Source organism: Asparagus officinalis, chromosome 5, assembly GCF_001876935.1.
Source record: "Asparagus officinalis chromosome 5, Aspof.V1, whole genome shotgun sequence".
Lineage (NCBI taxonomy): Eukaryota > Viridiplantae > Streptophyta > Magnoliopsida > Asparagales > Asparagaceae > Asparagus > Asparagus officinalis.
Window position 1 is genome coordinate 111,637,927 of NC_033798.1, and position 61,156 is coordinate 111,699,082.

At 37.6% G+C, this 61,156-nt stretch overlaps 2 protein-coding genes, 1 long non-coding RNA gene and 2 pseudogenes across 12 annotated transcripts; 4 read left to right on the forward strand and 1 right to left on the reverse strand.

The window, feature by feature from the left end:
- On the forward strand, window positions 5,232–10,354 carry LOC109840700 (protein SSUH2 homolog). The gene is made up of 6 exons (XM_020409439.1): window positions 5,232–5,630; window positions 5,736–5,802; window positions 6,235–6,566; window positions 8,819–8,960; window positions 9,057–9,182; window positions 9,828–10,354. Exons 1-6 carry the CDS (start codon window positions 5,414–5,416, stop codon window positions 10,207–10,209), a joined length of 1,266 nt encoding a protein of 421 aa, XP_020265028.1. The 5' UTR covers window positions 5,232–5,413; the 3' UTR covers window positions 10,210–10,354.
- LOC109842383 lies at window positions 22,868–38,235 on the forward strand (annotated as a pseudogene).
- On the forward strand, window positions 40,933–46,409 carry LOC109840701 (immediate early response 3-interacting protein 1-like). 4 transcript variants are annotated; one of them, XM_020409440.1, is made up of 3 exons: window positions 43,640–43,955; window positions 44,225–44,433; window positions 45,967–46,409. In XM_020409440.1, the coding sequence occupies exons 2-3, from the start codon at window positions 44,340–44,342 to the stop codon at window positions 46,218–46,220; spliced, it is 348 nt and encodes a 115-aa protein (XP_020265029.1). In that variant the 5' UTR covers window positions 43,640–43,955; window positions 44,225–44,339; the 3' UTR covers window positions 46,221–46,409. The 4 variants fall into 4 exon arrangements, with proteins under 4 accessions (XP_020265031.1, XP_020265032.1, XP_020265029.1 ...); XM_020409442.1 differs by lacking the exons at window positions 43,640–43,955; window positions 44,225–44,433 and adding an exon at window positions 40,933–41,248; XM_020409443.1 differs by lacking the exons at window positions 43,640–43,955; window positions 44,225–44,433 and adding an exon at window positions 41,341–41,365.
- LOC109842384 lies at window positions 46,516–47,281 on the reverse strand (annotated as a pseudogene).
- LOC109840702 lies at window positions 48,296–60,576 on the forward strand. Of its 7 annotated transcripts, none has more exons than XR_002247007.1 (4): window positions 48,296–48,769; window positions 53,715–53,778; window positions 55,188–55,343; window positions 56,939–60,576. It is a non-coding gene; the product is annotated as an uncharacterized LOC109840702 (long non-coding RNA). The 7 variants fall into 7 exon arrangements; XR_002247008.1 differs by lacking the exon at window positions 48,296–48,769 and adding an exon at window positions 48,992–52,397; XR_002247010.1 differs by lacking the exon at window positions 55,188–55,343.

Consider the following 61,156-nt stretch of genomic DNA (forward strand, 5'->3'; position numbering starts at 1 on the left):
AAAGCTTTATTTCATAGATCTGATGGGAGGAAGAAGTGAAAAAGAGAAATAGGCACACTAGTACCTTTACTAGGACTGCTTAGAAATTCATTGAGGATGAGTTAAAAAAGAAGACTGAGAAGGAATACACACATGAACAATTGAAAAACAAATTTAATCAACTAAGGCAACAATGACAGAATTTCGAGATCATTTGGCCCAAAGGATATCGACTAATATAATGGATGATGAAATTGTGTACCATATATTGAGAACTTAATACATGTTATATTATTAATATGCTTTGAAATTGATCTATGCATCATCAATATCATTGAACTAAGTTAAATTGTCTTTCTCCCCTTTTTTGGATCAATAATGAATGGGAAACAATCACACGGTGATAGCGACACCGGTGGTGCATCGGCTAGTTGTCGCCGTGACATTGCCGGCACCGGTTGCCGACACCGGGTGGTTTTGTCGATAATGGTGGCGATGGTGATTGTCACGCCCCGCTTCCCAAAATACCTGGGAACCGGAACGTGAACAAGCCCGCGACGTATTAGATTGAGAAGAAATATACACTCTCTTTTTTTTTCTTCTCAATCCAATACGCTAAGCGTCTGGAAATAAGTACAATGCGAAGTCACAGGTCCCCGATCACACATAGCAAGAATATAAAGACAACCCAGAATAAAAATAGACATATCATAAATGAATATCATCCAAGACATAATATTTGGGTCAAACATGCCCTTATACATATCTGAACAAGTGAATACTGATGAGGTGCAAAGATACATCGAACCACAGAAATAGAAAGAACTACAAAAGTAAACAAGGACCAGCATATAATAAAAGAGACGACTAGACTTCGGCTTCTTCTTCTGCTCTATCTGCAAGGCACTCCTGCTGAGAATCCTCTGGCAACATGTTCTTCTTCTAAGTCTGACGTACACCAGAGAAAACAGGTGTACGTCAGGTGCATGGTGTACGGCAAGACCCGACCCCACAAAGAAAATAGAACGAGCGGAAATCCAATGCAAAAACGATACGATAACAGAAACAACAAAAGAACGTACAACTAAAATCCGCAAATCAACATGAAAACACTACTAAATCATAATAACATAAAGCATCCAGAATCGATCAGGTAACGAGATCATGTAGCTAGCGATCAGTCTAATCATCCAAATAACAGGAGCATACAATAGATGGAATTAATACCTAAAAAACTACAACTCGAGACGTAGTACGTCGAGCGAAATAATCCAAACAAGGAAACCCTCATGTATATACCATATGTCTCAAATTGTAGATAATTAAATATTAATCCCGATCTATGTATGAAAAGAACAACACTGATCTACATCTCAACAAAACTAACAAGGTCCACCAGAAGCACGCAAGCATATTATTCTTGTTTTACATGTTATTTGAATTGGGGAATAATATTTTGATGTATATAATCGGGTCCCCGTAAACCTGCCCGGGGGCCGCCTTCAAGTCAAGTACTGGCCCTCTGGCCCATATATAACACTCACGATATCACGATAACAGGAAAGCGCTGTGCCCGTTTATATACATGCTATATTCTCCGTCCAATTCCCCTTTATAACCCCATGTTGTCATATTAATTACGCAACTGTACATGAAATATTATGCACTAGCCACAGAGTTACCGTGGAACGACTTCTGTAAAACTATAAACATAACCGTGACCCACAACACGTCCGATCAAGAGCGCATCGTCTAGTCAATGCTATAATAGTAATAATCAAGGAAACCTCATACCGGGATATCGATATCGAGGGAACTCGGGACTCCTCACATCGGGATATCGATGTCGAGCGAGTATAGCCATGTTTTGAAACACGCTTATAAATCATACTTTTAACAGGAGTCGTCTTCATGTACAGTCTCTCCTATTGGATAACAACTATGTGATAGAACAACAAGCTTCCATACAATCATTCAGGTCAAACAATCTCATGCAGGTAATCACGATATACACTACAGCTAATCATATCACAATATCGAACAAGTTAAATACTCTGTGTATAAATAAGAGTGTCAAAATATCGGTATCATTATAATATGTGACAAACACAGGTAGCATTATATTATAATAAAATCTTTTAAAATATCTATTATTATAATAACTCAAAATAATCCTTTTAATTCTAAACTAATCATTAAAAATCATTAATTTATTATTTTAAAATAATCCTTTACAAAAATAAAATCCTTAAATTATTTCTCATAATAATTATTCAAAAATAATCTTTTTCCAAATCAATTCTTTTAAACATTTTGGTTTCTTATTATATCAATAACTAATCTTTTAAAATCATAAACTTAATTACTTAAAATAAATCTTTTTACAAACTAATTTCTTTTAAGATTATAATATATCTAAAATAATTCTTTTCTCAAAATAATTTCTTTTAAAATATTATGAACTCACATAAAATTTATAATATATCTAAAATAATTCTTTTCTCAAAATAATTTCTTTTAAAATATTATGAACTCACATAAAATAATTTTGTTATCAAAATAAATTTTTTTAAATTAATATAATTATCCAAAAATGGTTTTGCTACCGAAATAAATTCTTTTAAATTTATAATAATTATTCTAAAAAAATACTATTTATCACACAACTATGATTTAAATCAATATTATTCAGCAAACAACCCACGCAGATAAATACGACACAATTAAACTATGCAAATAATTTATAAAAAAATGTAAATAATTAAACTACGAAACAGAAGAGCGGGATCTTGCATATAAATAATCTACGTCAAATATAAGAATAGGAACGAAACTAAATGAGGATCGGGATCTTGCACATAAATAGTCTACGACAAATATAAGAATTGGAATGAAACTAAACGAGGATCGGGATCTTGCATATACTTAATTAACAGTATATCAAAATAATAAAGACGAGACAAAGGAAGCGGGATCTTGCCTGCGAGACCATGAGGTCTGATGACGAGGCGACGACGTCGATGCGGACGCGGTACGACGGATCTCAAGCGACGTCTATGGTGGGTGTGGACTGCGTCGGTACATCGTCGAACAGGTGGCATGCGACGAAGGAGAGACGTTGGTGGTTGCGGTTGGTGGTCGTTGGCAGCAAACTTGGGCGTCGGGGCTCGCGGTTGAGCGACGAGGGGAGGAGACTCAAGAGGGGCAGCGGCGTGGGCGTTTGGAGGTGGGTCAGGGCAGCGGCTCGGCGATCGACGAGCGGAGGAGAGGAGCTCAGGGCAAGGGCAGCGAGGGGCCGTTTGGGCGGTGGTCGAAGGATCTCGGCGAGGCGGCGATGGAGTTCGAGCAATGACGAGGAGCTCACGGCGGCGGATTTCCAGAGCTGTCGGACGCTGGAGCTTGACGGCGAGCGGTCGGCGGGGTTTCGGACGGTCTGCACAGGAAAGACGCTGGCGGCGGTGTAGCCTGAGGAAGCTCGAGCGCGGGTTGGGCGGTCGTGGAGGCGCTGGAGGTGAAGAACGAAGAGAGGGAGTCGGGGTTTCAGAGGGAGGTGGCGGCGGTCAGCTCAGGGGTCGACGTCGGAGTTGGAGCGGTGGTCTGAGTCGTCGGAGGGAACTGAGCTCGAGCTCGAGCTCGAGGGCGGAGCGGAGATCGTCGTCGGAGCTCACGGCGGCTGACGTCGGCTCGCTGGCGTGGAGGGCGGCTACGTCGGTGGAGACGAGAGGAGGAGGAGAGGAGTTGGGGTGGCGAGGTTTGCTGACGGGGGTTGGGTTCGTTTGAAGAGAGAAGGAGAGAACGAAGGAGAGAGAGATGAAGTGAGATGGAGAGAGAGTGTGAGAGAGAATGAGCTGGAGAGTTGTACGTGGGTTTCTTGGGTTTTAAAAGAGGAGAGAGAGTGAAGAAAATATAATAAAGAAGTGAGTGATTGAGTGATTGGTTGAGTGTGAGAGATTTTGTTGGATTAGAGAGAGAGTGTCAGAGAGAGAGAGTTTGATTGAGTGTGGGATTGGAGAGAGAGAAGAACGGCGGAGAATTTAATGAGAGATTGTGCGGGATAGGGTGGTTGGGAGGACGCGGGTTGAGAGCTGGGGGAAAACACGAGGTGGAGGGGTACACAGAGTGAACACCGGTGAGAGGAAAAACACGGGGAAAAATACCCCTTAAAAAAATATCATAAAATTTATTCCAAATAAATATTAAAATTTATGGTCAAAATAATAACAATAACAAGGATGAATAATTAACTATTTATTTAAAATTTTTACCAAAACAATTAAATTTATAATTAGCAAAACTTATTAAAATAACATAATATCGTATTTTTAAATCGTAGAAAATTCTAGAGAAATTGTGAAAAATACAAATACTCTTTTAGAAAAAATAATATTTAATATTTAAATACCAGAAAATTATTTAAACCCGTATTAGAAATTTACGGTCATTACAGTGATGATGGTGGTGGCGGGAAAGGTATCGATGTTGATAAGGATTGCAACTAGTGTTTGAGGATAAAAACACTTTTAAAAACCACAATGGTGTTTTCAAAACACTTTAGGAGAAAAAACACAACACCAATGTGTTTTTTTAGAAAAACACAACAACAAAAACACCTTAGAAGCTAAACAAAGCCTTAGTCAATGGATAATAATAACTAACTAAAAGAGGAAATTGTAGTTTTTGTTAGGACCTCTTCCTTGGCTCAAGATGCAGAATTGAACTTGAGTCCTCCTTTATCTAGTAGAGTGGTTATCATACTTTATCATGCTAGTTGTATTGGAGCAAGTGAAGCTCATCATTTTGTATTTCCATACCCAATTTAACTAAATAAAGATGATGCTCATATCTTTTTTTCCTATCATCTTGTTGTCTAGCTTGTTTGTGCACAATAGAACAAAGTTATGATTCTATACATCAAGTCATCAAGACACCTTGACGTTGTTTTAACGTTTGAGTAACCTATCGGAACACATATTTCTTTTCCCTTTCTGCTATGCTGCTTGATGTTAATTATATGAGTTAATTCATCAAACACTTGTTGCTATGGACTGTGAAAATAGAACTAAAACCATTTTATTTGATATTTGATAAGTTAGCCTGTATGCTTATTTCCCCCTCTGTTTATTCGTCTCATGCGTCTCGTGAAATTTAATTATACCCATAATTGGTCCTCTTCTTGCCAACTAATCCATCCGTACAATAAAACATAAACGATCAAGATCAACGTACCCGCCAGAAAAATAAAACTCATAAAATCAACGCGTAACATCAACGCGGACCAACCGAAGATACAAACAAACTCACCCATTCTCTCATCTCTCGACAGCTTCCTTCGCTACAAAGGAAAACCCCCCTCCCATTTAAACTCGTCGCCGCTTCACTCAGTCCAGCGATCAAACACTTGGTCTGCACGATTCTACACCAAAATTAAAATAAAATGGAGCAGGCTCTGCTCTCAGATCAAAAGCAAGAAGAGAGCTTGAGGTACTATCAGTACGTTGGTAGAACCGCCTCCTTCAACGCCCCGTCGGCGATTGGAGACGAGGTCAGCGTTGACGAGATCCGATCCGCTTCCGTCTTCTCTGATCCCAACTATTACCCGCCTTCGATTCATTCTGCTCTCGTCGCTTCGCCTGAATCCGATCCATCTCAAGGTTAGGGTTTCAGCTTTTTGTCCGCTGGGACCTTGGGGAGATTTCTTTTTAGTTGGGGATTTTCTTTTTTGTGGTACGATTATTTTGATTATTTTGTTGGTCAAGCTCTTGTTTTTCAAGGAGGATATGGGGAAGGTTTTCAACAAGGATACACTTCAAATCAATTCGGGAGGTGAGAATTGTTACTGTGCACTTCTCAATTTCTTTTTCTTTCAAGTAAAGAGAGCTAATTTCTAACACAATTTTACATGAGGATTTAATTGACCCCTTTAAAGAAAATTTAGGGTAGCGTCCCATTCTTGAAAGAAAACGAGGGTAGCCTTGATAAGGGAAATAGCCGCCAATACTGTGAATAAACTACAAAGTTGGAGTTTTGAGTTATAAAGATAACCAATGGCTTATGCGGTAGCTAAGCTAACAGAAGTCAGAGGATTTCCTGATTTTTGTATAACGTCACCGTGTGGCTATTCTATACCTCTTCATAATGTATGCATCAGTTACATGTGTCTTTTTAATAGATTTTTTTTTTAATTTATGAAGCATATATCTTCTCTATCATTTGAGCAGTTTGGTCATTGATATTACATGTAAATAAATCACTCAGGCTAATATTGGATGAGGTGGAAATCCGGCAGCTACTTATTGATCATGTTGGTCATCGCTGTTGTTGGGCGAGCCAACCAGCTAGGAGGTGGAAAATATCTGCCATTGAAGATTGCAATGTATATGTTGGAACTTTAGAAACTTTCATAGAGGAGAGAGAAACTGTTAGGGAAACTGAGCCGTATGCTGGTGGGGAAATTGATGGAAAAGGTACGGGGCTGGAACTGGGATTGTGGGAACTGGACTTGAGGTCGGAATTTCCTCTTCTCTTTGTACCACACAAAGAATTGAGGGCAAAAATTCCTCATTCGGAAGCTAAGGAGAAATGCTCAGGTATGAATTTGCTAGCTTATGCTTTGAAACCCAGTCGATAGAGTTTTGCTAGCAAGTGTGGTTAGTTATGTTCTATGTTTTGTCCATTACATCGTGATATTATTGTAACTTGTTTAAATTACTGTTATTGCAAGATTGTAAGAAAATTTAGAACTGTCTTAAAACTTTTTATTTTTATTGTTTTTGGATTCAGAGAGTTTTATTCTTGGCAATCATATTGACATAGATACTGTCTTTAGCATATTGACCATTTCTTTTATTTTCGTCCTTGTTGGCTCCACTGGGGAACTATCCTTGCTTTACAAAGAGTTCAGTACTTGGTTTTAATAATCTGCTTTATTTTCTTGTTCTATGAAAACCACAAGGGAAGATAGTGGAACTGGAAGCTTTATTTCTCTAGTAGGCATCTGTGATGACTTCGTTTTAGTTATCCTTGCACTACGATTTTCTATGAAGATACTATTGGGGAAGATATAGTCTGAGATGCCTGAATATACATGCGGTCATATATATATATACCAAGATATTGTCATGTAAGACGCGCGCGCTCTCACAAACACATGCACAGTAAGAATTTTTCCCCCTTTTTTATTTTGTTTTTGTTTTTTATTTATGTTTTTGTTTTTTGTTTTTATTTGGGGCAGCAGGAGCAAAGAGGGCCGTGGAATGGACAGGGTACAGTGGAGGAGTGGGAAGGGGTTGTTAGGGTTGGGTAATGAAAGGAGATATGAAAGGGAGAGAGTCGGGTCAGAGGCAAAGTTGTGTCTGGTGTAGAAAGGGGATGTGGGAATTATGTAGAGAGGGGCAGTTGGTTTCTTTTAAGGAGAAGGGTATTTTTGGATATTTTTTTTGCCTCTGTAATACCATATACATAAACACTGAAATACTATATGTGGGTTAAAATTATTGGAAATGGGTCTTTTGGGGTGTATGCATGATTTTAGAATGGGTGGATTCAAAAAATAAATCGTAGCAAAAGAATGGGTTTAAAATTAAAAAAAAAGATCCCTCACAACAAAGAACGTAAGGAGAAGAGGGATAGACATAAGAAACTGAGAGCCAGTACAATCGCTTGCTTGGTGTGTAAAAAGTGCTCATTTTCCCTTGATGCTCCAGCCTTGTAACATAGACATCAAGCTTGAGATTGGTAATTAACCCTTCTCCTAAGACTATACTAAGCATGCCTCCGATTGGATATTAACTTACATGTCTGCTAAGTGTCATTAATTTAAATGGAGGAGGATATGCTCTTTCATTCAGTATCAAACCAGTGCTATTTTGTCTCATGGTGTCGTTCTATAGTAGTTTTCACACTTCTCCTGGTCAGTACATCTGCAATAAGAATCTTGGAATTTGTCCTGAAACAAATATAGATAGTATGCTCCCAAATTTCCAATTCATCAATTTGATGCCGTAAATGAAAGAAGGATATCATCAGAGGAGAAATACACAGAACATCACTCTTACTATATAACTTCCACTGGCCAGCCTTCAGCCAGCACCCTTTCCAACTCCACTATCAGATAAAAAAAGAGAGAAGATACCCACTCTAGGCCTGACAGAGTGGCAGATATGGATCTCTAGCTTGAATCTGCAGTTAAGCTAATGCTTCTGAAGCTTCAAACATTTTTTAATTCTTCATGGCTTCATCCATAGTTTTATAGAGTGGTAGGGTTACGTTTATTGATAATTTTATTTTTAAAATATTTTCATCACTTTACCAATTTCCCCCAAGATTTCAATACATGAGAAGAGCTGGTTAACTACCTTTGGTTGCTCCTAAAATGTTGATTTAATACATGAGCTGGATACTTTCTCGTTGATTGGAAATAAACTGTATCTTCTTTGCTCCCAGTTTAATGCACTCTGGATTGTAATGTTTTAATTGGCAATCAATGTCTCCATCTCTCTCTTAGGTCTCTAACTTGCAGCCAAGTCCACTAGTTACACCATTCTTTAATCTTGTAGTGTTGATGGGAAGACTGTACTTGCATAAGGCATGTTTCTCCCTCATAAGGCCTGTTTCTCCCTCTCATAAGGCATGTTTCTCCCTCACACACATCTGTACTTGCATCCTTTTTTTTTTCTTTCCAATCCTTCTGAATTTTAGCATATTTTTATTACCTAACTTACCTTAATATTTAGCTGCCTAGTTTAATGACGGTTCTTTTTTCATTTTTCAATCTTAATTTTCTGCATCTTCTGTTAGTAACTTAGTAATTGCTTGAATATAATTTATAAATATATGACAGGGTGTCAAGGTCGAGGAGAGATTCCCTGTCCTACTTGTAATGTCAGTCTAGAACCTGGGTTTTACAAGGAGAATCAGATGAGTCAATGTCATGTATGTTATGGGAGAGGACTGATAGCTCATCGAGATGGATCTGATACAATGTAAAGGAGCAATACCATTTCATCACTTTTCTTTTGCATATAATTGTGAACTGGTAAGAAATTCATACTTATATATGTGGTACTGATGTTTTGCAGATGCAATAAATGCAATGGTAATGGGAAGCTACCATGTGTGATGTGTGCCTCACGTCGATTAATTAAATGCCAGACATGCAATGGACAAGGTTCTTTACTCACTCGAAACATTGCTCTTGTTAGATGGTAAGCAGAGTTTATACACTGTGATCCTTGCACCATTGGGTGCTGAAAATACTTAAATCTATCAGCTAAATGATGAACAAATTGATAATATTAGTAAAAACTGGAGCATCTGTACTTTGAATATTCTGTCGTTTTCAATTAGTTGGGTTGGTAGACAGCATGCACTATGATATGAGAATGCCAGGGGGCCAACCTTGGTCTACTCGTGCATCCTGCGCTTTTTTGAGTGTACAATTTAGCTTCAAAAATATCGTAAGATGAACTTTTGTTTGTCATGTTGAAGACTTGTATACATATGCCTAAACAATATTGTGGGCAACATTAAATTAGCTTTCTTATGTTATTTCAGCTATGATCACATTAATGATTCTTCTATAGAACTAGAATACCTTTGTTTAGTTGCTTTGGAGATTCTTCACTTAGCATTGCAGGTTTGCAGCCTGTGAGACATAATGAAGTTTGATATAAGTTAGTAAGGCACAAATTTCCGACATCATCTTGATTATGAAATAGTTGCTCAAAATTTCCCAGAACCAATACTTTCAGCCTATCCATAAAATTCCGCAGAAACAAGTTGACACCATTATCATCAAATGATGTTTATTAGGAACAAAATTAATCTTGAAACCTTAATTCTTTGTCTAGGAGGACGCTCTCAAACCGCAAGGTTAGTGCCACCACTGGAGCTGCATCGGTTCCCGATGAGGTATTCCACAAAGCCAGAGGCGTCCAGCTCTACAACACGCAAGCATATCAATGCAATCCTGCATATTTTGCTGATTCATATTTGCTCAACCGCTTCTCATCTGAAGTCATCGCTGACCGAACTCCCATTCCCCCTGCCTCGAGAGTCATCTGTGAGCGTCACACAATCTCAGTTGTGCCTGTAACACGTGTCACCATGGCTCATCGCAATAAAGCCTTCAGTTTCTATATCATTGGAGTTAATAGAGAGGTATATATAAGGGATTATCCTTCCAAGTTCTGTTGGGGCCTCTGCTGCTGTTTGGAGTGGTTGAAAGTATAACATTCCACCTTCAAATTTTTAAATTGCTGCTATTTGTATGTAATTTTGTTATGATTTATATGCTTGTGTACAATTGTTTCTGTATTTTCATCGTCAGTGTATAAGAAGTTTATATATGCAATGCGTGAGTGCATAATTTTGGTTATACTTTTACCGCAAGTTTATTTATGAACCGATTGACTGCATAATTTTGGTTATAAAATTTTCTCGAGTGAAACGTTGATTTTGGTCGTTATCATCTTATGGGTAATGATTAGGATGTTTTCGCCCACTGTTGCTGATTAGAGTGGTTGAATAAACTTCATACCAAGGATTAATAGTACATTCTAGTACCTGCTGAGGTATTGTGTAATTGCACGGGTAATTCTAAAGTCTGCGCATCTAAATGAATAATCTTAAGATTGCAAATTATAACTTATAAAAAAATTCGGGCTAGTGTTTGCGTACCTGGTCCTCAAAGGTTAAGTTTCTACGGGCATGGCCCGTGATTATTTTGAAATAAATCTATTTTCCGATTTCTAACAGGAATAGTAAAACTAGTCATAATAATAATGAAAATATATAATAATAATAAATACGCTACCGCTGAAACTAAAACTCTAAGGCCCCGTTTGGTACGCGGGAATAGGGTGGAATGGAATGCCATTCTCACTTCTCATTCCTTCATACCAAACAAAACTAGTTTTTAGATGTTGGAATGACCATTCCAATGGAATGGCCATTCCCACTTTTTGTGGGAATGAGCATTCCAAGTGAGAAGATGCTGAAACTAAAACTCTAAGGCCCCGTTTGGTACGCGGGAATAGGGTGGAATGGAATGCCATTCTCACTTCTCATTCCTTCATACCAAACAAAACTAGTTTTTAGATGTTGGAATGACCATTCCAATGGAATGGCCATTCCCACTTTTTGTGGGAATGAGCATTCCAAGTGAGAAGATAGGGAATGATCATTCCCATTCAATGGGAGAATCAAATTAGTTAGGTTTTTTTTAATTATACCCCTATTAATAATAAGAATCAATTTAAAAATCATGGCTTTTGACTACATATTCTCATTTTCTCTCTGTTTTTTAGGCTCCACCGAAACAAAATGATCTTCAATTCTTCAATTCTTGAGTACGTATTCCTACAAAATAATCTTGAGTCATTCTCTTGCTTCAATTCTTCAATTCAATGGTAATGTTCGTTTTCTTAATTAATTTCAGTACATACATAATAAGGCTTGATGATAGAAAATCTGTACTGTACAAATGAGTTAATTTATAAGGTACTATAGAAAATATGTTAGGTACTTTATCAAATGAGTTAATTTATATATCTAGAACCGTGGATTGTGGATATCATTCTTTATATTTTTTGGACCTATAAAAGATGCGATAATCTTTTATTTATTTTTATTTAATTTTTTAAGACTAAGAAATAGTGAGAATTGTTTAAAAACTATAAACGAAACATACACCTGATCGATAACATGCGTATTAGTATAACACATACCTAGAATAATATAACATATGCATAAATAAATTTTTTTTAGTTATTATCATTAATGTTTGTTTTTATCTTATTAAAAATCTATGTTGTTATAAGGGCATTATTTTTTTTAGTTATTATCATTAATGTTTGTTTTTATCTTATTAAAAATCTATGTTGTTATAAGGGCATTATTAGAAAATGAGATTCCATTCTCACTTGTGAACTAGTGATACCAAACATGGGAATGAGAATTAGATTTTCATTCTACCTTTATTCTACAAACGCATCCAAACAAGAGAATGGGAATGACCATTCCATTCTCAGATACATTTTATTTCATTCCTTCTTCCATTCCATTCTCACTTGGCTTCATTCCCACGTACCAAACGAGGAGTAAGGCTAAGCTGGGCAGAAGTCGGAGTGGACAAAGGATTCTGGTTCTATATATACAAATAAAACGACAAAGATAACATAATCATCAAAATAATAATACGCTCCTACTGTAACTCTATAGGATTAGAAATTACTGCGTGTGCGCATACGTGCTAGCTGCGTCTCTGCTCGAAGAAAATCCAGCAATGGCTTCGGTTAGAGTCCAGATGGAGAGCCCGAGACCAGCCATCTGCTAGTCTAAAGTGTAGACTCAAAGTCGAAGCCGAAGCTGGAATCAAGAAGACGAAGAAAAAATTGAAAAAACAAAAGGAATGTGCATAGTGTTGACCCTATAGTTTTGATGATGATTTAGCAAACAATTTATTACTAATAAGTTTTCTAGTGTTTTGTGTTTATGTTCTCTTTTCAGGTATTTCAACACACGTCAATCTAGTGTTAAAGATTCAAGTTCATTTGCGTGGATTTACCTAGGTATATGTTTAGTACGCTTACATATATTGTATGATTATATCTAAACTCAATATATGTACACGTAACACAATTTTTAAAGTTTTTCTATCATATAAATGATTTCTCATCAAACGTTGTTACAATAACTTTTCTCTCATGTTTACAGCTCTTTAATATTTCATTGTATATATATAATATATGCATAATATATATAAACATATTTACAAGTTCTATATCAACTTTCACTTTCATATAAAAACAGGTTTTCTAAGCATTTTTCAAAAACAGGTAGCTTTCACAAACGAAAATTGATTTTCCAAAAATTCTTTTTTAAACATGTTTATTTTATCATTTAGAAACTTTCCCCAAAGTTTCATTATTTTTGGACTTAATTTGATTTTTTTTTTGAATTTTCAAACTAGCCCCAAAACCTAGAAATTTACATATATCAGGTTTCGGTCGACCGGTACGGTCGACCGACAGTTGTTCTTTATCTGAGCAAATTTCCAGAGAGCCTTCCGGTCGACCAAAAATTTCGTCGGTCGACCGCCAGCTTTAAAACTCCGTTCTCTGGGTTTTTGAACTAAGCGGTCGACCGGACCGGTCGACCGCCGAGTTGTCAGAATGAGCCTAACGGCTAGTTTTTCAAATGGGCCTTTTTGGTCTTTTACCTCTTTTTAGCTGTTGTTTTGGGGTGTTATATATACCCCATTGCTGCTCTTCCTCTACATAACTAAGAAATCCAAGTTTGTTGTTTAACAAGATATTAATCGTGTTTAAGAGCTGTTTAAGAGTTGTTTCATTAATCAGTTTTCAAGAGAAGTTTTTCTACAACAAGAGGAGGCTTTCAAATTCTATTGAGATCATCATTTCTTCAGCTCCTCTTGTTCATTGAGAAGTTTTTCTAAACTCTTTCCATATAGCTTAGCTCTTTGATTTAAGGTCTAATCGCCTTGAGTTAAAGATCCAAGTTATCGTAGTTGTGCTAATCTAATTTTGATTATATTTTGCTTCTTGCATTTTATCTTTATGGATATGTATGATTCATCTAGTTTAGGATATGCTATTAATATTGCTCCTCGTTTGGATATTTTTCCCTATGCTCAATGGCGTATTAGATTCAAACTTTTCGTTCAATCTAATCAATTTGATTTATGGGAAATTATTGAGGATGCCTATGTTGTTCCCATTTTGGAAAAATCCAAATTGTGTGAGAATGATAAAAGATTGTTTAACATGAATAAGCTTTTGTTAGAATATTTGATTAGCGCTTTTCACTCATCGTTTTCTAACAAATTTGCTAATTTTGATAGTGCTCACGCTTTATGGAAATTTATTGAAGCACATGAAGGGAAATTGGAGGCTATTCAACAAGCGTTGGAAAATCCCGCTTTGAGTTCTAAAGAAATCTCATCTCCATGTACAATTCCACTAGGTGATAACCCTAGTGAGGTATGCGATAACGATGATATTATTACTTTTGATGAACTTGCTCTTGAGTTTGAAAAATTACACAATTGCTATATTGATGTAAAGAGCAAGTATGTTAATTTGAAATCCATTCATGAAACACTAGCTACTAAGTTTAATTTTATTGCAAATGAAAATATAATTCTTAAAGAATGCAATGAAAATTTGAAAATTGAAAATGCTAGTTTGCTTCATGAAAAACGTGATGTTATGTTAGAAGTAGATAAGTTGAAATCTATGATGAGTAATCTTGTTTATCCTACTTCTAGTAGCAATGCTTGTATGCACAATGATGAGTTGAATCAAATGAGAAAAAGAATATCTACCTTAGATTCAACACTAAACACTTGTATTGCTAATAATAAAAAGCTTATGGACTTATGTGCAAAGTTCAATGTTAATTCTTCTAAGAAACCTATTCACTATGCACATATGTATGACAAAATTCACAAATGTTCTATTTGCGGTCTTAAAGGCCATTTAGCTCAATTTTGTCATAATGCACCAAAAATTGACAAGCCTACACATGATTGTGCATCCCATCAAGCTTCTTCATCACATACACATGCACACACACATAGTGTAAATCATAAACATGCTCAAGTGTATAAATGTGATTATTATGGTCGTTTTGGTCATTTGGCCATGTTTTGTTTCGATTTGAAAAGAAATTTTCGTTTGTAAAATAATTACAAAGGAAAATCTATTTTTGCAAATGAACAACGTGCATTCCATTTCGGTCAACGTAAACCATTCAAACCTCTACATTGCACAAATTGCAATCGTATGGGTCACGTTTATAATTTTTGCTTTGATCGTATCGGTGCACAAAATACGCCCAAACGGGTTCATAACCCTAGGGCCTTGGATTTAAATGCTAGGGGTCATGTCCCAAGTTCTAGTGGTACCAAAATGATTTGGGTACCAAAAAGACTTGTATAGTATTTCTTTTGTTTTTGATGGTTTGTTTTGTTTTTATTTTGAATAATTTTTTTTGGCTTCGAATGATAAATCATATTCTTTACGCTAAAATAAATTATTTGTATGTTTCTATATTTAAAAACCCTTATATATATCCTATAAAACTTTTAGTATTTTATAAAACATATTTTCAAAAGGTCTAAATTGAAAAATCTGTCAAAACAAATTTTTCTCTTTAACCTGCTATCTGTTTTCTCGCGGTCGACCGACGATCTCTCTGTAATCATTCCGGTCGACCGCGTCGGTCGACCGAAATAAAATTTCTGCAGCAGCTTCGCTTTTCTTATCGGGTTTTGGGTTTTAAGATGATAACTGTTTCAAACCCGAACTGCTCATCACCATTAATCTATTTCTTGGATCAATCTCAGTCGTTCCTTCATCATCTCCTTGACCTGACTCCTCATTTTCTCCTCATTTTGAAAATTTCCCAATCCGTCAAATTTCCTCACGGTCGCCTGCATCCATCGACCGCAATCCCCTTTCTCCGTCGATTTCTGCCAGATTTTGCTAGGTAATGATCTCCTTCTCATCTATTTTATCCTATTTCTTTTCTCTAGTGTTTACTCTTCTTAATCTATGTTTTTTGTCTTAGGGCAGTTTGTTAATTTGCTCTAAATTCGTTTTTTGTTTACAGGAAATTGATAAATTTCTTTTATCTTTTCTAAACCTTAATCTATCATGCCTCTAAAGCCCTCCAAAAAGAGATCTAAACCCGAAACTAGTTCCTCCTCTATAAAAGCTTCACATTATGAGGATTATCTGCTTTTTAAATCTCTTGTTAGGAAATATAGAGAACTGTGTAAATTGAAAATTCTCCCAACTCGGTATATCAAATATCCTGAGCTATTCATGTATGACACTCAGTCTATCCTTCATAATGTTGGGTTAGATAGATTGCTAGATGAGGTATATAAAGTTCCTTTCTATCCTTTTTTTAGTTTATCTGTTTTATGCCAATATGTCCACATCATCCTCTGCTGATGGTAGTTTGACCACTACCTCATCAGTTAAAAATGTTGCAATAACCTTTTCTGCCAACGAACTTGCGGGGATTCTTGAAATCCCAACATGTGACGTTGATCTCATGTCCATTGAGCTTAGTGATCATGCTGTCAACCAACTAATGTTTAAACCCGGATTCTCTTATCCTATGAACAACAATTCACTTAATCCAATTGCCAAACTCATTGTTAGAATTGTTGCTCAAAACTTGATTCCTAAGACCGGTAGTTTTGATCACTTTGCTTCTGATAAGATTAATGCTGTTTATGCCATTTTTGCCAAAATCAAAGTAGATTGGGCAACTGTCTTTGTCAATAACATGGCATCAAAGCATACCAAGTTTCTACCTTTTGGCTCCTTTCTCACCCTCATCTTTCAACACTTCAATGTTGACCTCACAAATGAACCTAAGATTGAATCTAAGAGAGATTTCTTTGATAAGGTTTCCCTTTCTAGAATGCAGATGTCCATTGACTCCACTCCTTCATCATCTTCTCGCTCCCGTTCTAGAGCCTCTACCTCTTCCACTTCTGATATTTGTGACCGTCTGGATCGCCTTGAGACTCAGTACTCAAGTGTTCAGAAGCAAGTCTCATCTATTCAGAGGGATGTTAGGACTATTCTTTCCTATCAGCGTCAGTCTCTCGGGATTCCGGATCCCTCTTCTACCTCTGAGTCTGATTCTGAGGAGGCCCCTGCTGAAGGATCAGGATCTTCTGATGACGATGGTGATGATGGTGATGATGATGGTGATGATGATGAGTGATCTTGCTGTTTATTGGAGTTTGTTTTTTGTGATCTCTATGTTGATGGTGCTGTTTCATTTTGAGTTAGAAAACTTGACATTTATGTTTTTAGTTTGAGTGTAATAACTCTATATCAGTATGGTTTTATGTGACTTTTCATGTATGATTTGCTATCTTGTGGACGAATCTATGTTTATGCAAAACTATGTTGTTTCTAATGCTTATGTGATGTTTTGTGACTTATTGTGTTTAGTTTATTTCTTCTATGAATCAATGCATGGTTGAAACAACATTCATGTATTGGTGTGTGGAAAATAAGTTGCTTATCATGAGTTCTTTGTACTGTTTATGATTGTTTAGTTTGCTTAGCTCCTTCATTGGCAGGACTACCCCCGGTTTTATTATCTTTAGTGAGACCACCCTCAATGTTCTGATCAATGGGAGGGTTCTCAGTATTGAGGCGTTCATCTATATCTGAATCGCTACCTGTTGTTTAGCAGTGTTGCGATGGCTGGATTTTCCAATTTGATTCGACAAAGCTCGGATTTGTTGGTCATGTTCTTTTCTCATCCGTCGCATAGCCATTTCCATTTCGAACTTAAAGTTCTCTTTTTGCCTGGCCAAGACATCCTCAACCATTTTGGGTACTTGCTCAGTATTGATCACAAGCCTATTCATGATTGTGTTGACCCTATAGTTTTGATGATGATTTGGCAAATAATTTATTACTAATAAGTTTTCTAGTGTTTTGTGTTTATGTTCTCTTTTCAGGTATTTCAACACACGTCAATCTAGTGTTAAAGATTCAAGTTCATTTGCGTGGATTTACCTAGGTATATGTTTAGTACGCTTACATATATTGTATGATTATATCTAAGCTCAATATATGTACACGTAACACAATTTTTGAAGTTTTCTATCATATAAATGATTTCTCATCAAACGTTGTTATAATAACTTTTCTCTCATGTTTACAGCTCTTTAATATTTCATTGTATATATATAATATATGCATAACATATATAAACATATTTACAAGTTCTATATCAACTTTCACTTTCATATAAAAACAGGTTTTCTAAGCATTTTTCAAAAACAGGTAGTTTTCACAAACGAAAATTGATTTTCCAAAAATTATTTTTTAAACATGTTTATTTTATCATTTAGAAACTTTCCCCAAAGTTTCATTATTTTTGGACTTAATTTGATATTTTTTTTAATTTTCAAACTAACCCCAATACCTGGAAATTTACATATATCAGGTTTCGGTCGACCGGTACGGGCGACCGACAGTTGTTCTTTTTCTGAGCCAATTTCCAAAGTGCCTTCCGGTCGACCGCACCGGTCGATCGAGAGAATTTCCGGTCGACCGAAAATTCCGTCGGTCGACCGCCAGCTCTAAACCCTGTTTCTTTGAGTTGTTTGTGCTTTCCGGTCGACCGGACCGGTCGACCGACGAGTTGTCAGAATGAGCCTAACGGCTAGTTTTTCAAATGGACTTTTTGGTCTTTTACTTATTTCTAACTGTTGTATTGGGGTGCTATATATACTCCATTGCTGCTCTTCTTCTCTAGCTATATTTATTGAGTTATAGTTATTGAGTTTCATTCACTATTTTCACACACACTTATTGAGCTTAATATTCTCATATTATATATCGTGGGTTGTGGGGTGTGATTTAGTGAGTGTGAGCTTTATTGTGTTCTCACTTGTTAATTGAGAACAAATCATTGTATTTAACTTTTGTTTGTGAGAATCACTTGTAATACACTTGTACACCGAGAGAAGTGTGAGGAGAGAGAGACGGGGTCAAATCCAATAGGAGTGGCGTCGATTGACGAATCTAGGGAGAGGTTGTAATCGAGCACTTGAGGAGGAGGACACGGGCTAGATTCCTACACTTAGTGTGTAAAGTGTGATTGTTGAGTGATTGTGTAGTGTGAGAGTTTTCGGTGAACTTGTAAACCGAGTGTGTAGAAGTTTCGGCTTCCAAACCGGATTGTGATAGTGGATATCTCCTCGAGGTGAGGAGCGGGGACGTAGGTCGTGGGGACCGAACCTCGTGAACATATCGTGTGTTTGTGTTTTGTCTTTGGCGTAATTGTTTTTGCATTTATCTTATATCGCCAATTGTGCATTGCTCATTATTTTTATGATCCACTATCTAGTTCATATTGTTTACCCCTTGTGATTGTTTCATATCCTTGCATATATCATATTGTATATCTCTTTGGTAGGATATATCATCTTGTGTTAGTTTATATATCATTGCACATACATTGCCTATATCTCTTTCTTAGGATATATCTTGTTGTTCATATTGCTTATCCTAGCTTATATTCTTGTTGTATTTCATACTTGCTAGGATAACTTATTAATTAATTTTAATTAGCATTTAATCAGATTAGATTAGCATAAGATCCTAATCACCCACCCTCTAGGGTCTAACACACAGAGCTGGTTAGAGCCTGGAGCTGAAGGCAGTCGACCGCACAAATCTCTATAATGGATTTTGGTCTCGAGTTTTGTTTCGGTCGACCGTCGCGATCGACCATGAATACCCTGTAGGATTTTTGGGCTCTGTCGTTTGATACGGTCGACCGCCACTGTCGACCGCGACGCAGTCAGTCAGTTTCCTTATCTGTTTTAGATTTTGTTTCTTCTAGAACTCTATATATACCTAAACGTTTTTAGGGCTTGACATAACACAAAAAAGAGAACTTTTTTACTGTAGATAAGAGAGAGAATCTCAGAGAGATAAAACCCTAGTTTGAGAGCTTGTATTTCTTCTTTAATTAATAAGAGAATTGTGTGGTGTGGCTCCCGAGGATGTAGACACGTTTGGCGAACCTCGTTAAATCTGGTGTGTTCATCTCCTTTACTCTTTTACAAGTTTTGATCTAATTTGTGGTGAATTTCCTACTTTGCTACTTTCAACACAAGGTCCGGAAGGGCAAGGGTCGGATTGATTATTTTGAATCCCCAACAACTGGTATCAGAGCTTCGTTCAGCAATTTGTATGAAAGCCATGGCAGAGGAAAACAAATCAAAGATCGAGAAGTTTGACGGTTCAGACTTCGCCTACTAAAAGTCGCAGATGGAGGACTATCTGTACCAAAATGACTTGTATCGCCCGTTGATGGGCAAGGAGAAGGGATAGAAGAAAGAGGAGTTAGATGGTGATTGGGAGATACTGGATAGGAAGGCTCTAGGGAAAATCTGGTTGTCGCTCGCCAAATCAGTAGCCCACAACATATTAAAGAAGAAGAAGACGGTGGGGCTTATGGAAGTGCTCGCGAAGATGTACGAGCAACTGTCGGCAGCAAACAATGTGCATCTCGTCAAAACTCTTTTCAACCTCAAGATGGCAGAAGGACGGTCCTTCACGATGCACCTCAGCGAGTTCAACACGATTGTTGATCAGCTTATCTCCGTAGACATCACGTTTGATGATGAAGTGCAGGCCCTATTGGTACTATCTCAGTTACCGGATAGTTGGGCAGGTTGTGTGACGGCAATCAGCAATTCAGCGGGGAAGGAAAAGTTAAAGCTGAGTGAGGTGGTTAGCATGATTCTATTCGAGAAGGCTAGAAGGAAATCGTCCAAATCAGAAGGTTCAGGTTCAACTCTAAGTTTCAAACAGAGAGGCAGAAGCCAGAAGAAAGGAAACCAGAACAGGAATAGATCGAAATCAGTAAAGAAGGGGTCGAACTCGAAGGTTAGGCCTATCAAAGAGAAGTATTGGAACCGCGACCAGGAGGGCCATATGTCTTCAGTCTGTAAGAGTCCAAAAAAGGATGCGGGTGAGCAGCAGGCTCATATCATGCAAGATGCCTTGATTCTTGTCATAGATAACGACTCAGATTCTTAGGTCATCGACTCAGGAGCCTCTTTCTACGTTACTTCTAACAGAAATGTTCTTCAGAATTATGTAGCAGGGGACTTTGGAAAAGTGTATTTAGGAAATAACGAGCCATGTAATATTGTTAGAAAGGGTGAAGTGCAGATTCAGATGAAGGGCTCTAAGTGGACCTTGAAGAACGTGAGACACGTGTCGAAGCTGAAGAGGAATCTTGTTTCGGTGGGACAGCTTGGAGCAGAAGGTTATGTTTCGATATTCACAGGAGATTCGTGGAGAATCTCCAATGGTACGATGATAGTTGCTCAAGGTAACAAACTCGGGACTCTCTACCTCACCTTACATATGAGTGACACCCTCGCAATTGCAGCTAGAAAAGAGAGTACAGATCTGTGGCACAACATGCTAGGGTATATGAGCGAGAAGGGGATGAAGATCTTACATTCACAGGAAAAACTGACCGGGATCAACTCCGTGGAAGTTGGGGTTTGTGAAGACCGTATCTTTGGGAAGCAAAAGAGGATTAGTTTCCAGAAGGGTGGAAGACCACCTAAGGCTCAGAAGCTAGAGTTGATTCATACAGATGTATGGGGTCCAGCCAGTGTGTCTTCTTTTGACGGTTTGAGATAATATGTCACCTTCATCGACGATCACTCGAGGAAGGTGTGGGTCTACTTCATGAAGCACAAGCCAGAGGTGTTTGGAGTCTTCAAGAAGTGGAAGGTCATGGTGGAGAACGAGACAGATCTGAAGATGAAGTGTCTGAGATCAGACAATGGTGAAGAATATGAACTAGAGGAGTTCAAGAGGTTCTGTGCTACGAATGAGATTCGATTAGAGAGGACTACTCCAGGGACGTCGCAGCAGAACGGCATTGCAGAGAGGATGAACAGAACCTTAACAGAGCATGCCAGGAGCATGCGATTACATGCATGTCTGCCTAGGATATTTTGGGCGGATGCGGTACATACGGCAGCCTACCTTATTAATCATTGCCCATCAGTTCTATTAGATTTTGGAATTCTATAGGAGGTTTGGAGTGGCAAGAAGGTCAATCTCTCACACCTGCGGGTATTTGGTTGTGTGTCTTATATTTATATCAGTGACCACATCAGGGACAAGCTAGAGGCTAAGTCACAAAAGTACACATTCATTGGATATGACATTGATGAGTTCGGGTATCGTCTTTGGGATGAGAAGAACAAGAAGATCATCAGAAACAGAGACGTGATATTCAATGAGGAGGTGATGTACAAGAACATAAAAAATACCAATGATAGCCAAAGCAGTGGGAGCAGTACTTCGGATGCAGGTGGATCCGAGTACATGAATATAGAGGAACTTCCAGATAGGGGTGATGATGTTTGTTCTGACCAAAGAACGGAGGAGGCTCCAGATACAGAAGAAACTACCCAGGGCATGGAGCTTAGGAGGTCATCCAGAATACCCAAACCAAATCCCAGATATCTTTCATCTATTAACTACTTATTGTTGATAGATAGTGGTGAGCCGGAGTGCTATAAAGAGGCAATACAAGTGAGTGAATCTCAGCAGTGGGAGTATGCGATGCAGGAGGAGATGAATTCTCTACTCACTAATGAGACATGGGAGTTAGCCCATCTACCTGCACAAAAGAAGGTCTTACATAACAAATGGGTCTATCAGGTCAAGCAAGAGAGTGATGGAAGCAAGAGATTCAAGGCCATATTAGTAGTGAAGGGGTTTCAATAGCGGAAAAGAGTGGACTACACGGAGATATTTTTTCCTATTATGAAGCTCACAGCCATCAGAGTGGTATTGAGTTTGGTAGCTGCAGAAGATCTCTTTCTTGAGCAGTTAGATGCGAAGACTGTCTTTCTTCATGGTGACTTGGATGAAGAAATCTACATGAAGCAGTCTGTTAGCTTCATTGAAGAAGGAAATGAAGATATGGTGTGCAAGCTCAAGAATGGCTTATATGGCTTGAAACAGGCTCCGAGACAGTGATATAAGAAGTTTGATAACTTCATGCAAAACAATGGCTACAGAAGATGCAATTCAGATCTTTGCTGTTATTTCAAAAAGTTTGAGTCCAGCTTCATTATCTTGTTATTATATGTTGATGACATGTTGGTAGCAGGACCGTGTTTAGAAGATGTTATTATATGTTGATGACATGTTGGTAGCAGGACCGTGTTTAGAAGATATAAACAGTTTGAAGAAGCAGCTAGCAAAGGAAGGTAGCAGGACCGTGTTTAGAAGATATAAACAGTTTGAAGAAGCAGCTAGCAAAGGAATTTGTAATGAAGGATCTGGGTGCAGCAAAGCAGATTCTAGGAATGCAAATCAGTAGAGATGAAGCTGAAGGGACGTTGAGATTGAGCCAAGCTGATTACATTGAAAAGGTACTTCAGAGGTTTAATATGCAGGATGCTAAAGTTGTTAGCACGCCCCTTAGAAGTCAGTTCAAGTTATCTAAGGAGCAATCGCCTAAGAAAGATGCAGATAAAAAGCATATGAGCAGGGTATCATATTCTTCGGCCATTGGAAGTCTCATGTACGCGATGGTTTGTACGAGGCCGAACATCGCCCATACAGTGAGAGTTGTGAGCAGGTTTGCAAGCAATCCAGTGAAGCAGCACTGGGAGGCCATGAAGTGGATAATGCGGTACTTGAGGGGAACAACGAGCAAGCCACTATGTTTCAGGAGGAAGGAGTTGGTGCTGCAGGGATACGTGGATGCGGACTTCGCCGGTGATCATTATACGAGGCGAAGCACCACGTGGTATGTTTACACCTTAGCATCGACAACAGTAAGCTGGGTCTCATGTCTGCAGAAGATTGTGACTTTGTCTACAACCGAGACTGAGTATGTCGCAGTGACTAAAGTAAGCAAGGAGATGATCTGGTTGAACAGGTGTTTGGAAGAGTTGGATCTGAAGCAAGGGAGAAGAGTTCTTTATTGTGATAGCCAGAGCGCTATACATCTTGCCAAGAATCCAGTATATCATGCCAGAACAAAGCATATCAACGTAAAATACCATTTTATATGCTCGCTAGTTGAAGACGAAAAGTTACATTTGATGAAGATTTTAGGGAGTCAAAATCTAGCGGACATGTTGACGAAGGCAGTCACCATTGAGAAACTGGAGTTGTGTGCAACTTCAGTTGGCCTTCATGAGTAGAAGACGAAGGCAGAGCCACACTACGAGGATCGGCGAGATCCTTGAGATATTGTTGATTGAAGAAATGTTTTTTCGGGGAGGAGAAGATACATGCGAAGAAGGGGAGAGTTCGGGTGAGCTCGCTGATGGCACTTTGGTCTCCAAGTGGGAGATTGTTAGTCTAAAGTGTAGACCCAAAGTCGAAGCCGAAGCTGGAATCAAGAAGACGAAGAAAAAAATCGAGAAAACAGAAGGAGACCTGCACGGTCGACCGCGACGGTCAACCGCGAACGTGCACAGAGCTGGTTAGAGCCTGGAGCTGAAGGCGGTCGACCGCACAAATCTCTGTAATGGATTTTGGTCTCGGGTTTTTGTTCGGTCGACCGCCGTGGTCGACCGTGGATACCCTGTAGGATTTTTGGGCTCTGTCGTTTGATATGGTCGACCGTCACGGTCGACCGCGATACCTGTGCGGTTGACCGTCACGGTCGACCGCGACGCAGTCAGCCAGTTTCCTTATCTGTTTTGGATTCTGTTTCTTCCAGGAATCTATATATACCTAAACGTTTTTAGGGCTTGACATAACACAAAAAGAGAACTTTTTGACTGTAGAAAAGAGAGAGAATCTCAGAGAGATAAAACCCTAGTTTGAGAGCTTGTATTTTTTCTTCAATTAATAAGAGAATTGTGTGGTGTGACTCCCGAGGACGTAGGCACGTTTGCCGAACCTCGTTAAATCTGGTGTGTTCATCTCCTTTATTCTTTTACAAGTTTTGATCTAATTTGTGATGAATTTCCTACTTTCCTACTTTCAACACAAGGTCCGGAAGGGCAAGAGTTCGATTGATTGTTTCGAATCTCCAACACCATCATCATAAGTAATAAGAGGAATAAAAATTTCATGTTGCATGCGCAGATTGCTACGTTAATTATGCTTTTAGTACTATCCTCGCTGCTGCTTCTACTTCAAGAGCAGCATATGATCTCAGAACTCAGGGTAGATGCGGACGTGACTAATTATGTGGTAATGCCCATTGAAACCTTATTATTATTTCTTAGTTTTTCCTCTTGTTATTCATAGAAAATATTCAAGTTCTTCTTTTGCTAGCTAATCGGTAAAATCCTTATAAGAGCGGTGCCAAATATTATCTCCGTGATTTTTAAAAGATACTGGTAAGTGATTCCATGCAACTTGGAGGAACTCTTTACAATATTCATTTTTTCTAAATAATCGGTTAACTCGGTATTAATTTTTTTGACTGCAATGTAAGGAGAATTTTTTCTAAATATGATAGACTTGTGAGTTTGATTCCTTAATAGTGTTCTTGGTGCCTATTACTCGTCAATTTTTTTTTCCGGTATCCATGTTGTTATACACGCGTATATGAAGTACAAGTCGTATATATTTGTAGTTTGTAAATTTTTCTATGGTAGTAGTCATGTATTGATGACTGTTGTTTAATTAAGACGTTTGTTGTTGGGATCTGGTTTTTACACTAATCCTAGCTGTGCAGACTAATTAGGATTGGCTCTTTTGTGCCGTCTCTGTTATTTATCGAGATATATTTAATATGCTCTCCCAATGCCTGAAGAAAATTTTGAGAGATATTCGCAGGTAGATTATTATTAGTGATAAATTTTATAAAATAACCCTAGTAACTTGCACTGGCAAAATTTCATGAATAATATGCATCACATTCCGATTAAAAAACTCTTTTGTACCCCCTCACATTGTCTCTCAGCATGTAAGGAGACGTTATAAAAGATTAACTGAATTGAAAGGCGCTATATTTTAGTAATCCTTACGAATTACATTAATATCTAATTAATTAAATATTTGCTACGCAAGTAAAATTGGACCTATATTAATTGGGTCCATATAAGGCCCTAAACCTTAAGAAGGAATAATTTGGGCTCCAGCCTTCTTTAAGCGCGTTAGGTTGGTCTTTGCCCATGGTAGTTAGTTTTCCTACAAATTTCCCCCACCCTCTAATTTCGCTTCTAAGATTAGTTTATATTTATTTATATAGATTTCATAATAATGATTATAACAAACTCTTACTACATTGTTTATCACTTATATCAGGACTACAAGACCCAGCCCAAACTGCTTCGGCGGTCGACCGCGGCGGTCGACCGCCCTCAATCCAGAATAGCTCCAATGGTCCAGAGACTTCTGCGGTCGACCGCGGTAGTCGACCGCCCACAGAACAGAAACTTATGCGGTCGACCGCCCAGTACGCCATGGTAACGGACTCATGACAACGGACCCCATCCATAACATGTCGAGACCCAAACGGGAGTGCGAACACTCACCCCAAAACAACTATGTCTACTCACCAAATCGGCTGCATCATAACTGACTGCCTACGTATCCTCTCCAAGGAATCAAGCCTTCACGTAGTTCACCCAATGGCCTCCAAAGGCCCTCAATGCAAAAGAAGAGTCTTCAACTCTTCACCAATACCAATATCCAATGCGCGGCTGATAGCATTACCAACGGCCCCATACTGAAACGATCCAAACGCCTCCACCTGAGGTGAACCAATGACCATATCCAAGCTATATCCACCAGCTGCACACGGATCTACCAACTCGTCATTTGCATCCTGAACAATCTGATCCCCAAACTGTGTCACCTCAGCCGGAATCCCAACTAATACAAAATGACCTGGAGTATGTGGAATAAGCTCCACCCGATGTGGAGTAGCATCAACCTCCACCCGCTGCGGTATCCCTCTGATCTGTTCAATACTCTCTACCTGCCAAGAGTCCAAAGTGACAAACCTGCTCAGACCAAACTCAGAAGCTCCCAACTGATAGCCGAATGAACTCCTGAATCCTAAATGTGCAATCGGATCCAATCTCACATCAACGATGTGACCAAGTACTGGGTAGCCAAATATCCGACGCCGACCAAAATCTAAAACAGCTCCACCAGATCTAACAACTCTACACGCAGCAGTCGGCAACCTCATAAGATAGCTCAATCGTGTCGAAGCCCGAATACCAAATCTACTGCTCAACAACCTACGCCGATCCTCCTCCAGAAAAGAACGGCCCACTAAATCCGCCATCTCATCACGTCGCCCCACTGTCTCCTCTCCTCTGAAGTGTCTTCAACTACCATGAGCTCGGCACCAATGCAAGAAAGAACCCCTACTAGAACTAGTATGACGGGTAACCTTTCTGCCAATACACCTCCTCCAACTGTTGCGGACTACTAGGGCTTCAGACCAATGGGACTTGGTTGCAACCCATATATGCCTAGTACAATCCTCAACATAGGAAACAAAATAGCGATTACCTCCCACTGATGCCTCCATGGAAGGCCCCCTAATGCCTGACTGAACACCTCCAATAAGACCACTCGATCGATGGATAGAAGTGCTGAACTCCATCTTGGTCTCCTCGCTCATCCAAATGTGCTCACAGGACTTCAATCTGCAGGTCATAGCACTCCTCAACAATCTATGCACGGCATAACCAATAATATACCCCAGCACCAACCAATGCCACAGTCTATCCAAAGAAGTCGTCAGCGCTCTATCCACCACCGTGCTCCCAAACAGATAATACAAGTTACTCCTCCTGACGCCCTTCATCACAATCATGGACCCCGATGTGACCTTCAAGCGAGAATCCGCCAAGGTCACCCTATAGCCTAATGCCTCCAATACCCCAAGTGAAATGATGTTCTTCCTTAGTTGAGGAACAAACCTCACATCAACCAACTCCTGAATCATCCCATCACTCGTCTGAATACGAACAGTCCGAATATGAACAGTATGGCATCTGTGATCATTACTCATAAGTACAGCATCCCCTCTTTCTAACTCCTGAAAGCTGGAGAACCAATCCCTCCTAGGGCATATGTGGTAAGTAGCACCCGAATCTAACATCCACTCGGTGGAGTCGGCAACACCAACTGACGGAAGAGCTGGGCATGAATAGCCCGAAGAATCTGAATCTGAAATGTCACCACTAGCCTTGGCAACTGTCACGCCCCGCTTCCCAAAATACCCGGGAATCGGAACGTGAACAAACCCACGACGTATTAGATCAAGGAGAATAAATAAAAAAACATTTCTCCTCAACCTAATACGCTAAGCGTCTGGAAATAATACAATGCGAAGTCACAGGTCCCCGATCACAATTAGCAAGAATATAATAGATAACTCAGAATAAAGAAATATCATATCACAAATGGGATAACATTCGAGACATAAAAATATGGGTCAAACATGCCCTTATACAAATCCGAACAAATGATCTGAAGAAATATGAAATACATTGATCAGACAGGAATGAAAAGAACTACAAAAGTTAACTGGAACCATTAACTAATAAATGAAAAGAATAGGCTTCGACTCTTCTTCTGCTCCGTCTGCAAGGCACTCCTGCTGAGAATCCTTTGGCTCCTGGCGATCTCCCAGCTGGACATGTTCTTCCTCTAAGTCTGACGTACACCAGAGAAAACAGGTATACGTCAGGGCGCATGGCACACGGCAAGACCCCACAAAAGAAAAGAACGAACGAAAACCCAAGCGGAAAACGATACGATAACAGAAATGAAAAAAGAACGTGCAACTGGAAATCTAACAAAATCAATCAAATAACAAGTCGATCATGCAACTAGCGATCAGAACAATCATCCAAGTAACAGAGGCATACACTAGATGGAATTAATACTTAAAAATCTACAACATGAGACGTAGTACGTCGAGCGAAATAATACAATGTGATCCCTGCTCGAACCAGGAACTGCCTGATGAGTAATATAGCCGCAGTGGACGCTCTCATGCTTCTCTGTTAAACGCCACGACATCTCCCGTTTCAAAGCCTGGCGTCTGAGCTCAGTCAAGGAACGGTGCCGAGGAATCTTCGGCAAATACATAAAATGACTGCCAGTCTGGTAAAGCCACTGCTCAGCTTCAATAAGTGCTGCATCGGGAGAAACACAACTGTCCTACGTCTCACAGTAATCCATACCTAGCCAAGCAACGAGGTCATGTAACTAGCCATCCTAAAACTCACTGGTCCACATCTCACATAAAGTCAACATTCATATTACCGGATAACTAACTATTCACAAATCCTCTACGCGCATCCAATACCGCTACACGAATCGGTCAGAGGACTACACGCAATCCGATCTCGGCCTGGTCCGAACTCAGGCAAAGCTCAGGTGACGAAACAAGTCACGGACTAAAGTGACTACACGAATTCACTTTAACCCAACAACCAACCCCAGTGACTACACGAATTCACTGGCGCGAGCTGGAAGATACATCAACAGTCACATCCAAGCACATGAACGTTAACTTCCCCATCCCAACTCTTCTCGTTTTTCTAAATCAATCATAATCCTCATTGAAACTCGGGTTCACCACCTAACTCAGTCAACACACCCACACATGTCACTAAGTCTGTTCATGACGCACGAGACCACTAAGTCATGAACTACTAAGGGTTCTCACAACAACCAGAACAATAAAAGTAGACATGTCAAATATAGTGCAATAATCGTAAACATGAAAATGTAATCCTGAATCAGTAAAACATGCATACAGTCTGGTTTCATCAATATCTTGTTTATCCAAAATAAATAATTCTTTTTGTTTTAAATAAATTCTTTTAAATCATCATAATTATAAAAAGATAATAACTTTTGCCGAAAATATTTTAACAACTCAAAATGACCCCTTTTCCAAAATAATTAATTTTAAATTATCTATTTTAATAATTATTGCGAAACTAACTCATTTTCCCATTAGTTCATTCTCTCATCATAATAAGTCCTAAAACATCTTGAAAATAACCATTTTTACACAAAATAATTTTCTTTTAAATTACTTTCATAACATCATACACAAATAATTATACCACAGCTTAGTATGGCAGATAATTCATAACAGGCATAAAATTATAATATAAGTGACAAGGTGAGCAACGAGCAATCTGCACATAATTACTTTGCGACAATTATAACATTATAATGAAAAAAGAACATGGAATAAGGATCTTGCCTCGGGTACGTCGAATGAATCGACCGTCGACAGCGCGGATCGGATCCTGCGCGCGGAGCGCGGCGTCGGCTAGGGCGCTACAAGAGGGCTGCGGAATCTCGACGGCACTTGTTGGCGACGAGGGGCTGTCGGATGTCATCGGATCTAAGGGAGTTCGACGACGAGAGATGAGGAAAGGACGGCGGCGACTGCAAGGGGCACGGCTCGGCCGGCAAGGGGCAGCGGCGGTTGGCTCGCTGTGCGGCTGGTCGGAGGGCTGATGGGGTTGAGCAGGCCGTGTATAGGTCGTGGCTGGAGCGGGGTGCTCGGGATTTGCGGTTCAGGGGTGACTATCGGGTCAGAGGAGAGGAGGCCGACAGGGAGTCGGCATCAGCCGGCCTGTCGGCGTCAAAGGTGGTGCTGTGGTAGCTAAGGTGGTTTGGAGGCGGAGGCGAGCGGGGAGGAGGTGACGAGGCGGAGCAGCGGGCGGATCTGGGCGAGATGGAGAGGGTACAGGCGGGGGTAGGGCTCTGGAAGTTGCAAGGGACGAAGGCGGAGATGGTGAGGGGTTGAGCTGGTGCTCGTCAGCGACGAGAGAGGAAGCGACGTGGGTCAAAGGGGAGGAGGCGTGTTGTTGCCTCGACGTGGGTGCGTTTAGGCGGCGACGGAGGGTGGCCGAGGCGGCTGCGGGCAAAGCAGGCAAGCGGCGGTGGACGCTCGTGGCGGCGAACAGGGGGAGAGGGGGTACGGACGTGGTGTGCGGCGGTATTCAGTATTTTGCGGTGGGCAAGAACAGAGAGGAGGGAGAGAGGGATTATATAATATATATATATAGAAGAGAGGAAAATTAGGGTTTCTTTAAAAATTAATTAAAAATAACAATAATTACAAAATAAAATAAATAACTATGTGAAAATTATCTACGCATTAAAACGTACAAGTTGTAGTATTACAATCGATAATACACAACAGTAGAAATAATGCAAGAAATTATACAATTAAACAAGAATAATTAATAAAAATATAATTACTTATATTTAAAATCCAATAATTATGGGATAATTATATACACAGTAAAACATACTCATTATACTAATACGACAGATAATATGTAACAGTAGAAATAATACAGCAAATTATACAAATAATACGTAATTAATAATACAACGTATTATATGAAAATATAAGTAAAAATAATGCAACGTATTATTCAAAATGAAATGTAATAATACCGATAACACAACAGATTAATTCCAGAAATTTTTACCGTACAAAATTAATTTATAAATATTAATATCATTTAAATAAGTATAAAATCACATTTTTAAATCATAGGAAATCCTAGAAAATAAAAAAAAATACAAAACTCTTTTTAAAAATAATAATTTAATATTTTAAAATACCAAAAAATTATTTTAACTAGTATTGAAAATTCATGGTCTTTACAGCAACATTCACCTCTGAAGCTTGAACAGCTTTCCCCTTATTCTTCACGGCTTGTAATTTTGGGCATTCGACTTTCCAATGTTCATCTTCTCTACAAAAGGCACACTTATTCCTGCCAACTGCAGGATGCCCCCCTCTAAACTGCGACCTCTTACCACGGTTTGGACTTCTAGCTCTTGCAACCAATGCCCCCGTAACCGGCTCAATGGAAGTCTCCTTGTCCTTCTTTCGAAGTTGATAGTTCACAAGGGCTACGGTGACCTCACTATACGAAAGAGATACCTTCCCATTAATTAGAGTGAGGACGAAGGTCTCATATTCCTCATCGGGCAAGGAACTCAATAACAACAATGCCTTGTCTTCATCTTCAACTATAACATCCACATTCGCTAAATCTGCAAGTAGCTTCGTGTAGTGGTTCATGTGATCACTAATGGATGTCCCCTTCTTCAATTGGAAGCGATAAAGCCTCCTCTTCAAATGCAAACGATTTTTGACGCTCTTTGTCAAATATTTGCCCTCTAGGACCTCCCAAATCTTCTTTGCTGAAGTTTCATTCATCACATCATATTTTAGATCTTGGGTAAGGCAAAACCTAATCACACCACACGCCGTTCTATTCATTTTATTCTAAATCTTTTCATCTATGTTGTCCGGTTTCCCGTCCAACTCCAACGTATCTTTCAGATTTTGCGCATTTAGCGCATCCATGACTTCACATCGCCAAAGTTCAAAATTATTTGTGCCGTTGAATTTTTCCACATCTATTTTCATAGAATGTATATTCAAACTTTGGACGGCCTTCACACTAGAAGAACCCTCCCCATTTTTATCTTTTTCGGCCATATATCTCAAAGCACCCAAACTATTGCGGAACAAATAGGAAATAGATCCAACTTGAAAAAGATAGAAACTTTACCACAAAGATCCAATCTTTATCACCAATCGAAGCTCTAGATGAACTTCCCAACTGATCTACACCTCCAAAAAGCCCAAGCGTTGCCCGGAGCTCTGATACCAATTGATGGGGAGAAACCCCTATGCCGAGATCCAAAGAACTAGCCGAGAGAGATAAACAACCACACCAAACAATAGCACAAACACAATCAACACCAGATTTTACGTGGTTCGGCGAGATGCCTACGTCCACGGGGCAAGGAGGGGGGGAGTTTTCACTATTAGAAATCAATGGGATACAACTAGGGTTACAAATCTCTCATAAACCATCAACAAATCAACTCTTGATCTCACCAATTGCTCCTAGAATAGAAGCCCAAAGAAAACTCCTTTCAACAGCTTAAAACACTTGCCTTACAAACCCCAGAATCGAGTTTGGGTATTTATAGAAAACTCAAACGAAACGGGTCTGGAAAACAGACCCAGCCTAAACCGTTTCGGCGGTCGACCGCCCTCAATCCAGAACAACCCCAATGGTCCAGAGACTTCTGCAGTCGACCGCGGCAGTCGACCGCCCACAGAACAGAAACTTCTGCGGTCGACCGCCACGGTCGACCGCCACCAATCCTGACGCCCAGTAAGTCTCGTGCACGAACGGGGTCGACCGCCGCGGTCGACCGCCAATCTGTCTGCCTGAATCCTGCCATTTCTACACAACCAAATAGTGAGAGTTTTCACCAATGTTAGAATTAATATAAAACTATAATTCTTGATCATCACCATAACTTTGGAGTTTTGGTGTAATGGTTTGAGAAACTAAATTTAAGATGGTATCAGAGCAACCTAGGTTCAAATCCCACCGACCACGAATTAAATACGGACTTTCTAAAAATTGGCACCGCTACGTGAGTTCATGTTTCGACCCATAAAAAAGGACGCTCGACCTGCTGGGGCATGTTAGAATTAATATAAAACTATAATCATTGATCCTCACCATAACTTAGGAGTTTTTGTCTATTGGTTAGAGGAACTAAAAAATAGAGAAAGTACGTCAACTATGCTCATTTTTCTTCTTCTCCGTTTGTTAGGTAAAATGCCTGAAAGATCATCTTTTTTCCTAACTCAGCCTCTTCTTTATTCGCAGGAAATCCTGTAAAGGCAACAAATGGCTATCTTGTAGTTCATGCCAACGGTGGTTTGAATCAGATGAAGATGGGGGTATTTACCGATCACAGAATTACACGAACGTAGTTTTTTATGATAAAACACTACTTTACAACTAAAGTTTTTATTGCTTAAATGAAGATATGTGAGATGGTAGCAGTAGCAAAACTGATGAATGCAACGTTAGTTGTTCCTTATTTTGATCATACTTCATATTGGAAAGATCCTAGGTATGCAATATTGCTATTGCTTTTGTTCAGGCCAGCGAAAATTGTTCGAAATCTCTGACACAAATTTTGAAAAAATTATTTTACAGTGAATTTGGAGATATATTCGATTTAAAGCATATTAAAACTTTGGAAGCCGATGTTCGGATAGTGAAGCGTCTACCACCTAAGTATGAAGGAATGCAAGCCCACGTTATGAAACCAAGATCTTGGTCTAAGGTAAAGACTCATTATGCGTCTTATATGTATCTGATACATGAATTTTAATAGCAATTTCGAATTAAAAATTGTTACCCTTTTCTTTTCCTTGGGCAGGCTTCTTATTACCAAAAAGAACTTTCAAAATTTGAAGTAGAAAAAGGTGATAGAGTTCGCATTCGCAGACACTCGACTTGCAAATAATGATGTCCCACGTCCTATTCAGAAACTTCGTTGTCGAGCATGCTACAAAGCGCTTATCTTCACAGATAAAATCCAAGAGCTAGGAAATACAGTAATTTCGAGGCTCAGAGCTATAGGGAATCGTTATCTTGCTCTTCATTTAAGGTATGTATATAAGATCTATTTACAGGAGAAGGGTTACTTTGTTCAAATTTAGTCATGATTAAGTTTCGCATAAATTTGAGTTTATTTGACCCCTCCGTCTCCATACATTCTCATCTCTGTGAGTATCAGTGACCTTAGGAGAATTTCGCAAAATTACAATGACATGTGACATTTTTCAACCATTTTGCCCTTATGTGCTTTCTATATCATCTACATTAGCCTCATGGGCTCTATGGACTGATACAGATAAGTGCATTTAGAGGTTTTATATGAGTCATTGAACATCATTTTCAACAATTTCCCGTATTTCATTTTCTTTCACACTTTAGTTCTTAGTCCTTTTCTTATACAAATTTCTAAACGCGCAGATATGAGAAGGATATCAAAGACTCCACAGACTTAAGTGTTGATCGTTGGAAAGAGAAAAATATCAATGGGGACGAAAAAAGAAGAGAAGGGAGATGCCCAATGACTCCAAGAGAGACTGTAAAATTTCTGAAGGCCATGGGATATCCAAGATCCACAGTGATTTACATTGTAGCGGGAGAAATCTATGGAACAAACAGCTTGGAAATTATCAAAGAAGAGTACCCACGCCTTTACACATCATAGTTTAACTACACTTGCAGAAATGGGAGCTTTGAGGATGTTAAATAATCAACTGGCTGCTTTGGATTATATTGTGGCACTCAAAAGCGATGTTTTTGTTTACACTCATAATGGTAACATGGCTAAAGCCCTGGAGGGGCACAGGAGGTTTGAAGGTTTTCAGAAGACAATTTCTCCTGATAGGTATTTTCCATTGCCGTAAATTTATCTCTCAAGCCAATTCAGACCCATAACTGCAATGATTACAGGTTACAACCTAGTAAACTATTCATACACAAAACACAAAGATAACATTTACTTCCAAATGATATTGAAAAGCTTTTTTCGCATTTCCGTATGCTTAATTGCGTCTCTTTTAATCTATTTATAGGTTACTAACAAATTATTTTTTATGTCAGGAGAAAATATGTGGAGCTTATTGACCGGTTTGATAATGGGGGGATGAATGAGATTGAGTTTCAAGAGAAGGTGGAGGAGGAACATGAAACTAGGATTGGGGGTCCTTTGATGAGGCAACGTGTAGGCCTGTCCATCCGGGCCGGCCCGGCCCGGCCCGGCCCTGAAATCCGGGCCCGGGCCGGGCAAAACCGGGACCCGGACCCGGACCCGGGTACACCGGGCCGGGTTCCGGGCTGGCCCGGGTGATTTTTCTTTTTTTTTATTTTTTTTATTTTTTTTTATTTTTTTCCAAAATTTTTTAATGTTATTTAACTTATAAATTATAAAAAAAAGACAAGAAAAATAACAAAAACAATAATTTTATTAATTACTTAAAATGACATAAATTACAAATAAGAAATGATAAAAACATATTCTTTATTAATAATTGATAAATCAGTTACAAATTACAAGTACAAATTTATTTTGGAATTAATCGCATCACAATAGATAAGTAAATCCCAACTAGGTTGGCACCTACTCACCTATATCACTATCATTTGCAATTATTTCCAAAATAATTCTTTACAAATTGTAAGCTAAGATATAAAAACTACAATCTATTCTTTATATCTATCTGCTAGTCCCAATTCTTCAAATTTATCTTCAATTCCAGCCATCCGATCGATGCCTTGCGTTCGCTTCTCGTACCTCCACCAATCTTGTAGGCACATCACCGCTTGTACAGTATATGGATCCAAGCATGTCCTGTGATCGTCGATCAAACGACCTGCTGTGCTGAAGGCGGATTCCGAAGCTACCGTCGAAACCTGCACTGTTAGTAAGTCACGAACCATGGTGGAAAGTATAGGATATGAAACTGATCCATATACTTTCCACCATTGCAAAATATCTAAAGCATTTCCTTGACATCTAACTAAAGAAGCAGAAAAATATTCATCTATTTCAGAAACCTCCGATGATGACGATCCAAGTCCAGATCCACCAGTTAGCTCGGCTACCATTGCATACCTATCAAAACTTACACTTTTACCTCGGGCTCGGGATGAGCTCGAAGAAACCGAAGCTGCAGACTGTTGTGCAGCTACACCATGTCTAGCTGCATACTCATCATATAAAGTTTGAAAATAATTTCTAATAAGTAAATGATGAGTAGTAGCATTCAGGGTGGTTCCATCATCTAAGTCTATAACCTGTCCACCATACAATGACTGTAACAAACTTCGAAGGCCAATATCCTTCAAGCATGGATCAATAAGAACCCCCAAACCAAAAATATGAGGAATAGGCCTAAAATACTTATTAAATTTGCTCTCCATTTCAAAAACCATAGGTCCAAAAGTAGCATCCAAACGATATTTATCAAAAAAATTTTGAATATTTAAAATTTGTAAAGCAGCTAAAGTAATGGTTGGATAATAACAGCCAGATAATAACATGGTAGCATCATAAAAAACTTGTAACATTTCATTTAAATTACATATAACTGTCCATTCATCTTCAGTTATTCCATAAGTGCTACCAGAACTAGAACTAGAAGCATAATAGTTTATAAAATCAGTTATAATGTCTTTATATTCTATTGCTACACTTAACATTGCATATGTGGAATTCCACCTATGGTCAACATCTTTTGGAATTAGTCTAGGCTTTACATTTTTTCTTTTACAAAATTGTTTCCATCTTTTAAGTCTTTGTTCAGAAGCACTATGCATGTAAGCAACTGTTCTAACCTTTTCTATCATGGGTTTAATTTCAGTAAATGCACTTTGAACAATTAAATTTAAAATATGACAGATGCACCTAATATGAAAAAGATCACCATGACATGGCAATGATAAAGATGATCTGATAAAATCAACAGCTACATTGTTATTACTTGCATTATCTAGTGAAAGAGAAAATATTCTTTGTGAAATTTCTAATTTCATAAGTTCTTCAATTATTAAATTTGCAACATTAGCACCAGTATGTGACTCTTCTATTGCAATAAAAGAAACAACTCTTTTAAACATTTGCCAATTTTTATCAATCCAGTGTGCTGTGATACATAAATATCCAGTTTGTGCTCTAGATGTCCAAATATCAGAAGTTAAAGAAAATTTACAGTTTAAATTTTTAAAATAAGAAATTATTTTTTCTTGTTCTTGCTGATAATATTGTTCCTCCTAATAATATTTTAAAATATCACGTTGATAGGTTTGACGAGAAAATTTTTTAAATGCAGGATAAAAACCATCTCTAAACATATCTTCAAATTCATCATCTTCTACTAATTTAAAAGGAAGGTTTTTAAGAATGATAAACCTGATTACGCATTTCCTGGCTCTGGCAGCGTCATAGTTCCAACTACCGAGACTACCAGAAGAGGAGGATTGAGAAATCATAGATTGTCGGATATCACCTTGAGGAGTCTGGCCTTTGTTGTGTTTATCTAAATGGCGTTTGAGGTGGTTGGTGCCGCTCTTATGATGAGCTTGAAAAATCTTGCCGCACAAAGCACACTTAGCCTTCTGGGTGAGGATCCTACCGTGTTCATCCTTGGTGACGTCGATCTTCTCGTAAAAATTCCACACATCGGATCTTGGCCGTTTAGGAGCTCTTGGTGCAGATTCGTCGCCACCGGATTCGGGATTAACTTCGGTAGGAGGACTCATAGTAGGAGGATTCAATTTAGGATCGGGAGATATGTTTTGCTCTTCATAATCAGATCCGGAAGCCATTTGGGGATTGGATTAGAAAGTATAAATAATAGAGTATAAGAGTATAAGAGAGAGTATAAGAGTATAAGAGAGAAGAGATGAGTTTTTGGTGTGAAGAAAACAAATGAAAACCCCCCTCTATTTATAGAACCAGCCCCCTAGGTAAATGACCAAAATAACCTCACAAAATAGCCGTTTTTTGACCGTTTTTGAGGGCAAAACGGTCAAAGGGCCAATCTGACCGTTGTTACCGGGCCGGCCCGGCCCGGCCCGGCCTAATTCCGGCAACGGTCACCACTGGTGACCGTTGCCACCCGGGCCGGGCTCCGGTCCCGGGCTGCCCGGCCCGGGCGTTGACCCGGCGGCGCACTGTACCGGGCCGGGCCGGGCCCGGGCCCGGACCCGGGCCAGCGGGTAAAATGGACAGCCCTACCTAGCAACGTGGGGAAGTACCAAAGGAAGAAGACTACTTTTATGCAAACCCTTTGCCAGGTTGCATTTGTCTCTGAAATTGTACTTTGTATTGTTTATAATTTGTATTCTAATGATCAGTTTTGTTTATTATTTTCTGTTCTCGAGACAATCCAGTTTAAATAAACATTTTTGGTACATAATTTGTCTGTTTGTGGATATTGATAAATTGTTATGGTTTTAAACTTAATAGATTCGTGATTTGTGCCCTTTGATCTTATGATCATAACTCTACGGACTCCAATATATAGTTGGGTTGCAATTATTTGAATTGATCAATATGGCTTTTTTAATATCTGAACTCGTGACTAGTCCATGATTGTTGAATATGAATTATGTCCTTTGAAGGATCTCGAAAGAGAGTTTAATATGGAACTCATTGTAGCCGTTTACAAAGAATGCAGATACACAAGTACAAACCTATGATATAGATGAAAAAACTGTAAGGTAGATTTCTCAATAGGAAAAAAAAGGATATAGAAATTAGTTCATATATATTAAAGAACCATTTGATCAACTATACCAGTCAAGAAAGAGAATGGAAAAAGTAAGGATAAATAAGAAAAGAAATAGAAAAGTTCTGCTGTTACTATTTCGCTTAATTGCCTGTGCCAACTCCTTTTCCCCACACTCTTTGCAGCTTCAATGGCCTGGTAATATTAGACACAACAAGAGAAAACAAAGGCTGATAATAATGGAGAGTAAAATAATGAAATAATATGCAGAGGCAGGAGCTTCTTCTCAAATCAGTAACAAAGTATTGATTAATAGAATGGTGGTAACAGGATTGATACACTTGCGGATGCACTGTTCTTTTGTGTTCATTCATTTGCAGCCGAAAATACTACACATATAGTGTAATTGAGGAATTAATTGTCTACTGCAGAGTGCTTGTTTTATATGGAAAAATAAATCACAGTCTGTGAAAAGGGTAACACCTTTAACCAAATAAATTCATATTAATTAACGAGAAATTTAAAAAATTTACCAACCTGCTCATATAAATGCTCAATTTGCTAAGCCTGTTGTAGGACGTGAGTGGACATGAGATGATTAAATGCTGACATCTCCACCATCTTCGATTCCGTCTCTTGAGCAGCATATAGAAGGCTTGTTAGTTCAACCTGTTCAAAAGGGGAGTAAAGAAAATCTATTATATCATATCATACTTCCTTTTAAAAGTACGAGGAAAAAAATCTTTCTATGATCATTATTACCCTTAGTTTTTTTTAAATATTACAATGTTATCCTAATATATTCTAATTATTATATCTTCTTTGAATTGATAACTAAATGGTTTATTCTATTCATAATGAGACTTAACATGTTATTGGATAAAACAGATACGTTTCATATAAATCAAATTCTTTACTTATTTCAGTTTGTAGAAAAATCTAAAAAAGACATGCTAGCCAACACCTAAAAGTTTTTGGACTTTGTAAAAAATATTCTCCAAGTTATTTAAATTACAAAAACACCCCTACAAATTAAAAAAATTTATTAAAGCGTCTTGAAAATTATAAAATTTGCTTATTTTAATTCAGTGAGAAATTAAAAAATTATATGCTAGCTAGAAACTGAAATTTTTTTGACTTCGGAGAAAACATCTTATAAGTTTTGAAATTGTAAAAACACCCCTAAAAATTCAAAATTTATAAAAAAACATCTTGAAAATTTTAAACCTATAAACACACTAAAAACCTGCAATCGAACCTCAGTGTATCCAGATGAGAGAGCTGCAGCGTGAACAACATCCTTAAATCTTCACTTCACTCTCCAGTTTTGGCCATCTCCTTCTCTTCAATCCAGTCTTCACTTTCTCCAAAAATTTCCTTAAATTAGTAAAAAAATTTAAAAAATAAACTTTCTTTACATTTCAACAATAAAGATAGATAATAAGGATCTTGAACAATACCTGAATCTTTACTTGGAGACCGGAAGAGAAATAATAACTAAAAAAGAGAGGCTTAAAAGTGAAAGCATGTGTTCGAAGAAATGGATTCTTTAGAACGGACTTTCCAATCTCTCGGTCCCATTAAGCTCTGTTTGGTTTGTTAGAAAGGGAGAGAAAGGAAAGTAAAATAAAAGAGAAAGTGTGTTTCCACCGTTTAATTTGAAAAAAAAACAAAAAACAAAATATTTCTTAAATTATGAAAATATTTCATCTATAAAAACCTAAGACCCTGTTTGGATTGAGGGTAATGGGGGTGAGGGGAAGAGAGGGTAACTTTTAACCTTGTTTGAGAAGTAAATATAGCAAGTTAATAGGGGTGAGGGGAGGTGAAATGAGGTGAGAAAATACCATGATTTCTTCCCCCCTCAATTTTGGGGTGTAATGGGGGTGAAGGTAAAGATGGGGAATACAACAAATATAGAGAGATATATTTACCCCTAGCTAAGATCAAAATCCAACGGCTAAAATTTTAAAAACAAATGTGAGGATATTTATGTAAGGGTATTTATGTCAAGTTATATACATTCCCTTCCCTTCCAGTTATTATACTTTTCAAACGAGGTGAAATAACTTCCCCTTGATTCACCTTACTAGTTTCCCAAATAAGTTTTTCATTCCCTTTACTTAACTTCCTCTAGGTTCCCTAGGTTCCCTTCACGCCCTCCAAATCCAAACAAGCCAAAAAAAAAAAAAAAAAAAAAAAATCAAAAAAAACAAAAAAAAAAAAAAAAAAAAAAAATTCACCGTAGAAAAACCAATATACATTTTTAGTTTTCCGCTTTTTCTCCCCGCTGCACTAGTGAAAACGAGGGGAGAAACGGAATCGCCTTGCTCGTCGCCTCCCAACCTGACCCCGATCTCTCGCCTCTCCCTCCAAAACTCGCGTCCATCTTCTTTCTCTTTCTATCTCTCGCCTCCTCGTTCTCTCCTCTCTCTCTCTCTCTCTCTCTCTCCCATCTCGATCTCAATCTCCTTGAGATCTCTCTCGTCATTCTCTCGGATCTCTCTCCCTCGACCTCTCTCGGATCTCTTTCATCTCCGCTGCCGGCATCCCGCCGCGCCACCACCGTGGCCGCCTCCTCCTAAAACTCATCGAGGTAACCCTAATCTCTCTCTACCTTTCATTAATTTTTACCTTTTTAAGAAAAATCAGAGGTCTATTTTGATCTAAGAGAGGAAGCCAAGCCGTTGTCGAGTTCACCAACACTTGAAAGGTATCAAAATCAGCCCACATGATCTTCAATTAGGTCTTGCTTTCTAAGTGTTTGATGAAACGCTCCTTAGACTTTTTTTAATCAAAACTTGATATTTTTGCATTTCATTTTTGCTATTTGTTGTTCTTAATTGTTTTATGAACCATATCATGCACTCTTTTATGGATGGTTGCTTATTTTCACGACTTTAGTAAAAGTTGACAGCTTTTGGCTTAGGCAACCATGGCTTTCATCTTCGGTTTGACATTGAATGTGATTCCACTATCACTTGGGACTTCAACATATTCTTCCAATTTTGGCTTAAAATACCCACATTGATTTCCATTCCAAAAGAAGGTGACATGACAAAATTTGACTCTCTTTCTGCCGGATAAAAATACAATATACTTTTAAATGTGCATATACCATATAAATTATGTAGGCAGGTGAGAGTGTATTTGTGTGTTTGTATCGTGAATAGAATTTTGAACGCCAACATCGCAAAATTTTCTTACACCTAAAGCTGACATTTTACAGTAGAGGAAGAGAGGATAAGACTAAATTAAGTAAATTAAGTTTAGAGATCCTTATCCCCTCTTCTATGCTTCTATATTTATTTCTTCTATATTCTGTAACTCTTATCTACGATGATAAATATTATAGATACAATTGAATCACAAAAAGATATTATATATGCATGTACTATCCTACATAGTTTTCTAATGGGTGTTGATCCTGACGAGGGACTTCTTGAACAAGTTGATCAGGAAGTTTTGAACCAGATGATAGATGTTGAAGAAGCTCCTGTAAATGATAATGAAGAGTATAGATGAGGGGAGATTCTAAGGCAACAAATAGCCGATGATATGCGGAGAGATTATTAGAAATATTTTCATTATTGAAATAAAAATTAAATGTCATTTATTTGCTCTATTACAGGAGGCTAAGAACTAAACCTTGAATATTAGCATTTAGAATCTCTGTTCCTTTCTTTTTCTTTCCAGAATTATGAGTTGTCTTGCCTTGATAATTATTGAGTTGCTATTTTTATGAAGCTTGGCATGCACATATTTGATACTTCTGTATGAACATGATGCACTATTTGCATGGAACCCTCTGTTATTGTCTAGTCTGGCTAACATAACTTCATGCCAACATTCATGTATACACATATTAACATATGCAATGTTATCTGTGCATGCTTGCATTTGTTTGTGGAGGCAAGATTACCTAATGATAATTGTGGCTGAAATTTATGTGGCTGAAATTCTTTCTTGCAATAACTTAATATCTTGGAAGTGAACTGTCTATTCATTTCCCATTTCTCTATTGCTAATGATATATTTATGCTTAACAAATAGGCAATATTACCTAATGATAAATGTTTCTATATTTTTGACATGAATGTCTTGATTTTGTTTCCGAGCTGAGATTTGGATGTGTATCATGGCGCAGTTGATTGTATCTATATTTGGTTACTGTTAATGGGCTTATTTACTTCTTTGAAGTATTTGATAATTTTGTTGTTCTTTTGGCCTTTTTATGTTATATATGCCGTTATACCACCTTGTAATAGATTATCAAAGAAGAATCTGGCAGTTTGGTACTGAATAAGCCACTGCTTGGTGGTGTCATTATAGATAAACTGGATTTCACAAGCTTTCCTAACTAGTTGCTCTTTCTTGGATGGAAAAGTTGACATGTCGGGTACAACACTTGATCTCTGCTTACAGGTAGTGGAAACATGTTACTGTTATATTGTTGAAAATGGTACCATGATTCATCTTTCTGAAAACATCCACGAATTGATACAACATGCAACAGGACCTCCACGCACACAATGTACACAAACTGAAATTTTCACTATATTTTATGCACAAACTGAATATCTCACTATGTTTTATGCATTGTACATAAAATTGATTTATGTTAATCAATCCTCTGAAACACATATACAGGAATATGTACATAAAAGACATTTGTGCTCTACACATACAACAAACATTGACAAACTGAAATTTTCATTCTATTTTAAACATTGTACACAAAATTGATTGATGTTAATCAATCCTCTCAAACACAGCGGCAGAGGAATAATTTGTCACATTCTCTTATACACAACATAATCTGTCTCATTTTCTTTTGTTGGTGTTGTCAAACTTTCCCATCATTGCATTTGCAACAAGTGTTTGCGTCCTCATTTAGTATCTTTTTAAACCTATAAGTATGCATATAATAAATGTCCATAAGGATGTTAATCCCCAGCCTGGACCTGTCCTGTATGGATGGTTCTGTATTGTGTCTAAAAGCTCGACCTTTGCATGGAATTGGGTAGAGTCTGTGCACTACTTACATGGAGTCATCTGTAGCCCACAAATAATGTTCTCTCAAAGTCTGTTCTTTCGAACCGGAAATAGTATTCACACTTCTTAGTTATTTTTTATTGGGTTTCATCTGTAGCCCACAAAGTATCCAGCCCAACTAAGAAATACTTTTGTACTGGCCCAATAAGAACTATATCGTAGTCACTCTGTTCTTTCTTTCTTCCCCTGTTGGAGAGGAATCAAGAAGCCGAAAGTGACGAGCATCAGCAGAGATCGAAGAATTTGAGGTTTTTGATCTTTATAAATTTCGATATTTAATTAAGTATCTTCCTGTTTATTTTTACCATTATGCATCTTGTTTTTTTCCCCGTACCCAATTCTGAATCAGGCGAGTTAGGGTTTACTCGTGAACTAGATCTCTTTATTATTATTATTTGCCTTACTTTTGCCCCCAATATCACCTTAATTTTTTCTAAAATGTGACTGTGATCAACATCTCGACTTCAGGCTGTTGCTTTTTTCAGTTTCGATTATAATCATATTTTGAATTTTCTAGATACTTTCAGCAATTAATGAAGGGGGAAGGGAATGATTGGATCTTTGTGTTATGTCCTAGTAATGTATAATTGAAGGGGTCAAACCATTAAGATACATTGATAACGCGCATAGAGATGATGAGGGAGAAGAGAGAAGTACAGAAGGGGGAGCTTAGAGGATGGTTTATAAGATCAAGCAGGCTAATGGACCTTCTTTCTTTTCAAATCGGTGAGTTAGTAACTGTATACCATGTCATTATTTGTTAGAATGATCAGAGTTGTGTATGTCGCATAGAGATGGGTTCCTTGGAGTTTTATCGGCCATGATTGTCATTAAAGCATTTTTACTATTATGTCTGTGTAAACAAAGAAAGAGAGAAGTACGCTAGGAGAAACTAAGAAGTGTTAGAGGATGAAACAGGCTAATTGCTTGTATTTCTTGTGAGACGGATGAGGTCGCATAGAGATGGGTTTCTCTTCTCTCATGTTTTAAACTGCCGCTGTCTCCGACATAGCAACACACACGACTCATTCTCTTCATCTCATGTTCGACGGGCGGATTGCTGATCGAAAGGTGCTGATGACGAGGATCTCACTTCCAAACATTTCACAGTTAGGCTTTCTCTTTCTCATCTTATGTGTTCGACGAGCGGAAGCCTTTGTAGATATGACGATGAGATTGTAGGAGGGGTTTAATCAAATACCCACGAATAATTGACGAATGGAAGTGTAGATATACGAACTGAATTTGAATTCAGTTTAGTATTCGAGTTGAATTCGACCACGGATTTGAATATCACAATATGAATCGAACTCGGATGCGAATATCAATATTGTGATATTCGATTCGATTCGGTCGTTTACCACCCCTTAGTGATAGGGTAGCATGCGAATATGATGTAGCAAGCTTTTCCGTATATGTTTTGAATAGATCATGGTTGTGTGTGTGTACGATGATGCAAGCTTCTCATCTTCTCCACATTTCCCCTTCTCATACTTGTGTACTTTTTTTGTTTTCTCATGTTGTTTAGTGGACATTCTTTTTATATAGTAATATGTTCCTCAAAGGCTCAATCAATATCCACACAATTATTCTCTTATTCTTTAGGATTTTTATTAGTCCATTAGAACATGGAGTGATGAAAAACGAAGGTTATTTTGTTTTGTGATTGTTGCCGTCCTTCTTGGCTATGAATTCATTCAACAAACAGCATTTCAACCCCTAGAAGTGGTAATAAGGTTTCTCTTGCAGCATAACAATGTAAACATTTTCAGATTACCCTCGAACTGTCGCCTTTTTATTTGAAATCAGAGATAACTATCTAGCTTCAACATTTTTATAATTACCATATGGAGACTTTCAAGGTACCAAATGGCCGTGCTAAAACCCATCATGTTTTCACTTCCTTCCGATAAATACAGTCCCCAATGTCTTATGGATTATAATGTTCTGTTAGCTATACTCTGAAATATAAATTTATACATTATGAGTGTTGTTTCACAATTTACAACCTTGTTATTCTCTTCTGTTTATGGTGTTCTCTCGAAGTTTTCAGTTGCACAGTTCCTCTCGTTCCAGTAGCAGAACACGCCTAGTAACTTTGTCATGAAAACTGTATTTGCAGTATGCTTTCATTTCTTTTTCATGCCACCTCTTTTCTTGGCCAAAAGAATATGTTCTTCTTGAACTTGAAGCTCATTGTTCCATATAGCAACATAACTTTGTATGAGTCTGATAATCTGTTCTCATGTTTAAATGCAGAAGCATTACCTTCAAGAATGGGGTTGTGGACATTGCTCGAAGGCTTTCTGCTTCTTGCAAATGCGCTGGCAATACTGAACGAGGACAGGTTTCTTGCACCTAGAGGATGGAGCTTCTCAGATGTCTCAGGACTCCAACGAGCCAAATCATTGAAAGGGCAGCTCATAGGGCTCATCTATGCAACTCAATATCTGAGAGTACCCCTCATAGTTCTCAATGCTATTACCATCCTTGTGAAGCTCGTTTCTGGATGAGATTTAGCTTGGATTTTCTGCTTGTGGGTGAGAAACAATATTTTTGTGGCCTGTATTGTACGTGACATTAGACGTTGTTTACGTTTGCCGTTGAATTATGTATCAGCTTGCAATTATGTATGAAAAAATTGGAGATATAAAATTAGTGAACGACTGTCAGGTGTTTTGCTAATTATTTTTTGAAATTCAGTTTGGGTGGTTGTTTAAACAAATTTGGACAGTTTAATACAGATTTGTGTAATTGTTGGATATTTGTTGAACGCATACTCATTCTACCTTTTAAAATTTCAAAATTTTACATGCACGTGCACTTCCACAATCCCTGGTTATTCATGTTCTGCAAGGAAAAAACACTCCCATTTGCTCGCCCATATTCAGTGTCCAGGTACTCATACATTGGACTAGCAAATATCTGAAGATAAATAAAGAAGAGCTTTGCTGAAGGGACTCAAAATATGTGACCAATAGAGGGGACAAGTGAGGTTATCATTAATGAGTTGGTTATCATTAATGATGACCAACTCATTATCTAATGGGGGGACAACCTCACTTGTCCCCCTATTGGTCCCATATTTTAGGACCTTGAGGAATTTTTCAATAAAAAAAGAAATGTCAGAATATCTGTGACTATAATGATCCATAATCAAAACAAACTCAAATAAGGTTAGAAGTAGGAGAGATTACATGCAAAGCAATGACTGTCTGTAAAAAGGCTGCAGCATTTGTCATTGTCTCCGCCCAAATGGGGCCATTCACGCTATTGAGAAGGTAAGTCGATGTGGAGGATCCATATAAGCCCAATACCCTGCAAAAGTAACAGCATACAGTGGCAGTCCGCCAACTGTGGACTGAAACCAAAGAGCTTTTTGTCCGTGTTCTTGATAACGGGAGGCTTCTGTAATAAGAAGAGAGGAATGCTGTAATCCCTGTATCTCAGGCAGCATTCCTGTATTGTAAGCAAATACGGGACTTGCCACAGCACCAACGGTACTAAAGATCTTACTTGTATGTGATCCTGGAATGCTGTAATCCCTAGAAGGAGGACTTATTCCTGTATCCATATTTTATCTGCGGCAGAAAACCCTTTTTAATCCTTTCCTCATAGAGGTTATCCAATTCTTATCTCTTTTAGAAGGACACCGATAACAATATCATAAAGTAGTAACGAGGCACCTCTTTGGATTTCTAACCATTCCAGCTAGTTCTCTAAAATTTAAAATATTCATACGGTCAAATATGTCACCAAATATTGAACAAATTTTTAAATTGGACCCATTTAGAAATTTAATTGACAAAACAACCCATTTCCAATTTAATTGTCAAAATCGACTTAGTTTTGACTTAAAACTGAATTGATTTTAAAGAAAAAATTTATGAAACTTCAGGGGACTTCAAGGTCAAGTCTCGTGAGGCAAGTCCCGTGAGGCTTAAGCTCTGATAATTAGCTTGATTAGGGTTGCCCAAAACGAGACTTAACTACCTGAAGTTTTATAGCCGCACGCTTCATGAAGTTACAGTCTCAATAATTTCAATGGATAAATTTTCAAAACCAACCTATTTGAAAATTTAATCCCAGAAAACAACCCCTTTCAAACTTAATTGCAAAAACCGACCCGGTTTCAGCTTTGGCGCTGAAACCAGGTCGGTTTTTGTGAAAAAACTTTAAAAACTTTACGGGAGTTGAACTCCCGTGAAGTTTAGTAAAACTTCTAAACTTCACGGGAGTTGAACTCCCGTAAAGTTTCGCAATTCAAAAAAAAATTGAACTACAAAACTTCGCAGTTCAAAAAAAAAATTAAACTACAAAACTTCACGAGAGTTTAACTTCAAACTTTACGGGAGTTCAACTTCCGTGAAGTTTCGGATAAATTTTTTTAAAAACCGACCTGGTTTCAACCAGGTCGGTTTTTAAATTTTTTTTGTAAAAACGGTCGTTTTTTAAAAATAAATAGGAAAAAGGACAAATTTTCAAAACCAACCCTTTTTCCTATTTATTTTTAAAAAACGACCGTTTTTACAAAAAAAATTTAAAAACCGACCTGGTTGAAACATAGACAAGAGTAAAGCAACCCTCGTCCCCTTCAAGAGTAAAGCAATAAAGAAGCAAAAGCCCTCGTCCCCTTCCCACACTCAGCCTCAATTCCCCTCCCTCTCCATCGACAAGCCGGTCCATCTCGGATCCGACGCCGACGGCGTCGATGAGCGCCGGAGCGAAACCCTAACCCTAGCTTAGCCGGCCGCGATCCCTTCAAGGCCGCCGGAATCCTCACTTCGACGATGAAACCCTCGGAATCGAATAATGGAGGCGGGAATAAGAAGAATAAGAAGAAGAAGAAGAAGCGGAATCCCTCGTTATCTTCATTCCCTCAATCCAAGCAAATACCCCATTGGGGATCAGACACTGAAGAAGTGGATGAGCAGAATGAAACCCTAGACCTAAATTGGCTTACTGGAGCGTTTACTTCTCTCTCATTTGATCAGATTGCCTCGGCTTACACTTAGTATCCCGAGTTGGCTATGCCGAGTTGGTTGAAACTGAGTCGATTTTGGTAATTAAATTAGAAATAGGTCGTCTTTGATGATAAAATTTCTAAACAGGTCGAAATTGAAAATTTGTCATAAAATATTTGTACAGAACTGACAATGGGTCTAATGGTTTAGCAGTAAAGATTAATTTTACCTTTCTGAAGTAGCTGATTGATCTCATATTGTTTTCATTTATACAGATTTATTATTTAATATTTCAAAATTCATATGAAGTAGCTGATTGATCTCATATTGTTTTCATTTATACAGATTTATTATTTAATATTTCAAAATTCATATTTTATATTTTATTTTTTCATTAAGGTCGTGTTGTCGGACTTTTAAAATGTACCTAGGATCTTGAATTTAATTTTTGCTTCTCGGACTCCTCTGGGTGATAGCTTAAGCTTGTTGTCTGAGCTTGGCCAGTCATGCCATCTGTCTTGTTCACTTATCTGCTGGGATTCTACCTGCCAATGTCCAAAAGTCCCTAGGATCTTGAATTTGATTCTCCCTTATATGACTTCTCCCGGGAATAGCTTGGCCAGTCATAATTTTTTTTCATGATATTTATCACATTCACTTAGCTCATGGGATTTACCTGCCAATGCCCAAAGGTTCCTTTTATCCTTTTCCCCTAATTATTTCTGTCATGCTCTGTCTCATTTTTTATTAATCCATAATTTTGAATTTCTAGACCAGTTTCAATGATTTGCACTGATGCAAACATGTGAATTAAATCCGTGAGCCGTTTTACTGCTTTAAAAGATTAATATGTCTAAAAGGTTGTCAAGGATGTGTCTACCCCCTCTAATCTCTTATTTTCCGCAATTATTAATTTTTCCTACGTCCTATAGGTATTTTATAAGGTCTGACATATTTATCTCCTATAGGAGGAAATGAGAAATTTTGTTTGGCATTCGGCATTTGTATTGATGAGATGAGTTCACAAAACTCTTCTTTTGTCGACCAATGTAATTTGATTTTAGAATATGTTCGTCGTCGGACATAATTGTGTAAACCAGTATATAATGTACTGTAATATACTATAAATAATATAATACAATATAGTAATATAATACAATATAATACAATGCGATGAAACAGACAACATACTTGAAGACCAAAAAATCATAGTTAAAGCTTCACCAGTAAATTCTGATTATTGGGTTGTTTACATGAATAATCTTCCTGTATCCAGCTTGTGCCAGTTTTCCAACAGAGGAAGAAATTAAACCCTTTTCTTGGTTGCTGAAACTTCTTTCTTTGATCCATATACTTGTGCCTTCTCCTAAAGCATATTTATTACGCATGGTTTTGGTTATGATCTGTGACCTTACTCTCAAGGTAATTCCACTTGGGCATCTGTAAAAATTGTTCAGATGTCCATGCCCCTTTAACAAACATTTGTTAAAGCTCTTCTTCAATTGTTTCCTTGTAGTTGTTGCTGTGTCTTTGGATGACACTTGTTTTGTAATCAGATTTACTATGTTGTATAGAATCATAGTTATGTTAGCTTGCTGCTGAGTTTATCTGTATCCGATGTTCACAATCAAGTTTATTCATGGTAGCCTATGATACGTTTGATCTGAAACAGGAGTATTTCTATTAATTGTGAAATATTGATCAAATTTATTTTTCCATCTAAAGCGCTCCTTTGACCCTAAAACCATGAAAGATAACATGATGACGCCAAAATGTTTACAAGAGGATAATTAATCAGTCAGACTCAACCAAGGCAAATGCAACAAAAACTTTATTTGACCAAGAAAAATGACATGAAGGCAAGTACTAGCATCATGCATCATGGAAACCTATGTAGCACGGACACGGATCCGACACGGCCATCCAACACGCCGACACGAGGCAAATCCTAAAAAATACATAGGATAAGTGTGTTCGACACGTGTGTCCGACACGGACACGACACAACACGGCTTCATGTTATGCGTGCCTGTGTTTCATAGATGGAAACTATAGAAAGCAATAGCTCTAAAAAACTTTATGGATCGTGGACAAAGTTTTGTCATTTGCCAAACCGCGAACAGATTTCTAAGCTAAACAACATCCCGACATATACAGACAAGCTGCACCATGAAAACCATGGTTTTAAATATCGGCCGATAATCCGATATTATCGCCGAGTTATCGGATTTGGGAGCTTTCCGCTAGGATAAGTAGGATTTTTAATCGGTTATCGTTTTGAGGTTTATCGGCGATAAAGGCACTTATCGGCCGATAAGTAGGCTCTAAATATCGCCTTTATCGACCGATAAGTAGGATTTGGGAGCTTTTACTTTCTTTTCGATTTGCTCTTTGAATATTTACAAATTATGAACTATTTGTTGCTTTTGGAACTTGGTTGATTGGTGATTAGGTTATGTTTGTTTATGGATATTGATAATGGCTCATAACTACTAAATATCAACTTAGTAAATTAATTTATGAATCTCATGATTAAACAATAATTATGTAGATGCGTAGATGGTTCTTCATTCTTGATGTTATCTTATTATTTGCTTGTTTATTATTTCATTTTGACTAACATTATATTTTTTTTTCAAGCTTATGTTTGTTTATTATTTGCTAGTATATTACTCCGATAAATACTACTTATCCCCGATATATCCCCGATTTTCGCTATCTGATAAGGATTTTGACCGTCCGATAAATTCCTGATAACCGACATTTAAAACCTTGATGAAAACAGGTTTTTTGACTGTTGATGGGAGATTTTCATGGTTGTACGTAATTTTGCTTGTGGGATGGAATATTTGCAGTGAGCACTACATACGCACAACTGATTTACAAATAGAAATGCATAAGTTGCCACGGAAAATAAGGATAGATGAAGGAATGGACCGTGAAGAAGGGAGAAGGAAAAGGCATTTCATGTTTGTATGTAGATCACATCATGGTTCCATACTGTGTAGGCCCTTTTATGTTTTAAAAGGAAATTCCAATAATTATTTAGTCCTTATGTGAACTGTACCCAGTGTAGGCTCTTTTCTTTTTTAAAGGAAATTCCAATAGTTATTTAGTCCTTATGTGAACTGTACCCAGTTGCGTTTGTACCCAGTTGCGTTATTGGATAGACGAAGAAATGACATGGCAGGGGGGAAGTCCACAGGAAAGGTTTTATGGTTACATACGAATGGTTCTCCGTCTTTCCTTGGGTTACATACAATTGGTTATCTAGCAGCCATTATCCCAAACATTTTGAAGGGACTACATCTAAAGCCTATATCCCAAACCTGCTTCTCCTTTAAGCTTTCAAGAGGGAAGCCGTCTAGCTATCATATTGTTCTTTACCATCCTTTTGCTTTCTCGTCAAGCATGCAAAACCAAGCTTGTGGTTGCTGCTGTTAGAATTTTGACTCTTCATATTCTATTATGTGACATTAATAGCAATTTGAGTTTGAATTTTGGAATTAACTACTTTGGTGGTTTTTAAGACATAACTACATTGGGTAGTTATGAACTCCTTGATGGTGGGAGTTCTATAAAGAGAGTCGCTTGTCCACACACAATGAATGATCAATAATCAAGTCCTGTGATAATAATCCATCATCTCGGTTTTGTGTTGTGGAGTGGACAAGGAAGAAAAATTATCGGTAATTCGGTGTTCATTACATTCAACAATGGAAGAAGGTATGTACCATTTTATTCAATCTTGTTTTAGTATGTAAATGAGTGTTAAATTATGTTAATCATGCTATAATCGTTTTAGTATGTAAACGAGTGTTAAATTCTGTTAATCATGCTATAAGAAATCTTATAGCTACCACAAAACCTTGCTAGGTCAAGGCTTTGTCTGTAGCAAGATTTCTAATATCAGTTATTTCTTCAAAGTCATCCTATTGTTGGATATATGCAATTTTGGAGGATCTTCGTTAATGGAGAAGACAACAGGAATTAGTGAGCTTTTGAGTGATGAGTTTTTGGATTCTAAACCAATGAAGTTTTAGAATTTCTTAACTTAATTACCAATTTATGACCTCTATGAATTTTCATTTCATTCTATTCTATTTTGAAGATTCGTGAGGTTAGAGTAGGCAGGTTGATCTGTTCTTTTACTTAATTTGCCTAGGTGTAAGAATCCTTTGTTTGACTGTAAAAGAATATACATATTCTTTACATACTTAAAATTTCCAGTTTCAAAGTGGTGCTGCACACAAATTTAATCAGTATCGGATTTGTATAAAAAGAGTAGGTTTTGCAGACAGCGGACTCCATAGGGGAATAATGTATATTATATAGCATGTATATTGCTATACGTGTACAATTTTATGGAGATTCAAATCTTATGAACTACAGTTCATGGCATATCTGTTTTTGCCGGCTCAACGGATGATGTTCTGCAGAAGGAAATAGTCCTGTCCCACCTTTATACACAAGGCAATAGTGGGAGACAATAAACGGTGACTTGTACTTTATTCACCATTTTGCTACGCGACATGTCATGTAGATCTAAGATACAGAACGAGACAATTTGACCTGTTTGCGACAGAAGATATTAAGAGGACAAAAATAGTAGTTCAATCACATAGTTTGCATAAAACAGCAAATGATTTATGCAATTAGAAATAACAGGTTACTGGCTTAGGCCACTGTCGTTGAACGAGGGACTTCACCTTTACTTTTACAATCTAATTTGAGCTAGAATAGTAGTTAACAGACCTTTACTTTTCTGCAATTTGTTACGTTTGCACCTCAAACATTAATTAGATGCTTTAGCTTGTAGTTGTCTGACAAATGAACCGAGTAGAGTCTAGTGGTAACTGAAACAAGTTTTAGTTACCAGTCATAATTGCCTTTTGACTTTAAAAGCACTTGTTTTTTCTCCTGATTCTGTTAAACAAGTTTTAATTACCTGTCATAATTGCTGTTTGGCTTTAAAAGCACTTTTTTTGGGTGATTCAGCTAGTTTCTGAGCACTTATATGACTGTTATTTTGTCTCATTACAGAATCTTTTGTTCACCTGATTCCTGCATCATTTCTCATAATTATGAAGTCTCTTCCATCATATAGGTATACAATTTAAGTTCTCATTTTCTTTTGAATGCAACATTGGAACTACCGATATCATTTAAAAATATAGGTATACAATTTAAGTTCTCATTTTCTTTTGAATGCAACATTGGAACTACCGATATCATTTAAAAGCTGAACCTGCACTGCTTATGCTGGTCATGATCTAATAATTATGCTTCTTCCTACTTACTGTGTAGTTGAGATTTGAATTTTCTCTTATTCTTTGGGATTACTTGGTAGAGGATGGTACATGTCTTTTACTTGAAGCTTATCTAAGTAGAACTGCAGTTGATTGGATCTCTGTGTGATGTAACATGTACATTAGTGTCCCTCACTACAATGGCCAAGCTCTATCCCCACGAACAAGTGTTGCTATTCCACATGACACTTATTCAACAATAGGATTGACCAAATTTCTGACTTCTTATCATACTAACATCGACCCTGTAATTCACAGTTCATGCCAGTTTCTAGCAACTGATACTATTAAATTTAATGGACTCACTAGTTACATGGCTTCTCATTGTACATAAAGTGGCCACATATTGGTACCTACCTCATTTTATTTTTATTTTTTTGGGGTGGGCATGGCAGACAAGTAAAATGAGGTTCATGGTCGAGGATTCATGTGTATTAGATGACATTTTGGAAGGGGACATAAATAAATGCCCAATGAGGCAATGACCGTATTTCTGTGAGCACCATTATATGTTGCTGAATCCAATTTGTTTGTATCTTCTAACAAAATGTTCAATCAGTGGGGAAATGTGACATGCCATCAAAACTTGTCCTTGAGAACAGGGGGTTACAAGGATGTTTGGGGACAAAAATCAATATGGGGAATACTAGATGTGGACCAGCCAAGTCCTTTCAACCCAAAACAAAACCTGTTTAATAATTGGGCCATTACTAAACCTGAACCTGAGCTTATAAATGATTTAACATTTAGATGTTTCAAAGAGCAATCTAGAATATATACACACATTTGTGCTTTGCCCTTATACCACTGCCTTGGTATCTTAGCTCCTTGGGCATATACGTTGAAAGAGACAAATTTATTGTTGGAAGTTTGTCTTAGACATTTATCTCTAATATCGTGATGTCATTTTAGCCAGTGAGAGACTATAACCCTTCTCTCTGCAGGATGCTACAGACCTTAACTTCTGATAACATAAATCAGGGGGAGCATTGTTCCTTCATAAATACCTATTCTCCTAATTCGTACTTTGTATGACAAACATTTAAGTTGAAAACAGTCAATAGAAATTGCAGTGTGATATTGTCCCAGTATTTAAAAATAACTTCTCATGTGTCATTTTCAACTTACTAGGAGTTTTCTAAAATGATTCAGTTTGTAGTAATATTTTGGTATTTCGTAAATCTGATTAATCGCTTGTAATCAACAGAACTTCTTAGTAGGATGAAAGCGAGGATATCTACCTTGATCTGCATGTCCCATGTTAGGTGCCTATTTTCGACAATGGTGTTTCGAGTATTGGATTTGTGCTCCTATTTGTTGACTATTTTTATTGTTTGATCAAAGTGAAGTATCACACTACTTGGTGAGTCATGTGAACCTTATGGACCTTAGTGCTTTAATACAATGCCACAAATGTGTCGTCACATCATGTTTTGCAATTAACATCACTTTGAGCAGGATAATATCTCCCACACATTGATTTGCATGTTGGATTAGGTTCCCAAAACTGGACTAGTTTTACTTCAGAACCTCTATTGCTGATCACTTCCAATCTAATTTAAGACCTCAAATCTTTGATGTTAAAATATTAATCATTAGTTTCTATCCAAGACAAATGTCTATGGCATATCAATTTGGCTTTCTTCATGTTTTTGAGGTAGATTGATGGAAATATACCTTTCACTTTGCTTACTCTTGTCTAAGTTAGCTTTGTGTCCTTCTGTCTTTAAGAGGCCAAATTATGGAGACTTCAGTTAACACTGTTAACACTACAAAGCTGGAGAAACAATGAGATTAAGCAAAAATTATTAATGATTTCTTCATTAGAAAAAGCCGATTTTCGAAGTTGTTCTCTGGGCCTATTTATAGTCCAGCTAAAGTTTATACCCGTTTTTACAAAATTCAATAGTGAAATCTTCAAGTTCCAAACATCTTGACAGTAAACAATGGAAATGTTCCTCAACACAGCTGCATGAAACAAAATAATTCCTTAGCTGACCACGGAACTTGAGATAAAACTTCATTGTTTGTATTACCGCTCCACATGCTTTTAGGAAAGTGTTAATAGTTTTTTTTTGAATATTCCTTGAAATTATTATGGAACTCTGGTTACTGATTAATATAGCCGAGCTTAATCAATATTAGATAAGCAAAGCTGGTTTAAAGATCAATCTGGAGCTCCTTGATGAGTTAGATTAAAAAGGTGAACATGTTTTACCGAGTTGAAGTCAGAGTGGTTTGTTCATGATCAACTTGCTTGGATGTATGGCTTAACCTGGTGCTACCAGGGACTAACTGTCAAAATCATTCTTCATGTAAGATTCTGGATTAAGGGCAGAAGACTAAAACATTTACTATTGGATAATGCATTGTTGCATGGTGCGAGCCCCAGAGCTAAACAACAACAGAAATTCTATATGATTGCGAGGAGACTATAATACACAGTCTCCATATCAAATCCTATCATGTTACGCTACTGTTAGACCAGCATTTAGCTCCTTTGGAATAAACTGAAGCCTGCTTGACTTTTAGAAGCTCTATGAACCTTGTAATCCGTTATTTTCAATATTTCAAATTTCATAACCAGTAGTATTCTCTACAGGCATTCTTTGTTCATATGAATTAATGTGAGTAGTATACTAGTATCACTATCACTGCAAGGGTAGTAGCTTTTGCGGACGATTTATAGTTGTAGATGTTTATATAATGCGTGGTGGAAAGCACATTTTGCCTCTACTCTGATAGCTTTGAAAGTTTTCAAAAATATGTTTTGTTTATTCTTTTCCTAGAAATTATTATTTTGAATAGTTCAGGAACTTCAAAAGCTCTTGTATGCTGATCAATGGTTTCAAAAAGAGTTGTTTTTTTATTCATGCCCTTTAGGACACTTGACCCTTGATAATTGTGGTCATTTATACTGCAAATTTTCAACTAGGGGTAAAATTTATTCCTTTTCAGGGATTTCTTTGGAGCGGAGGAGCTTCTTCACTTTATTAATATCAGGTTCAGTAGAGTGTTTTTCCAAGGACTCAATTCGTTCATCTGGTAATTTTACTTTATTCTGTGACTTTAGAGCAACCCATTTCTGTCAGTTGATATATCAGGTTGGTCTTTCTGTTCTGATGCTGTAAATCCTGACTTCTTTTCTGCTGAACTTTGTCAAATTTATTTGGAGTAAGAATCCAAATTGTTTGAACCAAGAATTTATCAGTAGTTCAGATCCTTTCAAAAATTTCTAGTTCTTTGTCCTATTTGTAAATCTATAGCCCAGTTATAGCTAAAGCATGTTTGATAATTTAATGGCATTGTAGTTCATCATCTGAGGAAAATGGCTTCTCATGCACGAGACTACCTCAAGACTTTAGCTGTGCCTCCTAAACAATGGCCTATAAGTGAACTATTTTGTCATAACTTTTATGAATATGAACTTATGACATTAGACTGGGTACAAAGGATGATCATTTATCAATTATGCTGTGGAATATATCTATAGTGGTATCAGCAAGATCTGATTGAAAAAACTGTGGCTATTCTGGAAAATAGTAGTTGGACATCTAAGACGATAATTTATTATGACGTAGAAAAGCACATTTGGCTATTGACCTCACATCAATTGTTTATGTTGATACTGGTTTTTTTATTGAAAAATTGCTGAAAGGACTTACAAGGTTTCTGAATTTTTATTCCTCTAAATTGAATAAGAATTTTATGGGCATTCTGATTGGATTAGATATTTTAGGCCTTATATCATTGGTCCTTTTGATGTGCGTTTATCAATATAGGTTGTTTTTCCTGATAATATTGCTCATCATGTAGCAGTTAATGAGCTATGTGGTAAAACCAAACCATCTGATTCTGTGTGTCTATTGAGATAGACATGTAAAATCTTTTCTTTGTTGACCACTTCTGATGTATGCTTCACATTATCAATTACTAGTTCATCTTCCCAATTCCAAGTTCAAGATCCTTAAGTGCATTACTCTTACTTTAGTCCCTTGCTACTAAAAAATCCTTCAATTTATCTATTATCTTTCTCGCTTACATAGCTTATCTTCCAAGCTCGAAACTGTCCTTGGTTAACAAAACAAGTAGTTCATACTTGGTTTTAATTATCTGCTTTATTTGCTTGTTATTTATTTCTCAAGTAGGCATCCGTGATGACTTCATTTTAGTTATCCTTGCACTCTGATCCTCAGTGAAGATACTCTTGGGAAGATATCGTCTGAGATGCCTGAATATACAAGTGTACACATAAATATGCCAACATATTGTCACTAAAAAAATTCTTTCTGTTTTTAGGGTTGTAATTTGACCCTTCATGGAGATAGGACCTCTTCACACATATAATGAAAATAGTAGTGTTTGAAAAAGCTTTATGAAACTCGCTTCAAAACTTTTTGAAGGGTAATCGCTTCGAAACTCATAAATGAAGCTATTTATCCCTTGAAGCCCCCGCTTCATCACTTTAACCATAACTAAAGTGTGCTTCACGTTACATGAAGCGCTTCTCTTTTGGAGCACACACTTCACACAAGGTAGGAGGGTATAAAAGAACGTTTGACTAAAAATCAGATACATATCTTATAGTATACGTGCAGCTTAATTTATTATGACTTGCATTAGTACTTAGCATATTTAATTCTTATTTACTAATCAAGACTTGAATGTATCTATATTAAAATTTTATACTGCTATATATGTTTTATAATATTTATAAATTAAAATATACTTAGCTCATCAGGCTTACGCCTCACGCTTTGAGGCTTACGCATTGCTTCATAAAAGGGTCTAATGCTTCGCCTTGCGCAGTTGCGCATCCTCTTTTTTAAACGTTGGAAAATACTTTTTTGTCACTTAAATACTTTTTTGATTTGCCGCTTCTCGGATAAAAACATTCACTTGTTTTATTCTTTATATTTTTCTGTTGGGCTTTGATTTTCTATCTTAACTCTTTCTTAGTCCTGATTCCTCTGCTTTACTATTTCCATTCTAAGACTCATTATTTCTGCTAAATTATTGTAGCCAGTCTGTGGCACTGTGCATAGAAATAGATAGGTACTCACTTGACAACTAGTCATGCAGGGGTCTTAAAGGAATTCTGAAAAAGTGTTAGTCGTTCCTTAAAAAAGGTAGCAGGTTTAAGAGAATATGATTGACATATCAAGGGTTACATATCTCCTTGTTTTCTTTTCATATGCAAGCCTTTTTGGACATTTGGGCATGTTTTAACCGTGTTGGATGTGATTATAAAATCAATTGGGAGCCTATGTGTTGAGTTTGTGCAAAAGACCTGCCAATATTTTATGGTAATGGTTTGAACTGGAATTTCTACCTTTGACCAAGCAACGCTTTACCCTATACCTTGTATGTGAGCTGCATATTGATTTTTCTGTTTATTTTATGTTAATGAAAACACATTCAGCTGCATGATTGTGATATTAGTCTTTTTAGCAGATAATGAAAAATGATCTAATGAAGTGTATATTAGCATGCCATGAGCCTTCAACTTTCATGCAAACATGCTAAATGTCAAGATTTGAGTGCAAGGAAGAAGTGTGTTTATCCATTTTTCTAGTAGCAAACCTACCATGTGTATGGGGGCAAAAGTTGATGGAATAGTAATCCAATATGTCACTATGTTAGTAACTATTAGCTCAAATTTGGTTTGGAAAAGCATTTATGAGAAATCGAATACTTTTATTCATATTGTAAATTTTTGGCATTTATTTTGATACTTTTGTTTTATTTAATATTCCCTTTATATGTGATCCTTTGTGCTCTATGTTATTATGCAGACATGGTCAGATCAATTTTGCTTCTCATATAGATTTTTTCCGACGTGTATACTTATCTTGAGAGAGATAGAGTTTCAATCTCTCTTTCTCGATAGATCTTTCTCAAATTGATTTTTATTCTATGCTATTAGTTTGAATAACATCCAATATTAATTTAAGCGTCAGATTCAAGATTGTAAACAAGTACAAAGACAAACACCTCAAATTTTATTTGAATTCTGGTCTAATTCTCATTCAAGGTAATTCTACTTGCTTGACAAAAGATTCACCTAGGTGATGTATTTGCCAATAACTACTTACCATATATGCAAGTGTATTTGCAAGCAAAGGTTCATTAGTATGCTTCTGTTGTTGCACAAAAAATGACACAAAGGAGTTTGAAGACTACACTGATGCATGCGCACAGTGTCAGTTCATTATCCACATGGGAGTTTGAAGACTATGCTGATGCATATGTACAATGTTAGTGCATTATCCTGATTTTTCCATCTTGTTTTGATTTTTACATTCTGCATCACAGATAGTTTGCTTTTCCACTTTCTTTTTGTCTTTTTTTAGTTTTTTGTGTGCAGAAAGCTGCTTCCCCAGCAGAAAGGAGTTTAAAGACTTGCAAATACAACGTGCAGAGGACTTGACAGCAGCATGTTCTCGGAGGTTAATTCTGTATGCCCACCATGCAATTCTCCTTTTTTTTCCCTTTTCCTTTTATTTCTTTGTAGTCTTGAGAAAATTTTATCATTGTGAACTAGTTTTCTTGGATGTCGTCATCTAATTATAGATCATATAAAGCTTATGAATGTATACTGTTGTACTGAAGGTTTTAGTCATTCGACTATATTCTCAGTTTCGAATGCTAAGGCATAAATATTCTGCAAGTCATGAATCTATTTTCCAGGAAATATGCCCCTTTATTACACTGTTTTTTTGGGCTTTATCAACTTTGTGATGTAATCTTTCATACGAGTGAATAAATTTACAGGTTGCTTTATTGGAATCTAAAAATGTTACATTTATATTGATTGTTTTAATACTATGCGACGACTTCCTGCTTTCCAGTGCGGTTCTTGTTTGATAGCATGTACCGTTACGCCCGTGATTAGCAATGTCTTGTAAAGGGGTATTGTATGCAAAAAGTGTTGGAATTGAGGTGTAGATCAAACCTCGATTCAGGCGAGAAGCTCGAGGTCGACTCAGGTGAGGTCGACGAGGGCGAGTTTGGGGGCGGATGCAACTTGCAGGCGAGGTCGGAGCTTTGGCGAGGTCAGAGCTTTGGCAAGCTCTAGAGTCCCACGCAGGCGAGTTCGAGACTTCCGCAGGCGAGCTCGAGGCAGGCGGATTTTGCACAGGCGAAGTCCACGCGACTTATAGGTGACATCGACAT

Excerpts from the sequence above, each read along its gene's own strand:
- LOC109840700 (XM_020409439.1), top strand. The coding sequence starts at position 5,414 with ATGGAGCAGGCTCTGCTCTCAGATCAAAAGCAAGAAGAGAGCTTGAGG. Across the intron at positions 5,631-5,735 it reads TGAATCCGATCCATCTCAAG|CTCTTGTTTTTCAAGGAGGA; the intron begins GTTAGGGTTTCA and ends TTGTTGGTCAAG. Across the intron at positions 8,961-9,056 it reads CGAGATGGATCTGATACAAT|ATGCAATAAATGCAATGGTA; the intron begins GTAAAGGAGCAA and ends GATGTTTTGCAG.
- LOC109840701 (XM_020409440.1), top strand. The coding sequence starts at position 44,340 with ATGATGAGGGAGAAGAGAGAAGTACAGAAGGGGGAGCTTAGAGGATGG. Across the intron at positions 44,434-45,966 it reads CCTTCTTTCTTTTCAAATCG|AAGCATTACCTTCAAGAATG; the intron begins GTGAGTTAGTAA and ends GTTTAAATGCAG.